Raw genomic sequence first — 51,884 nt, 5'->3', positions numbered from 1 at the left:
TTAGCATCGGCAAAGCGCTTCATGCGTCCTTGGGCCTCCTTGAGCTCAGTGGCAAGCTGTTCATGGATTTCCTTGAGATGGTTGGCACGAGCTTCGGCTGCAGGATTAAGGGATTCGGTTGTGGTGGCGGAAGCCAGACTGAATCGAGGATGGAACCCATAGTTGGCGTAGAAGGGGGTTGTCTGGGTGGCGGAGTGGATGGTGTTATTGTAAGAGAACTCAGCAGAAGACAAGAGTTCCTTCCAGTTATCTTGTTGATAGTTGCAAAAGCAGCGAAGGTATTGCTCAAGAATCTGATTGGTCCGCTCGGTTTGTCCATCGCTCTGGGGATGGAACGCCGATGAGAGGTTGACCTTGGTTCCCAGGAGAGCGAAGAGACGTTTCCAGAAGTGGGAGTTGAACTGTGGGCCACGGTCAGATACAATATCGTCGGGGAGTCCATGGACCCGGATGACATGGTGCCAGATCAGATCTGCAGTTGACTCAGCGGTGGCAGTTTTCCTGCACGGTACAAAGTGCGCCATCTTGGTGAACCGGCAGATGACAACGAGCACAGAATCAACCCCATCACTGGCGGGTAGATCCGTGATGAAGTCCATGGAAATTGACCCCCAGGGGCGGTCAGGGATCTGCAGGGGTTGGAGGAGACCGTAGGGCTTGTGTCTGCTGGTCTTGGCTTGAGCACATACGTCGCAGGACCTGATGTAGGACTTGACAAAACGCCACTGGCTAGGCCACCAGTAGTTGCGTGAGATGAGCTCCAGGGTCTTTGACATGCCGTAGTGTCCTGCCAAACGCGTGTCATGCATGTCCCGGCAGATCTCCAGCACGGAGCTTGTTGGTGGGGACGTAGACAAGGTTGTCGTATAGCAGAACCCCATTTTCCTCGGAGAATCGCTTTATCCGTTCTTGGTCTTCTTGAGATTGCTGGGCAATGGGGGCCCTAAGCTGTCGCCGGATGGTTTGCGCAAACACATCGGATGCCAGGGCAGCTTTGATTTGGTCAAGGAGCGAGGAGTCCAGTGGGGTCAGATAAGTGGCGGCCAGGCGGAGATGGTCAGGGGTGAGGATCGTGGTTTCCTGGGAGCGGAATGCTTCTTCCCCCTCCCTTAGCTCGTATTCAGAGCGACGAGAGAGGGCGTCAGCTTGGTGTTGCTGGGTACCAGGGCGGTATGTGATGACAAAGTCGAAATCAGCAAAGAAGATTGACCAGCGGGATTGGCGGCGGTTGAGGGTACGGGTAGTCATGAAGTACTGGAGGTTCTTGTGGTCACAGTAAACGATAACCTTGTGGCGGGCACCAATGAGGTGGTGTCGCCATTGAGCAAATGAGTCTTGGATAGCCAGGAGTTCCTTGTCGTAGATCTCATAGTTGATTTCCTCAGGAGTAAATTTGCGGGAGTGAAAGGCCACGGGGTGGAGTTGATCTGTGTCATCGGGTTGAAGGAGGACGGCGCCAAGGGCAAAGTCGGAGGCATCGGATTCGACAATGAAGGGCTTGTCAGGGTCGGGGTGAGTCAGGATAGGTGCGGAGGTGAAGGCGTTCTTGAGGGTTTCAAAAGCTAGGTGTGCAGCGTGGGTCCATTTGAATGGCAAGTCTTTGCGAGTGAGCGTGGTCAGGGGTGCAACGATCGCAGAGTACCCTTTGATGAATCGCCGGTAGAAGTTGGCAAAACCAAGGAAGCGCTGGATGCCTTTGACATTCGTCGGGGGTTCCCATTCGGTAATGGCAGCCGTCTTCTTTGGGTCCATGGAAATGCCTTGCTGGGAGATGATAAACCCCAGGAACTCAACAGAGTCACGGTTGAATTCGCATTTTTCCTGGTTTCGCATACAGCCCGTGCTGGCGGAGTCGTGAGAGCACCTCTCGGACGTGCTTGGGGTGGTCTTCTGGGTTTTTTGAGAAGATCAGAATGTCGTCAAGGTAGACCACAACAAAAACGTCAAGAATGTCACGGAATATGTCGTTCATGAGGTGTTGGAATACTCCAGGGGCATTGGTGAGCCCAAACGGCATGACATTATACTCGAATAGGCCGTAGCGACATCGGAACGCTGTCTTCCATTCATCCCCTGGCCGGATCCTGAAGAAGGTTGTAGGCTCCCGGGAGGTCAATCTTGGTGAGCCGGCGTGCCCCTCGAAGACGATCCATGATGCTGTTAATCAAGGGCAAGGGATAGCGATTCTTGATGGTGATATTGTTGAGTCCACGATAGTCTACGCACAGACGGAGGGAACCGTCCTTTTTCTTGACAAAGAGGACTGGGGCACCGGCGGGAGACTTGGAGTGCTTGATGAACCCCTTAGCTAGGTTCTCTTCAAGGTAGTCACAGAGCGCCTTCATTTCAGGCTCGCTGAGACTATAGATCGGGCCGAACGGTGGCTGTTTGCCCTCTTCTACGTCGATGGGACAGTCGTAGGGTCGGTGCTCTGGGAGGGTATCCGCGTTCTTCTTGGCGAAGACGTCCGCAAAATCTTGGTATTCTTCAGGAATGATGGCCTTCGGATCTTTTGGAGGAGTGGTCGCCAGGGCTTGGGAATCTGACTTGGTCGGATTGGCGTAGGCAATGAATGCCTGGTCATGCCTTGCCGCCACACGGAAAGCTGGGGCGCTGATAAACGATACGTGGATTGGTGTGGGTGCTGGGTCCAGTGTGTTGGGTGTCTGGGCTAGGGAGACTGAAATCTCGTCTTGATGGATACGGATCAGAGGTTCAGGGGTTTTTGAGGGCTTCGGGCTAGGTTCTGTTGGCAGGGCATCCCAGGAGGCGTATGTTAAGAATGGGCGGAGCCGACGGAAATAGAGGCGACTTGTGGTGCAGGTTGTTGACAGGTAATGGTATTCAGACCGAAACAAGAACTAGAACAAGACTAGGAAGAACTGGTGTTGATCTGCTGGGGGATCAGGAAGTGGGGAGCTCAGGGGAGGCGGCTATTTATGTTTTTCTGGGAAGGCTGGGGAAGCGTGGGCAAGCAGAAGGGTACGGAATGAGAGGGAAGCCAAGAGAAGCGCCAAGGGTGGGGAAGCATAGAAACAGAAGACTGGGGATGGGGTGGCTACGCTGAGGCTGTGGGCGGGTACGTGGGGAAGTATGGAAACAGAAGACTGGGGATGGGGTGGCTACGCTGAGGCTGTGGGCGGGTACGTGGGGAAGTATGGAGAAGGGTTTGTAAGCGCCGAGTGTTGGGAGGTGTGGCTACGTGCGGCTGCGTGGAGAAATGAAGGCAGTGGCAGGTGTGGGGTAGCGCGGCTGCGTGCGGCTGCGAGGTTTGGCAGATGTCAGGTTTTGACAGGGAATTGACATTGACTGACTGTTGGGATGCTGTCATGAGGTAAGCGCATGGTATGGACGCGTCGTCCATAACATCACCCCCTCCTTTAGCCACGGCGTCCGGATGTTGTTTTGATGTTGGCAGGCTTTGGTCGGGGTTTGTCGGGGTACTTTTGGTGGAACTGGGCAACAAGCTCTTGACATCGGGCAAGGTGTTCCACTGGCTCCCATGTGTTCTCCGAGCTTGGCCAACCCTGCCACTTGATGAGGTACTGAAGGTGCGTGCGTCGAATACGGGAGTCAAGAATGTCTTCCACAATCCATTCCTCCTGTCCTTCGACTTCTTCTGGTGGGGTGGGTTCTGGCTCAGTTCGCTCCAGAATGGTGAAACGTGGTTCAAGAAGGGAGACATGGAAGACGTTGTGAATTTTGTAGGATGGGGGAAGCTTGAGGCGATATGTGACCGAGTTGATCTTCTCCGTGATTGTGAAGGGGCCAATCTGACAGTGATCAAGTTTCTGGGAAGGTCGGAGAGTCTTGAGATTCCGCTGTAAGAGCCAGACACTGTCCCCGGGTTTCATGTCTGGGCCAGGTGCCCTCTTAGCATCGGCAAAGCGCTTCATGCGTCCTTGGGCCTCCTTGAGCTCAGTGGCAAGCTGTTCATGGATTTCCTTGAGAAGGTTGGCACGAGCTTCGGCTGCAGGATTAAGGGATTCGGTTGTGGTGGCGGAAGCCAGACTGAATCGAGGATGGAACCCATAGTTGGCGTAGAAGGGGGTTGTCTGGGTGGCGGAGTGGATGGTGTTATTGTAAGAGAACTCAGCAGAAGACAAGAGTTCCTTCCAGTTATCTTGTTGATAGTTGCAAAAGCAGCGAAGGTATTGCTCAAGAATCTGATTGGTCCGCTCGGTTTGTCCATCGCTCTGGGGATGGAACGCCGATGAGAGGTTGACCTTGGTTCCCAGGAGAGCGAAGAGACGTTTCCAGAAGTGGGAGTTGAACTGTGGGCCACGGTCAGATACAATATCGTCGGGGAGTCCATGGACCCGGATGACATGGTGCCAGATCAGATCTGCAGTTGACTCAGCGGTGGCAGTTTTCCTGCACGGTACAAAGTGCGCCATCTTGGTGAACCGGCAGATGACAACGAGCACAGAATCAACCCCATCACTGGCGGGTAGATCCGTGATGAAGTCCATGGAAATTGACCCCCAGGGGCGGTCAGGGATCTGCAGGGGTTGGAGGAGACCGTAGGGCTTTTGTCTGCTGGTCTTGGCTTGAGCACATACGTCGCAGGACCTGATGTAGGACTTGACAAAACGCCACTGGCTAGGCCACCAGTAGTTGCGTGAGATGAGCTCCAGGGTCTTTGACATGCCGTAGTGTCCTGCCAAACGCGTGTCATGCATGTCCCGGCAGATCTCAGCACGGAGCTTGTTGGTGGGGACGTAGACAAGGTTGTCGTATAGCAGAACCCCATTTTCCTCGGAGAATCGCTTTATCCGTTCTTGGTCTTCTTGAGATTGCTGGGCAATGGGGGCCCTAAGCTGTCGCCGGATGGTTTGCGCAAACACATCGGATGCCAGGGCAGCTTTGATTTGGTCAAGGAGCGAGGAGTCCAGTGGGGTCAGATAAGTGGCGGCCAGGCGGAGATGGTCAGGGGTGAGGATCGTGGTTTCCTGGGAGCGGAATGCTTCTTCCCCCTCCCTTAGCTCGTATTCAGAGCGACGAGAGAGGGCGTCAGCTTGGTGTTGCTGGGTACCAGGGCGGTATGTGATGACAAAGTCGAAATCAGCAAAGAAGATTGACCAGCGGGATTGGCGGCGGTTGAGGGTACGGGTAGTCATGAAGTACTGGAGGTTCTTGTGGTCACAGTAAACGATAACCTTGTGGCGGGCACCAATGAGGTGGTGTCGCCATTGAGCAAATGAGTCTTGGATAGCCAGGAGTTCCTTGTCGTAGATCTCATAGTTGATTTCCTCAGGAGTAAATTTGCGGGAGTGAAAGGCCACGGGGTGGAGTTGATCTGTGTCATCGGGTTGAAGGAGGACGGCGCCAAGGGCAAAGTCGGAGGCATCGGATTCGACAATGAAGGGCTTGTCAGGGTCGGGGTGAGTCAGGATAGGTGCGGAGGTGAAGGCGTTCTTGAGGGTTTCAAAAGCTAGGTGTGCAGCGTGGGTCCATTTGAATGGCAAGTCTTTGCAAGTGAGCGTGGTCAGGGGTGCAACGATCGCAGAGTACCCTTTGATGAATCGCCGGTAGAAGTTGGCAAAACCAAGGAAGCGCTGGATGCCTTTGACATTCGTCGGGGGTTCCCATTCGGTAATGGCAGCCGTCTTCTTTGGGTCCATGGAAATGCCTTGCTGGGAGATGATAAACCCCAGGAACTCAACAGAGTCACGGTTGAATTCGCATTTTTCCGGTTTCGCATACAGCCCGTGCTGGCGGAGTCGTGAGAGCACCTCTCGGACGTGGGTGGGGTGGTCTTCTGGGTTTTTTGAGAAGATCAGAATGTCGTCAAGGTGGACCACAACAAAAACGTCGAGAATGTCACGGAATATGTCGTTCATGAGGTGTTGGAATACTCCAGGGGCATTGGTGAGCCCAAACGGCATGACATTATACTCGAATAGGCCGTAGCGACATCGGAACGCTGTCTTCCATTCATCCCCTGGCCGGATCCGAAGAAGGTTGTAGGCTCCCCGGAGGTCAATCTTGGTGAGCCGGCGTGCCCCTCGAAGACGATCCATGATGCTGTTAATCAAGGGCAAGGGATAGCGATTCTTGATGGTGATATTGTTGAGTCCACGATAGTGGACGCACAGACGGAGGGAACCGTCCTTTTTCTTGACAAAGAGGACTGGGGCACCGGCGGGAGACTTGGAGTGCTTGATGAACCCCTTAGCTAGGTTCTCTTCAAGGTAGTCACAGAGTGCCTGCATTTCAGGCTCGCTGAGACTATAGATCGGGCCGAACGGTGGCTGTTTGCCCTCTTCTAAGTCGATGGGACAGTCGTAGGGTCAGTGCTCTGGGAGGGTATCCGCGTTCTTCTTGGCAAAGACGTCCGCAAAATCTTGGTATTCTTCAGGAATGATGGCCTTCGGATCTTTTGGAGGAGTGGTCGCCAGGGCTTGGGAATCTGACTTGGTCGGATTGGCGTAGGCAATGAATGCCTGGTCATGCCTTGCCGCCACACGGAAAGCTGGGGCGCTGATAAACGATACGTGGATCGGTGTGGGTGCTGGGTCCAGTGTGTTGGGTGTCTGGGCTAGGGAGACTGAAATCTCGTCTTGATGGATACGGATCAGAGGTTCAGGGGTTCTTGAGGGCTTCGGGCTAGGTTCTGTTGGCAGGGCATCCCAGGAGGCGTATTGTCCAAAACCGCAATGGCAGCGGATGGAAAGAGTGCGAGTCTTCCAATGTAGCTCCACATCATGGAGCTCAAACCAGGGAAGCCCCAGGATGATTGGCGCATGCGGGGAACATGTCACATGGAATACCACCTCCTCAAAATGGTCGTTGACCCACATGCCTAAAGGTTGGGTGTGATGGGTAATGGAGCCCGCATGGCTGGGACGTCCGTCAACCAGTTCAAGCGCAATGGGGTCCTCCTTCTTGACCAGTGGGATGCGGTGCTTGCGGGCATAACTTTCGTCGATGAAGCACGACATCGCACCGGTGTCGAGTAGTGCTGAAAGCTGAACTGGAGCTCGCTGGGCCGATATCTGCAGGGTAACAGGGTACTCGAATGGTGAGGATGGGCCCAAAGTCCGCATGGGTGAGGGTATCTCAGATAGGAGATTGACATTGTTGGTGGTCAGGAGAAGGGTGTTGCTGGAGATGCCAGGATCGGAGCAAGGTTTTGTGGCTTCTCCCTTGGCAGTACTTGCGTGGTGAGAAGGCCCAGGACAGGTGTTGCCCAGCTGCTCGGCCTTTACTGCAGCTGGACTTGGGCAAAATCCTGGATGGGTGCAGGTTCCTTAACCGCGACATTCGCCGTGCGTATCTTGTTCGGGCAGAGTTTGGCTATGTGGCCGGGTTTACCACAGTAGAGGCAAAGTTTGTTTGTGATGCGGTGTTGGCGCTCTAGCGGTGTGAGGGGTCCTCGCGGACGAGCAGCGTCAATGATCATAGGGTCGTCTGGGCGGTTGTCGGGGCTCATGAGGGTGGGGCTAGTGGTAACTGGCACATATGGCTGTCGGTTCCTGCTTCGCTCTAGACGGCGCTCAAACAATCGGTTGTCACATTGGATGGCCTGTTCCATCACGGTGTCGATTGAGGCGGTAGGGGGCATCGTGAGCATTAAGTCCTTGACGTCTTCTTTGAGGCCGCGACGGAAGGTGGCAATCAATGCCTGGTCATTCCACAACACATCGCATTGCAGCTGTCGGAATTCAGCTACATACTCTGTTGCTGCACGGGTTTGTCGAAGGTTCTGGAGCTTGTTTTCGGACGTGCGGATCCTGTCGCTGTCTCCAAAGACTGCTTGCATTTGCTGGATGAAATCATCCAGGTTCGTAAGGGAATGATGGTCTTGTTCGACAAGGGGCGCCAGCCAGGCCTGGGCGGTGCCAGTGAGGTAGGTGCCAATAGTTCGTATCTTGGTCTGATCGTTGGGGTAGCGCCTGGGTTGGAGGGCGAACATGAGCCGGATCTGGTTGAGGAACCCACGGAACTTGCTTCGGGTGCCATCAAATTTGTCTGGGAGACTGATTTTGGGTTCGGGGGCGTGGGTGGCAGGGGCAGTGGTCTGGGTTTGCGCTAGTTCGGCTTGTAGGGTGGTATTCTGTGCTCGAAGTTCGTCAATCGCATTGCACATGGCTTGCCAGGCTTCGGCCGTGAGGGGAAGGGCGTCGGACATGGTGATTTGGCGTGGAGGTACAGCGGCTGGGGGTTGTTGAGCAGATCAAACTGTTATGAATGGGCGGAGCCGATGGAAATAGAGGCGACTTGTGGTGCAGGTTGTTGACAGGTAATGGTATTCAGACCGAAACAAGAACTAGAACAAGACTAGGAAGAACTGGTGTTGATCTGCTGGGGGATCAGGAAGTGGGGAGCTCAGGGGAGGCGGCTATTTATGTTTTTCTGGGAAGGCTGGGGAAGCGTGGGGAAGCAGAAGGGTACGGAATGAGAGGGAAGCCAAGAGAAGCGCCAAGGGTGGGGAAGCATAGAAACAGAAGACTGGGGATGGGGTGGCTACGCTGAGGCTGTGGGCGGGTACATGGGGAAGTATGGAGAAGGGTTTGTAAGCGCCGAGTGTTGGGAGGTGTGGCTACGTGCGGCTGCGTGGAGAAATGAAGGCAGTGGCAGGTGTGGGGTAGCGCGGCTGCGTGCGGCTGCGAGGTTTGGCAGATGTCAGGTTTTGACAGAGAATTGACATTGACTGACTGTTGGGATGCTGTCATGAGGTAAGCGCATGGTATGGACGCGTCGTCCATAACATGGAGGTGGGATGATAGGGGCGCGTGCGCAAGGTGTATTGTGTTTGTTCCTGCAAGCGCTATAACTAAGAATGCTGTTTCTGCTGACTATATATTCACGTTAGGGCCTGTGACGCCCCGTCTCCTCTCTCTCCCACCCCGTTTGCAAAGCTGCTACGACTCTCTCCTTGCTAGTAGCGCTGGAGATGTCTCCTTGCTCGCTTGTTGCACCGGTTGCCCACGCGCACACCGCTCGGCCTCCGCGATATTCTAAAGCTGTCTCGGACGTCAACGGGTAACTGTCTGCGGGGCCCGGGCGTACGACCCACATGGTAGAGGAATGTTACTTACGCGCGTTACTTCTTGGCTTTCGCGCCCGTGTACTCCTTCTTGCCTTTCGCTCTCGTGTCCTCCTTCTTGCCCGCTCCTGTGCCATGGTACGGCGTGCGGACCCGCTCAAATGGACCTGGTTCAAATGCAACCGGGGCGGCGGGGGCAACGGGAGCGCCCGGGATAGCGTCTCTCTCAGCATGGGTCAGGCCCGACCCACCCGGCGCTTTCGAGTAGTAGTCGGGGGGTCCCTTCTTGCTCGTCGGGGGAGGGGTTGTCGCACGCCCTTTACCCTTCTTGAGTCGCTTTCATTGAGGCTCTTCCTCATCCGAGTTCACCTCGATCACTTTGATCGCCCCTGCAGGACGGTAGCTCGGGTCAACATCCTTGGAGTCGCTACTCCCCAACTTGATCACTTCCTGCGCCGTGATCCTGCCACTGCTCGCGGCGGTTGCCATGCGAGTCTCGATGGCCGCGAGGAGTTTCAACCCCGTGCCAGCTGGTGCATCTTGGTGGTGTGACGCCGCGCGCCTCGGGGTGACAAGCAGGCGCGCTATCAGAAGACGGGGTCAGTGGGGTCCGCCACACACAAGGAACAACACAAGGAACGAACTGTCTGACGTACCAGGTGGCAAGGACTTCAAATGCGCGATCGCCAGGTCCCGGCTCACCTGATAGTCAGTCGTCGAGGATCGTGCAATGGCCTTGAATATCTCGTCCGTCGGTACCCATTCGAACATGTCCCGCAGTTCGATATATCTGCAAGCGTCATCAGAACGGCCAGCAGGACCCCAAGCAGGACCCTCACTCTTCACTTACAAGAGAGCTAGGAGGTGCGCTGTCACATGGCGCAAGCCCGGATCTCCGTATGACAGGGGCGGCGGAGTCAAGTCTCCGCCTGTCGTGGCGAGTTGCTTGGACATAGAGGGGGCTGGGTCCGCAGGGTTGTTTGAAAACGCGCAAGCCACTGACAGCTGTGTGCGCTGAGACGAGGGGGGAGGCGTGCCCACCCCAACTTTTATGGGTGGATGTAGACAGCGGAGGAGCGAGCACCGGACGGTATGGGGTGCACGCGCGGGCTGAAACATGTGGGGGTAGTGGGGTGTGGGGGGACCGGCGAGCCCTACCGCTGGGACGCGTGGCAGACGCCCGCCCACAGGGGCAGGGGGAGCAGGTAAGAGGGACGGGCCGAGCTGGTCCCGGGGGGACATAGAGTCAACAGGCGTCATATTTCTGACATATGCGAGTTACCACGGAACACCTTTAAATCCATGCATGGTATAGACGGGAGTACAGGGCCCACGACGCCAGAGGTAGAGGTGCGGAGGGGGGAGGGGGGGGGGGGGGGGGACACGCTCGTCAAACCAGCCTACTGCGCGGTGGGTTTGGTGTCCCGCAGCCTGGCCTTCATCTCGATGGCCTTCATCTTGAAATCCCATTTGCGCTTGCTGTCCAGCCTGCGTCTCTCGGCGTCCGCGCGCCGTTCCTCAAGCTCCAGCTGGAATTGTCACTCCGCGGACTCCCTGGCAAACCACTGCTCCTCGAGCTCTGCCTCCCTCGCCTCTTGGCGCTCCTCAAGCTCCAACTGAAAGCGTTGACCGGCCTCCTCTCTGTCCAACCGCCTCTCTTCAAGTATCTGCTCATCCAGCGCAGATTCCCTTGCCATGCGGCGCTCCTCCATATCCATTTTGAGGCGAGTTCGGTCTATCCCGCCCGCCATCACGGCACTGATGACAGTCATCATCCCGGATTTCACCCGGGCGCTGCGACTACTACCTGCCCCGCTCTTCCCGGCCTTGTCATCCGACGTAACGGGGTCCGCGAGATCCGATACGGCGGAGCTCTTTTGCTTCCTAGTGGCTTTCATAGTTGCCTGCGTGGGCGTGTGCAGGGCGGACGCTGCCGGGCTAGCGGCGGTAGACTGACTGGTTTGCACCTGGTACAGAGCCTTACGAGCGCTGGAGAGGGGTTGCGCGCCAGAGACCTGCTCCCCGGATGCCGTGGCAGGCACGACAGGGGTAGCGGGGACCACCGGAACAGGAGGAGCGGGTGTATCATGACTCTGCCAACCGCTAGACGGCCCCCCATAGGTTGGGGACTCCCCATCGCCGGCTGCGGACCCCTCCAGTATGTCCTCCTGGGCCATTTGCAACTCCATACGCGCAAAAACTCCCAGTTGGGAGTGAAGCTGCGACCCCAGCTGCTCCTGCGTGTCTGGCGGCGTCTCTGGCGGCGTCTCCGACGGGTTCTGTGTCTCGGACTGCGTGTCCTGCGGCGTTTCATGGGACCCCGCGGTTTCCGAGTCCTCCGGCGTCCCGGCCTCGTCCGGCGACTCACAAAGCGAAGGTGACTGTGGTGGGGCCCCCGGGACCAGCGCGGCGGCGAGGTTCGAGGGCAAGATTGACGAGTCGGCCATTGACTCCTGAGACCCTACCGAGTGCAAGGCCGTCGTGCCAGCGTGGGACCAATAAGGCTCGAGCTTTAAGAAATACGGGAAGATCTTGACAATACAGGTTTGTATGTTGGGGGTATTCCTCTTCTCCTCCTCCGTGAGACCCTCCCCCGTCTGATTGAATCGGCACTGGGCCTCCTTGAACTTCTTATCCCACTGTGCAAGCTTGTTCTTGATGTGAGTCTCGGTCATGTCCTTTCGGTTCTCATACATGAACATTTTTATCTTCCGAATCACGTCCGTTCGCCTATCCTTCTTCGAGCGGTTGACCCCGTTGGCGTCGGGGTGTCGCGATGTTGCAGGGCCTTGGAGTTCTCGCCCGTAGAGAGCCAATCCACCAAGAGCGCCTCTCCTTTGTTGTCCCAAAAAGCGTATTCACCGTCCGCCCGCTGCTTCCCCGCAGCGGACTTCGCGCTTGGCTTCTTTGCCCGGGGCTTGTGGGCCCCGGGAGCCCCGGCAGTAGAGGGTCCAGCGTCAGCAGACAACATGGTGTCGGGGGCAATGGGGGGGGTGTACGGTGAGGGGGGTTCGTTGTTGGTGCGGGCGGGGAGGCGGAACACCCCCAAGGTCCTGAAGACCCCAGGTTCGCTGGAGGCCTTTTTGCTGCTCTCCCCCCAAAAATCCTGTTTTTCTACACCCTGAAGTAGCGGAACTGGGGAACGGGGGCCTCACTAGCCCCAGAAAATCGGGAGAAGCCCGACAGATCATCGGGACGTGATTGGGGGGAGCCTGCGCGCACGAACTCTGGACGCGTCGCGAAACGCGCTCGTAGTTTCGCTAATCTCGCAATTATCTGCCGTTACTGTTTTCGATTATTGGGGGCTAGTGAAACGCCCTAGTGTGATCATCGACATGTCGGCTACAAAAAGTGGGAGTTAACTTACAACTTGCATGTCGTTCGGCTTATTAACTAGCATCTTCTAGACCTCTACGACTATATGCCTGACCCAACGCCAAAAGACCTGCAGAGGGCCGTCGCACCATGTCCAGGAGCCTGCTCAACAATTCGGGGGTCATCGATGGGGTGCGGACGAGGGCCACGTAAATATTCCCGCTGAACGGTATGAACTGAAGCCCTCGATCGTCCATCAACTGCAACCACGCCGCAAAGAGCAGGTACTCGAAGGCGTCGGGTCCGTCTTCAAACCGGTCCGCAAGATCTTCTATACTCTCCACCAACACTACCCGGGCATCCTCATACGCCCTGTCAAGCTGTGTTTCATCTATAGGTGGATTAATAGGATGTGCGGGAACATTGGACTTTCTTCGTGAGCCCTTACCTCTCCGTAGCGCCTGGACCTGCGGACGGGAAGTGCTTGAGTATCTGTTGTAGCGAAACGGGCTAGCAACCTCGCTTACCTGCTCTATCTTATTGCTCACCGTCTGCAGCCTCTCCCCGGCCTCTCGTACATCGGCCTGGGCAGCTTCCCTTTCATGAAAGAACTCTCTTTCTAACCGTGAAAGGCGATCTAATAGTCGAGTGCGAAGCTCTTCACATAGTACCCCCTCATCGTCCAAATCGAGAAAGACGTTAGCGTGCCTCTGGTCCCGCTGGCTGCCGTGGATGCAGGCCTCTTCAAAACTTCTGCGCCTTTGTAAGCAACGCCTCACCTGGTCTTGCCGTCGTAGCAGTTCTGGTTTGGCCTGTTGTAGGTCGTCCAAGCTCAGGCTGTTGATATCGTACGGGAGCTCCGAACACCTGATCTCACGAAAGTCCTCGTTGTTGTCGCGGTCCCCACACGCCGTCTTGCGCTTGTATGAACGAATGCCTGCAGGACAGTTGGGCGTCTGCTGCAGGTGGTCCTCACACCACATCGTACTGTAGTCTGCCTTGAGATTCTGACAACGTATTTCTGGATATCTTATTCCCGTCTCGCCACCCCTACCCCGCCACCAGGTAACAACCGCAATTCCTCACCGTTCTCAGCCTCATTACCACAGCACTGACGTGAGTTCCTTGACACACAGCTATCACGGCAATCACCACCCGTCTCGGCTGACTTAAGGCACAGCACGGCCATCATGCCGTCACACCAGGCGCTCCAGGGGCACCTGTGGTGTGGCATCTTTACCGGAGCTACCACACCACGGCGGAAGAGGAGGAAGGTTGCTCCGGTTACCCCGCGGTTGCCCATACGTCTGCCAACCGCTGTGCAGACACCATTGCAACCACCCCCGCGATTCGAATTCCCACCGTCTGTCCAACGCCACTTGCCCCAAGCAATTGCAGACATGGTTAGCGAGAGTTCCGGCGAGAGCTCCGGCGATGAAGACGGGCAGCAGCAGCTGCTGCCGCAGCGAGGGCTTTCACCCGCGGACAGGGGTCTGCAGTGCCCGTTGAACCTCCCCGCTCCCATCCCTTTCCTTTTTCCCAGCACACCGGGTGGATCCCTGGTGCTTGAGCCCCCGCCACCACCACCAGTTCAACGACCCCGCCCGCAAACACATGCCAGCACCAAGGTTTCGCTTCACCGAATCATCCATAATCAAGTTCAAAGGGAGCAAAGGGAGCGCCTGACAACATTCATCGGCAATGTTCACATCCTTGCGCGCCACACCAGCTTTTTTCTCAAGTACTACCTTGGTGAGTTTTTGAGGTACACTGTATATTTCCCATAAACCAATGTCCTGACTGCTACGTCTGCCCCCCACCACAGCTGATCATCCTCTACACGATTTCCCGGACATCACCGACAAGCACATCAGTGTGATATTTGAGCTGCTAAACAATCCAGGCTACAACGGCAATCCGGTCATCGCGCAAGAGTTGCATCCATGGGTTCAAGACTACTGTGATGTTCACGGATTCGCCCCCATCCGCATGCGGTATTGCCAACAGACCGCAGCGTACACAGCTACGAGCATCTTCACAAACCTCAAAGTTAACGTACAAGAGCATTTCATGCAAATGTTTCTGCGCTACGTCAATGAAAGGCTTGGTTTGAAGCAAGTTGTACTGCATCTCCGTAGAGCTGGAGTCAACCGAGCGCAGCGGCAACACTATTATCAGCGTGTCCGTCAGTTTAAAAAGTATGCGACGTTTGAAGAGTTTCCAACCGAAGAAGAGTTTGCGCGCCTCACACGACTTGAGCGGACCGTCCTCGATGAGTTATGGGCTCTGTTTCCTCCCCAGGATGAACCGCTTGCATACAGCCTTGCGGTGGACGCAATGCCATATTTAGGTGAGTTACATCCTGTATATTTACGCCCCCCCCCCCCGCTGCTTCTTCTTTTGTCTAATCATAGTCCGCACCTGCCTCATCACAGGTGCCTATTGTGAGCTCTCACGCCTCTATGAGCGCCGTGGAATGCGGCTGTTTTCCGCTATCCCGCTGCGCAAATCTTGAATCCAGTCATCTGTTCGGATCGACACGAAGATCCTAACCACTCATATCCTGGCCTTGGGCCACCATCGCATGGGGAAACTCACCGATCAACGCAAGCGGGAGCTGTGGGGGCAGTTTCTCAATATCAATGTAAGTCTGTATCCTTCTGCGCTTATTTCAATCTGATTACCTTGCTGAATGACGGATTGTAGGACAAGGTCTTCAAGCATCGAAAGAAGCTTGGTCTCAAATTTGATGGGTCAATCAGCACAAACGGGTATTCCGCTACCATCCACTTCAAGAAGCCAGGGCTCAAGTATGGGCATCGGCCCTGGAAGCGCAGCAAGGCCCAAATGCGGGAGGAAGTCAAGCTGCTGTATTTTGAGCACCACATCGCCAAACTACGGGAGGCTCCAAACATCGTCAGCATTGATCCGGGCAAGCGTGACCTCTTGTTCTGCCGAGACATCAAGAAGGAGCGGCCATTTAGGTAAGTTTCAGCTGATTGCAGAATGTCGAACGAAGGGGATCGTGGGGACGGGGACGGGGACGGGGAGGGTTGAGGAGGGCGACAGTGGCGACTGCGGGGACAGCAGGGATAGCGGGGACAGCGGCGACAGCGGCGACAGCGGCGACAGCGGCGACAGCGGGGACAGCGGGGATAGCGGCGACAGAGGCGACAGCGGCGACAGCGGGGATAGCGGCAACAGCGGCGACAGCGGCAACAGCGGCGACAGCGGCGACAGCGTCGATTCAGTTGATTACTACTGCCCCCCGTCTCCGCCCCCCAGCCCCCCCGTCTCCGCCCCCCAGCCCCCCGTCTCCGCCCCCAGCCCCCCATCTCCGCCCACCATCCCCCCGTCTCCGCCCGCCAGCCCCCCGTCTCCGCCCACCATCCCCCCGTCTCCGCCCCCCAGCCCCCCGTCTCCGCCCCCAGCCCCCTGTCTCCGCCCCCCAGCCCCCCGTCTCCGCCCACCATCCCCATTGCGGCGACATTCCGTTGCAGCGTTCTCACAATGCACCACCCCATACCAGATACACATCCAATCAACGGGCGGTCGAGACAAAGTCTCGGTACTTTCAAAGAGACATGAGAGAGCGAAAGATCAATGCCGGCATCGCTGAGATGGAATCACATATTCCATCGCACAAGAGCATGAACATCGAGGCGTTCTCAGCGTTCATTGTGGATCACATACATGCAGGTATGATGTATTATGCGCTGTCTTCAAATTTAGTAATACATGGGCTGACATCCATCCATATCCCAGATCCCGCCTTGGATGAGTTTTACCAGGATGAGATTCACGTCGCTCGCAGGTTCAAGGCGTTCTCACTGCGGCAAAAGTCTGAGAGCAAGCTCATTAAGAACATGCGGTGCCGGTATGGAAAGCATTTTTCGGTCATCTTGGGTGATTGGAGCGATGCTGGGAAAACGATGCGCTTTCAGGAGTCATCGAAAACCAAGGGGTGAGTGACCATCATTGTTTTTTATGTACTATAATATGCTAACTCATCATGGAATTTAGATTCCGCACACTCTTTGCGAGAAACGGCATTCCATGCTACTTGCTGGATGAGTATCGAACGTCGTCCGTGTGCCCAGACTGCCACGGGCGTGTGAAGAAAAACATCCGACGCCGGCTGTCATCTCGGCCGTGGCAAGCTAGAAAGGAAGAATGGAATTCGTCCATGGATTGGTGGGTTGCCCCAACCCCGAATGTATCAACCAAGACTGGACGCCATTTGAGATTCCTGGAAGACAACGACCACTACGACTACGGATGAGAGTGCACAATCGGGACGTCCTGAGCACCAAGAATTTCCTCTTCATTGTGCGTTCGGTGGTGTTTGGCAATGGCCGCAGACCAGACGCATTCTCCCGTAACCGGTAGTCTAGATTTCACCCCATCCCATTTTCCGTGGTGGTTATCTGCCATCCACATCATTGTACCTCTGCCTGAGGCGTCGCCGATGAAGGCAACTTGTACGCAGAATAGAGAAGCAAGAGACTTGGCGTTTTTCACGTCCCCAAGCCTCTTCCTCACATCGGTCATCAGATCCTCTCCCACAGATGTTCTTGGTGGTAGAAGTCACGCGCCCCCAAATGGGTGTGTCCGGTGTGCGCGACCAGCCGGTGACTTCTCTCTGTCTGTCGCTCTCTCAGCTGCGAGTTCCCACCCCTCCAAAACTGCCTCCAAAAGCCTCCACAAAGCCATTCAAAAGGACGCCCCCCCCCCCCCCCCCCCCCGAACAACTCGTCTGATCCTCATACGCACACACCTCCTCATCCTCTCAACCAGCCAGCCACCCACCCAGCAACAATGGCCGAACCCATCGCAACAACAACCCGCCGTCTCAAGTCCCTGCGCACCTGCTGCGGCTGCTTCTCGCTCAGGACGGGCACAATCATCCTCTCCTCGCTCGCTCTCGTAAGTCTCTCTCGTGCCAAGCGGTAAAAGCCAAAGCATACCGCCCTGCATGCTCTCTAACTATCTCCATATCATATCCCCACAAACAGATCGGCTCCATCCTTTCCCTCCTCCTCGAGTGGGACGTCATCGGCTCCGGCGGCCGCTTCCTCACCCCAGACGACCCCAACTCCCCGGACCCCATCGACCCCTCCCACCCACTCCCTCCCGTCCAAAAAGTCCGCGCGTTCACCGTCCTCCTCCTCGCTGACTCCGCTTGGGCACTCACCACCATCGCCTTTTCCGCCCTGGGTCTCTATGGCGCGATCCGTAACGACCTTGCTAAAGTCAGGCTGTTTGCTTACTTCAACATCGTTGAGACCGTTGTAAAGTTCTTGACGGGCGTGGTTAGTCTGGTCGTCTTTGCGGTCAACTGCCGTGACGGGGACGCCGTCGTCACCGGGTTCGGCAAACATGGCCACGGCCACGGTCACGGTGAACCCTCCCCTACCCCGGCCCCCCTCCCCCCAACAAACCCAGAGCTGCAGCTCTCATGCGCGATGCAGACGTGGTCGGTCGCCGTCTCGTTTGTGTTTGGGACCGCGTTGTCGGTTTACTATGCCGCATGCGTTTACAGCTACTTTGTGGATTTGAGGGCCCACCCGACAAAGTATGGGGTCAGCGGAGGGGTTTATTTGCCTGTGCATGACGATGATGTGCTTGCTGGTGGGGAGGGTGCGAGGGCGGCGAATGCGTCCGCTTGAGTGTGATGTGGGACGAGTCGCAACACTTTCGCCTTTTGCCTACCCCCGTTCATTTATCTTGACGAGGTTTGTCTTTTGCCCCTCCGTTTTCAAAGCCTCAAGTTACAGTGTCATACTTCCTATATCCTTCCCTTGTCCCTACATATGACGTTACCCCTACCACACGTTAGTCCAGTTTAGGTCTCTTTCTGGCACCGTAATGCAGAGCATTTCATTTTTTTGATGTCTACTCATAGTCGATACATACCATCCCCCTTTCTGCATCCGATGCGTCTTTCCAGATGACCCGATTTGCCCAGTAAGAAAGAACCGCTGCCCGTATGTTAGATCTGGAGCAGGCAGTGAGTGCTGTACTGTACAAGCAGTATGTGCTTTCTCCGGAGCGACTTGCAGCAACAGCGGTCGCCGCAAGCTGCATGTTCGTTGCATTGGGCCGTGAGCGCGACGTGTTGTCCGATCTGCATTCGAGTCAGTCCAGTAAGCCCAGCGGACATCGACATCGATCCGACGCCCACGCCAACCCCATTTAATCATTGACAAAGCTGACGATCACGACCCCAGGCGCAAAGTCCCTTCTAGCAACCGCTTCCTCTCGCCGCCTCCAACCCGCACACACCCCCGGTGCCCTTCCCTGTCCCTCACTTACCCCCATACAATAACCCCTCAAAACCAACCACATTCGCCTGAACAATGCCCTCAATAGCCACCCCATCCTCAACCCCCTGTCCCCTCCCATCACCCGGCCAATTCCTCTCCACCGTCTCTTCATCCTGCACAACCCTCGCCCAGCTCGCCGCCCCGGATATCTCGGTTCGTTCGGACCCCTCTCATCCCCCTTGATTGACTCCGTTGCCCTGAATCTAATTTCCAAATGGCACAGATAAACAGCGATGCGATATCGACATTTGTGGAGGGATTGGATCGTGGTATCTATGAAGATGTTGCCAACCAGCCTACTGTGAGACTTCCCTTGAAATTCGAGAGTGTGGAGCAGGAGTGCAATGTGATGGGGTTAATTGGGTTGTTGGGGTTTGGGAGTGGGTGGGATGATATGCTGGGGGAGAGGGATGCGGGGGGGACTGTGCTTTTTGGTAAGTCGGCTGGGGATGAGGTGGGCAATGGGAGAGGCATTGTATTGATCGGAGTGTGTTTAAAGGTGTGATGTCGATGCATATTTCGGCGACAAAGATCGATGGGGAGTATATGAGTAAGATGGGGCTAGCGCTGGTCAGTCCAAAAGTTGTTTTGACCCACCGCCCTTCCCGCCAGATGTTGAACCATGGCTCTTGCACCTCACAGGTCTCCGAACTCTTCAACATCCCTCTCACGCGGGACGTCCCCCACGCCACGCTGCCAATAACCCTCACAGAGCCACACCCGCTCCGCAAATACGCCGAGCAGCTCCTACACGTCATCAACGAGACCGGCACACTCCTCAAAGAAAAAGGATACCGCAACCTGGGCCACTTTATCCTGGACGCGGCGCGGCAGGGGTCCATGGACGCCCTGGTGGAAGCCCTCGTGACGACGATCCCGTCGTTGAGGGATATGGAGCGGTGGGGCGGGGTTGGTGAGTTATCCCATTCATCTCGGAACATACACCCCGCCCGCTCTCTTTTTCTAACCCACCATCCATTTTGAACAGACATCTACTTCTTCCGCCGCGCCCAACTCATCGCCCTACACACCTTCCACATCCTCCACTGCCACCGCCCGTCTTCACCATTCCCACCGACCGCACCCCACACGCTAACCCTCACCCCCGACCCCGCCCTCCTCTCACACCTCATTTTCCACAACATCGTCACACTCTCACCCACGATGCAGACCAAACTGGCCGCGGATGTGGATATGACGGCCGAGGTGGAACGATGGGATTTACGGCTGAGGGCTGTGGGTGTGGAGGCGGGACGGAGGGTTGTGCAGGCTGCTGCTGCTGCGGGGGTGGGGATGAGTGCGGGGGATTTGGAGGCGTATTTGAGAAGGGTGGGGAGCCAGGAGGAGGAGGAGCGGGGGAAGGTGGTGGGCGGGTTTGGGGGCAGGGAATCGGTTTTCTATTAGGGGCGGGGGGGTGGGGTTGGAAGGGGGGCTATGGAGATTTTTTAACGGCTTATGGAAATAGGTGGTCGTGGCTCTGGAAACGGGTAATCCCGAAGGCAGATTTTTGTCTCGATGTTGGAGGTATTCTGCTGCACGCATCATTCCCCTTTTTTCTAATATCATTGCCAAGCTGCATTTCCCCTGGGAAGTAAGTTTTTTTTTTCATACACAAATGCCAAAAGGACACGCAGGCAAACGTACATCCCCCACCTCAGAGGCATGAGCAAAACCTTTTCCCCATCCCTACCTAACCTGTTCTCCATCACACGTTGGAGCGATACAAGTTACAGCAGGATTCAGGCCCTCCCCGGATCTGGACCCTTCGAGGGCTATCTGCCGCCTATCGCTATAAGGCTTCTCGGGGCCTCCTGCATCTTCAAAATCTCGCTACAGTATATGTACATCTCGCAAACCTTTAACCCGGCCGGGTGAACCCCATTCATTGAAACCGCCCGCTGTTGAAAATACGGTGAGGGCCGCGCAGCAAAACACGCTGTCAGTCCACTTGACGCGCTGTTGCTTTTTGGGCTGTTCCCTCCTGCAGCACTTACCGCCAGCGTGACGCGCTGTCGACGCATCCAGCGGAAACCGGTCATGCAGAAACATGTCTGGAGAGCCCATCCTGCGCACACCAATCCATTTCCGCTCTAACCATAAGAGATGATCGCTTGAGTTTCCTCCATCCGTCTATAAAGCTCTGTGGACTGAACCAACATGCCCGCAGCAACCCACTTCGCCGCGTCCTCCTCCACCACCATGCACGACCACCCACCCCACTGCACCGGCCCGCTGCACCTCACCCTCCAACTCGTCTCCTCCCTCGTCCCCGTGTTCATGATCACCCTCTTCCCCGTCGCGTTGGCGTGGGCGTTGATACGGTGGACTTTCTTGCGGTACGTTGGGCTCGCCGCAAAAAAATGCCGGCCCCCTTTCACCGGAACTGACATGACTGCCCCCTTTTTTTTTCTTGTTTAGGCTGCCGTTTGTGGTATACGTGGCATGGTATATGTTTTTCGACAACGCGCCCGTGCGGGGCGGGAACGGGCGGGTCAGCAGACGGTGGAGGAATGTGATGTACTTGCCGGGGCATCTGTTGTAGGTTCCACTCCTGTTTGGGGGATGCATCGGGGGATGGGCCGGGACGGGGTGGTTGATTGACTTCCGTAGGAGTTATCTGGGAGCGACGCTGCACAGGGAGGCGGAGCTGGATCCGGCGAAGGGGCCGTAAGTTTGTGTGGAGGTGATTGTGAATTCGGACGTGTTATGGTTCTGATGCGGGGGGGCTACACCGAACACAGGTATCTGCTCGGCATTCATCCTCATGGTTAGTGTTTGCGCTCCCGGATCCGCGTGTGTCGCATCGGAAGTGTTTCTTTTGACTGATGCGTTCCGGTCTGTACAGGAGTCTTGTGTAAGAATCAGCCGCCGATGTATATGGGGTGCACAAGGGGTCGGGCCACGCTGATGGATGGACATTCGTAGGTTACTCCGGGTTTTTGAACATCATCACGGACGGTAAGAAAGGCATCGCATGCATCACCACCATCCCGGACCTGACCCCCCGCTCTCCATGCACGCAGTCGGCGGCTTCCCGACGCTCTTCCCGCACATCGACCGTCGGGTCGCGGTCCTCTCCCTCGTATTCCAGCTCCCGATCGTGCGGGAGATCGCACTCATCCACGGGCTCATCTCCGTCGAGCGCAACTCGATCCGACACTGGTTGTCGCGCGGGACGGATAAAGCTGTCGGGATCGTCGTCGGGGGCGCGGCGGAGAGTCTGGAGAGCGTGCCCGGGTGTCATCGCGTGGTGTTGAGACGCAGGAGGGGGTTCTTTAAGTTGGCGCTGGAGAATGGGTAGGTGGTGGGCGTGGTGGCTCGAAATGGGGGATCGTGGGTCCCCTTATCTCCCCTGCTAACGCAAACGTCCCTTGAAGAGCGTCGCTGGTCCCCGTGTACAGGTACGTGTGTGATGGGACGGAGACATCACCGTCTATGCAAACATTCACAATCATGGCATCCTTGCTGGATTCAACTTCCCGCCCCCCACCCACATCCGCGCACCCATTCAGTTTCGGCGAAAACCAACTCTGGACGCAAATCCGGCACCCGCTCCTCTGCCGCCTCCAACGCCGCTTCCTCGCCCTAACCGGCTTCACCATGTACGTTCTTGCTCCCTGTTCGCTCACATCTCCCCCCCCAACCCACTTCTCACATCCCATCCCCCGACGGAAATCTCACATCCGTCCGACAGACCCATCTGCTACGGCCGCTGGTTCACGCCCATCCCGTACGCGCACAAGCTCGTCACCATCGTCGGGGCGCCGATCCCCGTGCGCCGGGTCGCGAAACCTACCGAGCAGGACGTGGTGGCGTTGCGGGAGGTGTATATGGGGAAGTTGAGGGAGATGTTTGATCGGTACAAGGGGGAGTATGCTCAGGTGGGTTGAAGGAGGGGGGCAGCGGGGCTGTTGACGGGGTGGAATGGCACTGACCGAGGGCCCCCCTTTCGGGCGGTGTTTCTCAGCATCGGATAGAGGAATTGAAGTTTGTGGCGTGAGGTTGCCGGTGAGCTTCCCCCCCTCGCAACCCATCCACCCCTCCGCTCTGCCGGGAAGTTGACCCCAATACCTCAAGTGAGCTGGTTGGCTACTCCGCAAGGTATGCATCCCAGCTTGGCTGTCCTCAGATAGCTGCAGGGCCCCTCCCTGCTACACACCTGCCTGTGTGGTGGTATCGTTCGCTTTGCCCTGAAGCTGTATGTATGTAGTCCTTCCATCATAATGCAATTCCCGTGCAAAACGGATATCGCCCATGGGTACGTAGAGCTTTTGGAACTATTGTGCTCCCACCATGACCTAGCACTACACAGTACATAGTCCGCGTCTGATATACGAGGGCTCGCAACGAAAACTACAGCAATAGTCCCATCTACATACGCACCAACCTCTTAAACACACTCCCCTTTACCCACTCCACATCCCCCCCAACCCCATGTTCCAAATACTCCAACCCAAGCCTCACACACTCCTCCACACCCTCCTTCGGCCAGCCCGTCCGGGCCGGGAACACCAGCAAGTGCATCCCAAAATGTTTCACCGCTGTCAACACCTCCTCGACAGGGACATCTCCGGCTCGGGCATACGCGTCCAGGAAGGCGTCGATGAGGGCTAGGGAGACGGGGTTGGCATGGAAATGGAAGGGGAGATACATTTCCGCAACCATTTGGCCTATGTCGAGGCCTGGGGCGCTGAGGCGGCAGGCTTCCCAGTCGACCACGTGCAGGTTCTGAGAACGGGGCTCAGCCACCGTTTGCGAGAGTGAGCTAGGAACGAGGATATTCCCCGTCCAAAAGTCCCCATGTGTGACCGTCCTCCGGCCACCGTCCTCGCCAAAAAACACATCCTGAGCCCACTGCTTCGCTCGAGCGAAAAGATCCTCATTCCCCGCCAGCAGACCCGGAAACGCCGTGATCAGCCCGTGGAAAGATCCATACGTCATGCTGAATATAACCCTCGTCGCCTCATCATAGCTCGCCAGATGCCGCCTCAGCGCCTCCTGCTCTGCATCCCGGCCCCAGACGTGCAGCCGCGCGATGTAGGCCCCCAACGCCGCGCCGACGTGCACAGCGGTCTCTCGGGAAAGACGGTCCGCCAATAATGCCGTTTTGAGCGTTTCGGACTGTTGCACGTCTTCGTAGATGGCGGTATGCGAGTCTGGGAGGAACTGGAGCGGTCTCGGCGTGGAGACCGTGTTGCGATCGGTTGAGATGTCGAGGGTGGTTAGATGCTCAAGGACGGTGTATTCAAAGTTCTGCATGATATTATAAGTCAAGACCTTTTGGCTAGCAGGTGCAGTATGATTCTTATGTACCTACACTCCGTTCCGGCCCAAATTTGAACGCCCGGAATTTCGCGACGTACGGCTCCGCATGCTTGATGAACACCGTTTTGAGGCCGCTGGGGGTGGGCTCGCTCAAGTGGCCGCGGAAGGAGAAGTTGGCGTTGCCTTCTCCGATCCGCTCTATGCGTGCGCATGGAAAGGCAGTGGAGTCTAGGAGGATGAGGAACTGGGAGGGTGTGGTGTATTCGTCGGACATTGTTTCGTTGGGGGCAATGGGGACGGGCATTGGGAGGTGGTTGCCTGGCTGTTTCCCGGAGGCGACGGACGGAGAACGAGGCGTGAGACCTTCCCAACAACCCCCACATTTCCCCTCAAACCGTCGCCGGCTCTCACAACCACACTGCCAAACCAATGGCCGAAACAGCACAGATCTCCTCACCGCCAGCAGAGTCTCTTCCGCCTGGGTTGACCCTATTCAAGGACAGCAGCTCCGCCGACACCACGCTAGTCTTCAATACCGGCAGCAAATGGAAGTGCATTCCGGGGTCCTGAAAGCAAGCTCAAAATACTTCGAGAGTTCAGCGCAGTTCGTAGAATCCCAGCAGCAGCAGCAGCAGCAAAATAATGATCTGGAAAGCAAGGCAGGCGATGGCACGAGTCGATACACGTTCTCCGTCGGTGAAATCACACGCAGCGACGAATGTTTCCAACGACTAGTGTTGTTCTTCTACACCCATCAACCCGAGGATCTAGGCTGCACCGTGAAAACTGCGCTTCTGTACGTCGCGCTGGCGGATTTTCTACAAGTATCCAAGATCGACATCTTCATCCAGGTCGCAGCTCGTGCGCTGAAGGACGCCTACGTGCCCAAGTTCCCGCGATCTCCCGTAGTCAGTGAGCCCCTCATGGTCCGTCTCCTCGAGCAACTAGTATCAGACATTCAACGGGCGGAGTCATCAAAATGCGCTTGCGAGCATTGTCTGGAATGTAAGAAGTACAGTGAACGGCAATCGCAGTCAATCCTCCAGGCTCTCATCTTACCAGCGGCGTGGGTATCGTATGCACACATGGAGCGGCTTTCGTATGATGTGCTGGATCTGAGGGTACATGTGCGCCGGATCTTCAAGGGGTACGTGGATCGGATTCGGAGGGAGCGGATGCTGGAGAAGAATCTACTGCGACTGAAGCGAGGGGAGGGTCCGACGACGATGCGGGAAGCTTTGCAGGCGCTTTATGCGAGCTATTTTTACACGGAGGAATGACTCGGCATAGACGCACGCTTGCTCGATGGGAGCGTTACGACGGATGGATGGTGACAGACGTGAATGACCACGTTCAATGGGGAATCACCATGTTCGGAGACAGATGTCTGTGCAAACGCCGACCGCAACACCATCACAATACCACCCACTTCTCGATTCAGCACAATGTTGTATGTAGTTGTGGGGAGTGAATATCGCTAACGTATAATGGCGGCAACGACGAGAACCTCGGGTTTTGATCTTATTTGTGTAGCCGGCTGGCGTCAAAGCGGTAGTATATAGGGTCATAGTCATTCAGAGCGCCAGACGTATGCTATGAAACATGTAGTGTCAATGCAAATGCCAGGAAACAACCACAATGACCTCGCTGTCAATCTCTTTGCTCCGTGAGAGAATCTCTGACGTCTACTACGCTTCACCGAACTCGTTACTACAAATGTGAAGAACACCCCAAGGAGTGGTTTCGGCGGCAGAGGGACAGTGGTCGACACACCTTACGCAAATATTGCTATCTTGGGGTGTTCGAGGAGTGAAACAACACATCCGCACTTCATTGTGCCCAGAGAGGAAACGAATGAGAGGGCCAAACTGTTGGCGTCTTCGCACCTGCGCTGAACTCACCTGTCCCCCAATCTATGCCACACGCCCCCATCAACGCCCGATTGTTAACTGAGATATACAAGCTGGCGCCAATTTGCGCTTCCTTCAGCATCAATATTCCCGACATCAGGTCATCGACCCCGGTGGAATGTGGGGCCGTGGGAGCGGAATCCGGCTCCCTTGTGGTAGATATGTAGAAAGGAGAGGAGACGGGTGCAGTACAGTGGTTGGGTACGTAGATAGTTAGCTTAGGCCCAAAGCCCACACCCCTTTCCCTTCCCTTCCCGATGGCACTCTGAACCGAGTTGCATCTTGAATACGCGACCCATCCCCCTGTGTAGGTCGTGAATGAACCAATGCTGACTCGTTCCACGTCCCTCTGGGCCACCGGAACAACGTGGGAAGTCGTCGAGGCTTTCAAAGCCCATCTTTCCAAAGAAGTGGGCCCTTACCAGCTAGAGGATTGTTTGATGGAACAGTGTTTGGCGCTGTTTGGGGACGCTGTGAAAGGAAGAACCTACGACGCAACTGCCCCTGCACAGACTGCCCAGGAAGGAGGGGCACGCGACCAAGCCGTGGATGAGCCCCTGGGGAAACAATGGACAATGACGTGGACAGCTCTTCTGGGCATGCGCCTGTCAGTCCGCCAGGTCGTCAGGGTCCGCCGCACTGGTCGTCGACGATGTGCCTCTGAAGCGCAGCTTGAGGTGGAGCGAGAAACACCGGGATGGAATCTGCCACAGAGTGTTCATTTCCATCCTGCTCGATCTCAGCACCCGACATCTTCGTGTAAACTACCTTCAGCGCTGGATGTCCATCCAGCTCCAGCTTTCGAGTGTCAGCACCGATCAACAGACAAAGATCGCCAGGGTTGGCCTCTCCCTCGTCCCGCAACACAACGTCGCCCGGGCCCAGGCAGCCATTGCCGCTCACGAAGGGGACGTGTCCTTGCGACTTGCGCTTTCGAACACTTCCGCCGTGGTTCTCGTTGATGACTTCAACTGGCATCAGGGACGGGGAACACCAAATGAGCGCGGCAAGCGATCCATCACCCGGACAACAGCGAACGTTGGTGTGCGGACTTGGGATGTCTCGGAAATGTCTCGCCTACCCTCGGGGCCGGGGCCGTTGCGCCCCAATTTCCAAACAATCGGGTTTGCGGAGCATGAGCATGTTCTTTCGCAGTATTGTCCGCTGTGGGATCAGACACTGACCTCGTACATCGTCAAACGCGGCAATGGAGGGCAGTATATTTTGTAGCCTTTGTTGCATTGTGGGCATTCGAGGCGGGGTTGGGTGTAGAGGTGCGAGATTGGGGACTGGTCGGTTGTGCGGAAGGCTGTGAAGGGGTCGGTTAGCTTGGGATTGGAGGCGTCCAAGGGGGTAAGTTGGGGTGAGTAGGGTTCAAATATTTAAGAGACCGACTGGGAGAGGCGAGTGCAGCGTACCTTGTTGGGTTCGAGCCTGGGTCCGTAGGAGTTGCTTGGCTTGTTGGTGTACTAGTGTGACTGCTGGCTGCTGGGTGCGTATATAACCGAGGACGGAGTGTCGACTCGCCCGCCGGGACGAAAGCAGAAAAAAAGTGCGAGCGGAGATGGGGAAAAGATGCAGAGAGAAGATGATCAGCGACCACCGACGCGTGCTTCATGAATCATGACTCAGCGCGCTCAAAGACCTTCACCCTCAAAAGGGCGCCCGCCTCTTGCCTGGGGAGGAACTTCGAACTTGCCAACAACAAAAGGGACTAACAGTGCTCAGCTTTTGCAGAAGGTTGAGACGTCTTTTGTCACAACTAAAGTCAGTGAAACAGAGTTGCGTTCAGTGTGTGGTCAGCGGTCTCCTAACGCACGGCTCCAAACGCAGGTGTGCAGCTCAGAGTCCGACCGAAATGACATTTTCCCACGCGTCCTTCCACAGAGGCATCAGGCTGATGTCAACAGCGGCTCGCTCGTCCAAGCTCACCATCGGGCTCATTCCGGCGGACGGGATTGGGAAGGAAGTCATACCGGTAGGCCTTTGGATGGTCCGTTTGGTTTTGGGGGACACACGAAACGCTGACTGACCTCAATTCCCACACTCAGGCTGCACGTCAAGTCCTGGAAGCCGTGTCCCCCAACCGGTTCTCGTTCCTTTCCCTAGACGCGGGCTTTGAACATTTCCAGAAGACGGGCAAGGCGCTTCCGGATGAAACTGTACAGGCTCTACGGACAAAATGCGCTGGGGCTTTATTTGGTGCTGTGAGGTGGGGTGACCGCCATCTTTCCACCGTGGTTGGCCAACATGACACTTATTTTTACGTCCCCAAAGCTCCCCTTCTCATAAGGTCGCGGGATATTCATCGCCTATTGTTGCTTTGCGCAAGACCATGGATCTGTATGCAAATGTCAGGCCGGTGGCTAGCCCGGTTGGCTCGTCGGAAAAGCCAATCGATATGTTGATCATCCGCGAGAACACGGAGTGCTTGGTGAGCCCTCCCATCGGGTTCTCTACTGAAAATCTGGCGCGTGTTCTTACCACTCGACGCTCTTACTTCAGTACATCAAAAGCGAAAGGATAGAGACAGCAGCAGACGGGACCAAAGTCGCATGGGCCGACCGGAAAATCTCCGAGTTCGCATCCAAGCGCGTCGGACGAATGGCGTTTAACCTCGCGTTGAAGCGAGCAGAACTACGCAAAGCTCGCTCGGGAGGCGCGCAGACCGTGCCACCGAAAGTGACCGTCGTGCACAAGTCCAATGTGCTGAGCGTCACAGACGGGTTGTTCCGCGAGTCGGTCCTGGCCGTGCAGAGCGAGAAGCCCGAATACGCCGCTGTGAAGGTCGAGGAGCAGTTGGTAGATTCGATGGTGTATCGTATGTTCCGGGAACCGCATGTGTTTGATGTTGCTGTGGCGCCGAATTTGTATGGGGATATTATCAGGTTCGTGACGATGACAAAGCGGAACGACCTTCTTCCTGGATGGCTGTTCTCACACTTCGACGCTTCTCAGCGACGGGGCGGCGGCATTAGTCGGAAGTCTCGGAGTCGTCGCCAGCGCAAACGTCGGCGATAACTTCGTCCTCGGTGAACCAGGTACGTAACCCCAATCCAATTACACTCCCCAACCACCTCAAACTAACCACTCCTCCCCCTCCACAAGTCCACGGCTCGGCCCCCGACATTGCCGGCAAAGGCATCGCCAACCCAATAGCAGCCATCAGATCCGCCGCCCTGCTGCTCGAACATCTGGGTCTACCCGCGGAGGCGGCGAGGATTCACGCGGCGGTGGATAAGGTGCTTTTGGGTGGGAAGGAGAGCTTGACGCCGGATTTGGGGGGACGCAATACGACCGAGGGTGTTACCGGGGCGGTTATTAGGAGTCTCTGATGCGGCGTATCAGTTTGGCTTTTTCGAAAAACCGGAGTGGCTGTTACTTTTATGGTTTTTTAGAGTGGATTCTTTGTATGATAGACTGAATGAAGTTTAATAGGCATGCGGAATATGCGAACGGGAAGTGTAGGACGCTGGGAATTTGCCCCATACCTTCTGGCTAACTCACATTATGTAATCATGTCCAAGAAAAAGCGACAGCGCGCCCTCCCTTGAGTGACAGGGCTTCCGTCCTTCAGGCACTCGCCCAAGACACCTCTGCCTCACCTGAGAGCACAGAGGAAGTTCGCCACCAACGTACCGTATGATCGAGCGTTGGTTAGCAAATTCTCCAGTGACTTCTAACCAGCACTCGATCATACCCTTGCGTCCGGCCACCCCTCGATACGAGTTCGAACCACAAATCGATAAAATGGCTCTCTCCTCAAAAGACACTATTCTGGGAAACCGAGCTGTCTCCCAACATTTGATGTTCAATCATACCCACACCCAGCGCCCTCGAATACACTGCATCTCTCAGCTCCCGCACCTCGCCTGACTACGCCGCTGTCCTGCACAGGCAGGTTGTCACACTTCGTCAAGGCACAGACCACAGCGATGAAGAAACCAAGGGAGCGGACGAAACCGATTCCAGACTACATCAGACTAAACGCCAACGATCGTTGGGAGAGACAGACAGACGGTGGGACGCAAACCATGCTTTATAGCGTCCTGTGCAAATCCCATCGACATTCCCAACACCGCTGCATAGATCCCCCGTGCGTTCGGAATCGCGCCATGGGCTCCGAGTCCGTGTTATCGAACCCATCGTTGCATCGAGTCCCCCCGTGCGATGACACACAGGGACGTGGGTCAGGTCTCGCCCCCGCCATGCGACGCTGTGAGGTTTTATACGCTCCCGTGTTCCGTCCCCGCCCAACACAACACCACCCCCCCGCGCCGTTCGGTCGTCGCGTATCCACGACCACCTAGACCCGCTCGCCCGCCGGCCTGTGGAGGAAATCCGAGCTGCGCATGGAGGTTGTGAGATTCAAAAGGCGCGACGGTACCATGGAGGTGTAGGATAGGGTAACGCGGACGCAGTGGGAATGGACGAAGGGCGGCTGGGGATTTATCGTGAAGAACGCGGAGGCGGGGGGGGGGGGGGGGGGGGGGGAGAGGGAAGAGGTGGGTGCATGCATTGGCCGTGCGTACCGAGAGATGGACGGTGATCGAGGGGAGGGGAGGGGAAGGTTGGCTCGATTCAATCAAACTGCATATGAGTTATGATGCCTTCTTTGAAGGGGAGTCGGGGTGTCCGGTCGATGTTTGGGGAGGTGGGGCATTGAGGCAAAGTGGGACATAGATATAGAGGGACGTTGAGCGTGCGACAAGGGCGTACCCGCAAGCAAGCGGCGTTGGAAGGCGCCGTACGACAGTGACATGACTGAACAGACGGAACAACTGGAACGAGCGCAGGCGCTTTGCCGAGGACGCGACCGACGCTCGGGTAGAGCCATACGAAGCAACATTTGAAGAACTCTGCAATGGCGCCATAGACGCAGGTATTCGCGGCGCCAGACATGCTCAAAGTGGCGACGCGAGACGGGCCGCTGATGGAGGTGGGAACCTTTGTCAAATGGGCGAGGCGAACGACAAAGGGGAAGGATCTTTCTGGGTCGAGTATTTGTCCTTAGATGTTTAGGTAGTAAGACATTAGCGGCTAGATTTAGTATTCCCGTCTTTTCTACATCTTCCCGTTCGATAATGCTAATCATCATTCATATATTTTGACATCCCAAAATTTATCTCGTTGCACATTGCGCACATCCCATCCTGCGAAAAGCATCTGGCGTACAATCAAACAAAAACACCACCAGGTAGAACGAATTCCGTACCAAAAAGGTGGCACAGCGCATCATCGCTCGCGGGAGGGGCGAGCCGCGCAGCATAAGGAAATCCCTCATGCAGGAGGCGCTAATGCTCAAAAGGCGCCTCAAAAGCCCTAGCCTTCTCCCTGACCTCCTCCAACCGCTCACTCCTAACCTGCTCGGCAACCTCACTCTTCCTCCTCAACTCGCGTTCCAACGCCCCTCGCCTCTTCTCCTCCTCGGCCTCGCGTCTCTGCACGCCCTCCAGACTCGCCGGATGCACCCCCGTCTCCGCCGCGTGCTGCGCAACCTCGGCTTTATGCTGCTCATGCACCTCCAACGCGTGGGTGGATTTGGTGTTCAGTTCATGGATCGTGGACGCGATCTTCTCGGCCTCGAGCGATGCGCGGCGGGCGAGGTTTTCGGCCGAGTGGGAGAGCGTTTCCGCGGCGTGGTGCGAGCGTTCAGAGCGGTGCTGCGAGGCGTTGGCCACCGCGTGCGAGTGCTGGTGAAGGTGTTTGGAGGCTTCCGCGAGCTTTTGCGCTTCGAGCGCGGCTTTGCGTTGGAGGACTTGTTCGGTTCGCGTGGACATTTTTGTGCCGGGAAATTTGGGTTGTGGGTGGAATGGATGGATTGGGATTGACTGCCTGCTTTCCAGTTTTTTGCTGAGTTCCCGAGTGCTTTCAGGTTTGACGGTTGCGATGGGCTCAGGCGGCGAGAAGGATGCCTTGCAGCTATTTATCGTCGTTGAATAACCTTGCGAATATCTTAGGGCAACGAAAAAACGGGTCACCTGGGCCAAATGCAAAGGGTTGCCTTGCCGTCCCCAAACGCGTCGAAAAGTAAACAGTCGTGACATCATCGAGTCCAACAGCAATACCCGACGCGTGCAGCAAATACAGTACTACTTCTTCATATTTCCGCAAAGCACTCCAAAAAGCAACCAGAAAACTAAATAACAGAGAAAAGACTATCAAAAAAGTGGGGGTATGCATAGAAACCAAAAAAGAGCCAAAAAGACAATATTGGGACAAATAGGGGCCAGCAGGTGGAGGAATGAGAGATTTGTAAGGGTGGGGGTTCTGCGGCGAATTGAGAAAGTACGTTCAAAGGCGTTCGGCTTGCATAGCTGTGAGAGTGAGGAGGCATACTGCGGGCGTGGGCATTGTGTGCATGTGCGTTGAAAATGCGAGACTGTTCGCGTATCGCGCATCGCCTACTCCGCCCTCTCCACATCACCCCCTTCACCTTCCTCGTCAGGGCCCTCCCCCTTCACAGCATCCACCAAATCCGCCCTACACATTGGACACACGCCTCTACGTTCCGTCAACCACGTCTCAATGCACGCGCCATGGAAGTAATGCCGGCACGGCACGAGCTCCCTGATCGGCTCGCCCTCGACGAACGGCTCGATGCAGATTGGGCATGTGTCGCTTGGGTAGGGGTATGACATCGTTGAGGAGTTGGAGGTTGAGCTTCTTGTTGTTGTGGAGGAGGTTGCGGTGAGGGAGGAGAGGCGGCGCGTTGGGGGTGGGTTTTGCATTTGGAGAGGAGGTTGGTCGGGCTCGATGAGGGTGGTGGTGGAGATGCACTGAGAGAGGGGTAGCCGGTGGTGATGTGGTTGTGGGCAATCGTCACGTAGCGGTGTCGCTGCTGCGACATCCCGCGCATCCTGAAAACCACCTGATTCGGCAGTAACCGGCAAAACCATCTCGCTCAAATCCCCGCCCTTCGCCTCCACCTCCTGCTTCGCCATCCGCATTTCCGGCTCTAGCTTATTATTCCCAACCTTGGGTCCCAGCAACCCGCGCTTGTTCTGCCTGCGCTCCTTCTGCTTGCGGTACGGCCGCGCCGGGAAGTACTCGTCGATGTTCTCCTTGCGAATAACGTGGTTCCCGCCGGCGCGGGAGGGCGAGTTACCGCCGCCTGGGATCGGGCTGCCTGAGCCGGCTGCACGCCCGGGGAAGTCGAAGGCACCGCCGGCGGCTTCGACGTCGATGGCGCGTTGGATGGCGGCGAGACGGCGCCGGGCCCACCAGGAGAGAACGCACGTGCAGGGGATGCCGAAGAGGATGACGCCCCCGATCAACTACATGGAATGAGATGGGAAAGGTGGTCAGATAGTGCTATGTCAACATACGGAACAAATGCCCGTGTCTCGGTGTCTTCCCATATGCAACTTGAATTATGAGCATACTCACAGCAACACCAAACTGCCACAACAGCCCAGACCCGCCCGCTGTAGCTGTAGCGATAGGGGGCGTGTCGGGCCTCGGGGTGGCCATGTTGCAACTTCCGTATGTGAAAGTTCAAACTCTCTCTTTCTCTCTCTCCCACTCTCTCCCCAAGAAAAAAAAGGGTATCTGCGGACTGCTCAGCGATTTGCTTTATCCCTCGGTCCCTTCCTGCAAAGAATTTGTATGGGTGCTTCGTGTATGGGGCTCTCTGCGAGTGTGTCCGAGGAGAGGGCAAAAGGCCGCCGGGAGAAATGAAGCCAAGATGCTGAAGATGTGCTGAATATGCTGCTGCGCACGGGTGAATCTGCCGAGAATGTTCGCTGAACTATCGACGACTTTCGACGATGAAGGGGTTGTATTGTGGGAGGGATTATGTTTGCTCCCTGCGTTCCAGTTGTTCCAAAGGGCTGAACGTTAAGATAGTAAGTCTGATAGTAAGTAATTCAGGGGCGACGGGAGGAACGGCGAGCGGAGGGAAGAGTGAGTTGGGCTCAGTCGAGGCTTTCGCAGCATCCACAGAAACCACACCCACTGCATTTGCATAGAGTAGACAGTACGATTATCCCGTTCTCCCCGCACTCCCATCCGCTGTGAGCTTGGATACGAGCTCTGAGGTGTATAGCGCCTAACCCCCTTCTCAGCACTCATACCACTTTTGCGGAAGGAAGCGAACTTTCCGTCATGTCCGGGAGACCAAGCCGACTAGGCACGCCAGCCGACTTCAGCAGAACAGACGAAACAGCACAGCTGACGTGGTGGACGCCGGTCGTCCGTTGGTTAGTCTAAACTCCATCTTCAGATTTCATTCACCTCCGCTAAAACATGTCAATAATGCAGGGAAAAGAAGTGGGTAACCCCCGTCGGCGCAACCGGCCCCTCCATCCTCCCCAAAGGGCTCACCCACGAGCCCCGGATCCTCAAATACGTCAAAGTCTCCGAAAAGCGGCGCCCGTCCTTCGTCGACGACGACGAGGGCAGTCTGTCACCAGAGCCCTCAAACGCCGAACTCGAGCAGGAGGAGGATAATGCGCAACCAGCCACCCACGATCTGGAAGGCGATAACGCGTCCGAAGAAGACTTGGATGCAGACGCAGATCCGGATGGGGATACGGGCACGGTGGAGGAGTTGCAGCGGCAGGAGCGGCCGGATAATGTGGATGAGATGGAGCAGTTGGAGTCGACGCAGTTGATTGTCGAGGAGGCGATTGAGATGTCTGGGGCCGGGAGGGATCTCATTACTGCAAAGGTGAGATGGACGAAGTCTGATCGATGTACGGATGGATATATGGGGCTCATGGATCGATGGATATTTGTTGATCTGCCCCCAGGACGTGGAAGAAGCTCTGTCCCACCCCATGCAAAGCAGCCCACACGTTCGACACGACCGTGCCGCCTCGCCCAAGAAATCTCCCCTGCTACCGGTTAGTCCGCAAAAGGTGAATGTGGGCCTGGCGCAGATTGAGGTGTCCCCAACGGGAGAGTTGGAGGTGACGGAACCAGCAGCAGAGTCTCGTACCACTGGAGAAGTCGCGGAGACGTCGCCGAGGCAAGGGGGTGCGGAGCCTGCGGTCGAAGGAGACGCGATTAAGCCGGAAGAGGATATTGATATCATGGACGATCCTATGGTTACTGATGAGACACCGGCACAATCATGAGAGTTCTTGATAAGAGATAGCCAAAGAGGAAAGGCTGACAACAGAAGAGCAGCCCGGTGGCTACAACAACAGTCATACGGCTGACGGAGCAACTGGCTGAGCGGGCCTTAGGAGCGGCGACTCGGAGAGACGACCCAGTCTCAGATTTGGGCGGACATGGGCCCGCGTAGAGGACAGGGGAGTGAGATGCCGGAAAGGCATAGAAACTTCGTAAGCTGCGTGACGGAGGGCGTAGAGCATCGGCAGGACGTCGTGCTCGCAACGCCGTAACAACAACAACTCACATCCTTGAGCGACACCAACGCCTCGACTCCCATGGCCATGCATATATGTAATTAGCCCAGTGGGAAGAAATGTATAAATCTATACAGAGAGAAGCGCTGATGAAGGAGTTTGTTGTGCAGCCCGGTCTAGGATGCCCTCTTCTGTGGATCGAACAAGGATAGCGACACTTTAAGGTCGGCGGAAAGCCCGCACGTCGGCGTTGCTTTCTGACCGCAGCGTTTATGGTATGATGTGTCGCAGTCTACCCAAACCGCAAAAATCAGTATTCCGTCCACACTCCCCTCCCCCCACTACCATCCACAACGGATGAACCATACCATCACACTGCAAATGCTTCTTCGTAATCCCAATCCTCTTCGCACACACCTCACATTTCGCCATAGTCGGCCGCGAGACTACCGAGAAGCGGTGCGGGACGTAGTGGCCCAGCCGCCGCATCGTTGCTGAGGAGGGGGAGCCTTGGTGGATTGATGAGGGGGGCTGCGAGGCGATCCGCGCGGCGATGCTTTGGGCGGATTGGGAGGGAGAGGGGGATGGGAGCGCGTCGTGGGAGGTGGTTGGACTGCTGGAGCTGCTAGGTGGGGCGAGGGAGTCGGGGGAGCCGTCTGCATGGATTCAGAGAGTTTTTTTAGTCCAGGGCCGGCCGATATCACAACCCGATACCCTGAAACGAACAAAGACATTCCCACGCACCCGTCAAACTCCCATCCGAACCCGCAATCCTCGCCTCCCCAGCCGCCGACGTCGCCACACTCGCCCCCCTCCCAGCCTCACTCTCCATAAACGCGCCAATATTCCCCGGCCGCTCCGCCACCACCTCCGCCTCCAACCTCCTCAACCTCGTCAACACATCCTTCAACCGCGGCCGCTTCTCCGGATCCGCGTCCGTGCACGTCCGCGCAATCTCGAGGAAATCCCCCGGGCAGTTGGGCGCCGCGACAATGCTGGCGGCGTCGATCCCGAAATACGGCGTTTCGCGACGGAAGGATTGGGACGCGTCGCTCGAGAGGGTTATCAGCTCGCAGAGGATGATCCCGTATGAAAAGACGTCGACGCGTTCGTCGAAGGCTTGCCCGAGGATGATTTCAGGCGCCATGTAGGCGTCCGTGCCGCAGAAGGAGAGGCGGCCCCGTTCTTCTTTCGTTGTTGCTACTTCTCTGTTTGATGGTCACGGCTTCAGTCGTCTCGCCCTAAATACATATCAGATGTCTGAGTACTGACTGACCTGGATAGCCCGAAATCGCATATCTTAAGACGGAGATTCTCTTCGCAGCAAAGAAGAAAGGGGAACCGCATCCTCAGCATCCCCACCCTCTATGGCATCCCACACATCCCCCACCTCAAATATGCTTCCTCCCGTTTTACCTGTCAGAAGCAAATTCTCGCTCTTCAAATCCCGATGAATGATCCGATGCGCATGCAGATACACCAACGCCCGCGCCGTGCTAAAAAGAAAACACCCTGAAACGTCAATGCCCGACCCGAAAGACCTCAATAATCACATAACTCCCAGCCCCCAACCCCCAACCCGCCACCAAAACTCACTCAATAGCGAAACTAATCCTCAACTTCCACGCCGGATCCACCCCTACTTTATTCGCGCTCGCCTCGATCCACGATTTCAGGTGCCCGCCCGTAATCAGTTCCGTGACGAGGTACAGTTTGCGCTCGTGCAGGCTGATGCCCATGTATTGGAGGACGTTCGGGTGGTGCACGGAGCTAACGGATGGGTGGGGAGGGGACATAAAGGCGAGTGTGGGTGCGGGGGGGGGGGGGGGGGGGGGGGGGGGAAGGAGCGGGGTTGGGGAAACGGGATGTGATATACCTGAGAATATCGACCTCGCGTCCAATGTACTTCTGCACATCGAACCCGGGCTGGTTGGAGATGTCGAGGAACTCTTTGACGGCGACGTCCGTGCCGAGATAGTCCGCTCTGTATAGATCATCGGGGTTATGAAAATGTGGTTGGAGAAATATTTGTGCTTCAGTGGTGCAGGACGTACTTCCGCACAATCCCGAAACTCCCCGTTGATATATCCTGCAATTCATGGGAAGGATCAGAAAATGCCTGTGCGATTGATAATCGGCACCGTGCAGGCATCGCCAAACCTCGAAATGTGTTAGCTCCTCCCATGGTATCGCCATGATGTGTATATTTGTGGCAAAAAAAAATGAAACCCAAAAGGCCTGTGCTGGAAGTTTTCAAAGCTTGATTTTACAGGAGAAGTGGAGTATGCGGTCTGCAAGGAGGAGGGGCTTGGCAACACCACAGAAAGTTGGGGGAAGCCTCCTTGTTGATCTAGGTGAAGCTTAACTCATTTTATGGACGGAATTGACGATAGAACGTGCACTCCTGGGGGTCCCGAAAAACAAGATAAGAATGGGCAAAGGGTTCGGCACCTTTCGGCACCTTGCCTCCATGCTTACCCGTGCCCAAATACCGGCTTGATACCAAGCGCGAGTCTCATAACTCGCTGAGCGAAATAGGAGTGCGAGGTTCTTCCGGTGCACACGTATTGGGTGCTGGATCGTTGCGTTTTGCCCCGCAAATTCGCTAGACCTATTGCGTGACAATGGCAGATACAGCTGTTCAGATTTCGATTTGCTTTCAGTATTCGAAGAATGGACCCGCGACGATGTGGCCTTTCAGCTTGTGGTAAACGAGCCAGTCTTGTGTTGGCTGGCGGAGTTTTGCTGATTCAACGCGCGACGCGTTCGGGTTAGGGATGGTGTGAATGGAGTTCTCAGCGGCTTCTTTATCACCACCGTACGAGCAACGTTCTTGATGAGTTCTGCCATTTTTTTTCTCTTTTTCCGAGCTCATCGAAACACTGCCTAGATACGCTGTGGCCGGACCTTTGCCATGTTAAAGCCTCCGACTAGATGCTGATTAATGAAAAACCTACGCAGCTGATCCCACCAAATGCACAGCTCTCGGCAAAGTGCGATGACATACCCCAATAAACTATATGTACACCTTCCGGAAATCGTCTACAACGAACCACATAGACCCTGCCATTTGCTCTCCCCTTGGTGCTATGAAGCAAGCCTACTCGCAATTCTTCGATACTGTTCAACCGACAGCAGCCTTCGCCGCCACAAGATCACATATCCACTCGCCACCAAGAACACGATGTTCACCATCTAAAGAAAAATCGCACCCTCACATTCAGCACATTCTTCGTTCATCAAAATGCGCAAAATGATTTGATACCTACCTCGAAGACCGCCAGACTCCCCGCCCCCGCCCCCGCCGCCGCATCGCACTCGACCCAGTCCATGTACGGCACCTCTTGGTCCGGAGCGAGCTTGACGACATCTTTCGGGTTCCAGGGTAATGCCTCGGTGGTGTTGACTGGAACTTCGTAGGATTTTTGGCACTCGAGGCGTTGTTTGCTGCCGGTGTCGGTGCAGTACGGGACGGTTGCTGATTTCTGTAAACCGATGAGTGAGCGTATACTCGATGCCTTGGGAAAAGCATGTTTGCGCTCATACCATTTCCTCGGCGGTGCATTCCTCGCAGTCCCCGGTTGGGCTGCAGTCGTAGACGTAATAGGTTGAGGAGATTTCGAAGACTTTTGTTGATGGGATGTCGCTGCTGGATAGGGGCGATAATGCGTGGGTGGAGTGGTTCCCGATGGCGAGGAGGGCGGATAGGACCAGCAGGGAGAGCAAAAATCGGCGAGGGAGGGATATTGAAGGGATATGAGGTCGTCGCCGTGGGTTCCGGGGTTGTATTGTGCTACCCATCTTGCCCTCCCTCTACGGAAATGCTGCTGTTGGAGTAAGTTTCGTGTGAGCGCAAGTCGGCTTCCCGTGTCGTGGCTGGTTTCTTGCCCGGTTTGTCACCTTCCAAGAACCAACCCATTCCGCTGGTGATCTACGACAGAGGCACGCGGCAAACACCACTCCTTACACAATATACACAGAACATAGACGAGTCAGCAATGGAGGACGCAGAGCAGATACGGCGGAAGCGTCTGGAGAGGATGGCAAAGCTCGCCGCTACCTCCGCCAGTCCAGCATCCCCCACTCCCGCAGGCTCCTCGCCGGCCACTCCCACGCCGGCCGTGACTCCCACGATCACAGCCTTGAAGCAGCCTTTGAAAGTTGAGCCCAAGGCGGCAGTGAAGCAGGGCCCGCAGGTAGCTACCCTGTCCCCCGCGTCATACTGTTCTGCTGAAGCTTTGCTGATTCTCCCGCACAGCAAACGAATGTCCCGAGCCCCTCGCCGAAATTCTCACCGTCCGCCGCGACTGCCAGGATATTAGCGGACTTTCTGGAGCGCAGCCAGGAGGATTGGGAGAATGAAGTGTTCGAGGATATCCTGCAGTGCTGTCTTAGGGTAAATAGACCTGCGATTGACCATCTGCGGTCATCTTGGCCACTTGTCGCTGACAAGCTGCATGTCGTCCTCCTACCTTCGTTCCCGATAGACCGATCGGAGCAGTCAAAAGAGATACACGGATCTCGCAGATGTGAGAGCGGAGATGGAAGGTGAAGGGCTTCCATTGAAGATCACGAAGGAGCAGGTGGAGCGCGCCTTGTACGCACGGCTATCCCTACAGAGCAATGAAGCTCCGAACGCCATTCCCCTGTTCGACTACCTTGTGGGTGCGTGGAAGCGATCGAACGAAGCACGGAGGAGGATCGAGATCGTTGTGGAAAAGGTCCCGGGCAACGAACAAGTCCTATCCGCTTTCAAGGCGCGGACGGAGGCCCTGTCGACGTTACAGGAGCTGATCCTCAACTATAGCGCGCTGGTTGTGAATCCGGACATGAATATGAGCTTCCCGCAACCACAGAGGTACAAACTAGGTCTCAACGCATTCGCCGTCGCACCCCATCGTCTCATCTTTTTCGCGACCACAGTGTTATCGAAGAAGGCCCGTCCTTGCTAGCGAAGCATCTACTGCTCTCAAACCAGGACGAGGCAGACGAGAAGCTGCCGCCAACTTTCCTCGAGCAGTTCTTCTCGCGCTTCCAGGACGACCAGGACTTGCTCCTCACGTTGCAGTACATGATAAGCACGATATCAGCGGACATGCGACAGAAGAACCTCCTCAAGGACTACAACACCCCTTTGCGGGCGCTGCACACGTTGATATCTCAAAAAAAGGTCGCGTCGCTGCTACCGAACCTTCCGCAATGGAAAGCGACGGGGGGCAGCATGGAGGTCGTGACGGTGCTTGGGCCGTTTTTTGGCCGTCTGACCGCGTTTCCGGGAGCGGATCCGACACTGGCTGAACACTACTTTGGAAGCGGGGCTACGTTTGGGGACCGGGCGGCGCGGATGAGTGATGGCTTCTACATTGGGGCGCGGAATCCGGGGGATGTCAAGTCGGCGATGACTTCGCTGAGGAGTATTGTGCAAGGAGTTCAGGTTTGTTGTTGGAATCGTTGTGCTTTAGGGCTGTAGGTGCTGGACCCAAACTCAAGCAACGTCCCTCGCGGCACATCTGCAGCATCGTATTCATGGTCTCGTCATGACCATCATAAAATCTGCTCCAGAAGCACGGGAAGGTGTTTTACAGTACTTTGGAACGGCAATTGAGAGCAACGTAAAGCGTGGTCGCATGCAGGTAGAAGACTTCTGAGCGCCCGCATCTCGGATTGGCTCGAAAATTGACACACCGGTTCCTCGTCTTCTCAGGTCGACCCACACGAAGTCTCCTCAGACGGCTTCATGTACAGCCTCCTCCAAACATCCCTCCTCCTCACCGACCCAATCATGGACTCCAAATACAGCAAGCTCCACCTCATAGACCCAGACTACTTCACCTACTCCACCCGCATCGACCTCTCCGAACAGACCCGGATCAACATCGACAAGGAACAGTACGAGCAGCACGTCGCAGACTGGAAAGCGAGCCACCCGGACCAGACAGCCGCGAACTTCGTCTCGGATATCTTCTTTGTCACTCTGGCGATGCACCATTATGGGATTTTGAGCACGATCCGCACATATGGGAGTCTGATTAAGCAGACGGAGGAGCTGAGGAAGCATGTGGATAAGATGGTCCAGGATAGGAACGCGGGGGTGTGGGCTCCTGGGGCGAGGGTGATGAATGAGGGGCTGTTGAAGCGGTTTCAGGTATGGTTGAACCTGTGATGTAATGCGTTCCCGGTCCCCGCGCCTAACCTTACTTTTCATGTTCGCGTTCTTCACAGAAACAACTAGACATCGCCATCTCCTTCAAACTGTGTATGGACACCGGTCTCAGGGATCGCGGCGGCATCGCACATTCCTTGCGCTTCTATGACCTAGTCATGATGTGGCTGTTGCGATGCCTCTCGCTCGATAATGCGAATGTGCATCATCCGGCGGCGAAGACGGGCGACGCGGTTGATTGGGCTATGGTTGCGAGGGGTGAAGTCTCCAGGTATGTCCGCTGTTTAATTCAGCTTTCTAAATGCAATTGCGGCTGATTGATCATTGCGAATTTAGTTTGACGGCTACCGGATCACCGCCTCCAGCACCGTTTGTCCACACCGACGCGCCACCACCCGTCACGTTCGCATCGCTCCCGGAATGGATCATTGAGGATATTTGCGAATACTACCTCTTTGTGGCCAGGTAGAGCTTGCCACTTCACTCAAATCAGCCCCCCTTCGTTACTCACACAGCACAAACAGATACGAAGGCCCAACCTTCGAAACCGTCCCCCGTGACGTCTTCCTCACCTTCACCATGTCCCTCCTCGCCAACCCGCACTACATTAAGAACCCGCACCTGAAATCGAAATTCGTCGAGATCCTGTTTACCTTCACGTGGCCGCTGTACCGCACCGAGTCGGGCGAAGGGAGGGGGTTCTTGGATGGGATTTTTTGTACGCATCCGTTGGCGAAGGAGTTGTTGGTGGAGAATTTGATGCGGTTTTATGTTGGTGAGTGTGTGGTTCTTTGCGACGGGTGTGTGAGGAGTTGGGGATTGATGTGAGGGGCGATTTGGGCAGATGCGGAGCACACGGGCGCGTCCAGCCAGTTCTACGACAAGTTCAACATCCGGTACAACATCTCGCAGGTCCTGAAATCGATCTGGGCCGATGCGGGGCACAAGAAGAAGGTCGTGCTTATGAGTCAGTGAGTAAAAACAAAATGCTGAAAGCTTCCCATACTGGGTAACCATCATTCTAATGATTGTGACAGGAACACGCAATTCTTCACCCGCTTCGCCGCCCTGTTGATGAACGACGCCACATACCTCCTGGACGAGTCGCTGTCGAAGTTGAAGCAGATCCAGCAGATCCAACATGAATTGGAGACGCCTCTCAACGTACGTGTCTCATCAACCCGTCTCTCCATCATCAGCACAAAAACTAACCGCCTCACCAGCCCAACGCAACCCAAGAAGAACAAACCCGCCACACCGAACGCGCCGCGCACCTCAAACAACTCGAAGGCCAAGCCGTCTCCTACATGTCCCTCGGCAACGAGACCGTCCACATGCTGCAATACATGACCGCCAACCCGGAAATTGTGCAGCCGTTCATGGAGCCTGAAATCGTCGAAAGGCTCGCGGCGATGCTGGATTTCAATATCGCCGCTATGGTCGGGCCTCGATGTACCGACTTGAAGGTAAAACTTCATATATCACTTATAACCCCTCTTTCGCAAAAGACATACTGAGATTCTGATGATAGGTTAAGAAGCCTGAGAAGTACCGCTTCGAACCCAAGAAACTCCTCAAAGAGCTGGTCGAGATCTACCTCAACCTCGCGCACCGCCCCGAGTTCGTCACGGCCGTTGCGCGCGATGAGCGTAGTTATAAGAGGGATCATTTTATACGTGCTGGAGGGATTTTGTTGAGGAATGGGATTAAGAATGAGGTATGAGGGCGAAGCGAGCCTTTTTTTTGTGGATTGCGAGGGATATTATGCGGTAAGGGGTAGGGTTAATGGGAATTGATCTTTTTTTCTTTCGGTAGGGGGAACTGCAACCGCTACATGAGTTTATTGAACAAGTGGAACGCGAGATTGTAGCAAGCCATGAGGAAGAGGAGGAGTTGGGGGAGATTCCGGATGAGTTTTTGGGTATGTGCATGACTCTCGCGGTCTTATCCCTTCCCTGGTTGGTGTGTTGCACGAACGATAAGGCTGATACTAACAGTGATACCTGTGAATCCAACAGATCCATTGCTGTTCCACCTCATGGAAGACCCCGTCAAGCTGCCGAGCAGCGGGCAGAGCGTAGACCGGTCGACGATTAAGAGTTATTTGTTGGGGGATAAGATTGATCCTGTCAGTTTCTTGGGCCGTTGCTGTTGCAATATTCCTTGACCTGTGTACTTACCGGTTCCTATATGAAAACAGTTCAATCGACAACCGTTGAGTATCGATCAGGTTATTCCAGGTAAAGTGACTGGAAGATTACCCTGTGGCGAGGGCCTGACCTCCCAGCGTCAATATCCTGGCTTTCTTACCCTTTCTTCTCACGTGGGACGTGCAGACACGGAACTGAAACAAAAGATCCAGGAATGGCGTCGGTCACGACGGAGTGCCAAGACTAACGCCACCAGCAACGAGGGTGGTGGGGATGTCCAGGCCATGGATACCAGCTGAAACCGATCAAGATACCCCGAGGGTTTGCGTAGGAAGGTCCCTCTGAAGCGCCCCGCGTTGTTCTTTGTACATGTTGAAAGTTATGAGATTTTGGTGAAGGGGTGGGAATGGGTGGGGATGTGTATTTTACCCAATGGATACAATCTGAAGGACATGCGTGTAACTCATACGGTCGTGAAGATATCTATCGTATCAGCCTATCTACAAAACTCTCTACCCAGGCATCACAAGTCGAATAATCTGCAATGTACACCCGTGGACAACCGGCGACACGGGCGATGTCCCATATTCAATCCCAATCCCTAGAACTTAAACTCCCGCGCACGCAAAACCACCCCCCTACACTCCCCAAACCCAACCCTAACCCTCCCAACCCCCTCAACCACCCTCTCAGCGTACCCACTAATCACAATCTCATCCCCATCCTCCACAAACGCTCTTTTCTCCCCATGACCGATATCCACCGGCTCTGTCCCGTTTTTCGTCAGTTCCAACATCGATCCCATCGAAGACGTATCCGGCCCGGAGATGGTTCCGGTGCCGAGGAGGTCACCGGTCCGCAGGTTACAGCCATTGATCGTATGATGCGCGATCATCTGCGGGAGTGTCCAGTACAGATGTCTGAGATTACTCCGGGCGAGCACCGTCGGCTCGTTTGCGTTCGGGACCATCAACCCCACCGACAACTCGACATCGTATGCGTCAAGGGGCGTCGGGGGACGGAGGTAGGGTAGCACCTCCGGGTGCTGTTCGGGTTGCGGTGTTTTGAAGTGTTCGAGGGCGTCGAGGGTGACGACCCAGGGGGATATGGTCGTCGCAAAGTTCTTGCCCAGAAACGGGCCCAGGGGCACGTACTCCCACTGCTGGAGATCTCTCGCGGACCAGTCGTTCATCAAGACCATTCCAAACACGTGGTCGGCGGCGTCCGCGATCGGGATGGGTGTGCCGAGGGTGTTGGGGGTTCCGATCAGGTAGGCCATTTCGAGCTCGTAGTCGAGTTTTTTGGTGGGGGAGAACATAGGGGTTTTTAGGGTGGGGTGGAGGATTTGGCCGCTGGGGCGCGTGAGGGGGGTGGCGGTGGGCAGGATGGAGGAGGAGCGGCCGTGGTAGCCGACGGGGAGGTGGAGCCTGGGGTGGGAGGGGGGGTTACCGAGCACGAATGGAGACATGGGTGGGGGCAGATATGGAGTTTACCAGTTGGGCATCAGAGCGTTCTCCTTCCCGCGAAACATGACCCCGACGTTGGTTGCGTGTTCTCGCGACGCGTAGAAATCGGTGTAGTCACCGATATGCGCGGGGAGGTGGTAGATGAGGGTTTCCAGTGGGTGCAGGGCTCGGCTTTTGACGTCGTTTTCTGTGGGATCGTTGGGGAGGGTGATGGTCACTTCACCGGTGGCGGCGTCGAGGGAGAGGATCGATTGGAGGGTTTTGCGCGCTTCGGTCCAGGCGGGCCTGCCGAGGGCCATAAATGCGTTTAGCGTCAGCTAAGGGGAGACGGTGGGAGGTGAGCGGACTGTCAGGGTGTTGCAACGGGAAGTGTGACAAGTTTCGTACCTCGGCAAAGACTTTTTCTGCAACACCGTTGCCCAGCTGTGGGCCCTGAAATGCGCCGGCGGACGAGAGGACGGATAAGTCGACGGCATACTTGCCAAGGGCGGTTGCTGGTCGTGGTTTGCTCTGAACGGTGGGAGGGGTGGAATGAATTGGGTTTTCTGTTGAGGAGGTGATCTCGTTTCACACTTACGTCTGAGGTAGTGGAGACTGTTCCGAAGGGGATGTTGTGGATGGAAAAGTCCCAGCCTGGCGAAGGGGCCGTTGCCGTTGCTGCTCGTGGTTGCGGTGTCGTTGCCATCTCTCGTATGGGACTGTATGACCTCCGTAAGGGACACTTTGACAACGAGGTGGGGCGTTGGAAGGGGGATGGAGGAGCGCAATCCCCTTTCGGCCCTCATGTCTTCCCCTTGACGCGCTCGTGACACGTTTCCCCGTCGGAAGTGTGCTTTTTTTGTTGCGCCTACCCCACACTTGGTGGACCGCCTATTTACTGTATCAGCGTGCGACTGCTCATACACTGCTGCTACCGACCACTTGCCGTCGTCCTCGTAATGTATTGCTGTTCTCCAACGTCTGTCGCTTCCAACTAGTATGCCAGCAGCAGAGATGTCCAGTCCTTCCTCCTCCAAGCAGCCTCCAAGGAACACTCCAATCCCAACGCAATCCGTCCCCATCCCGACCCCCGCGCTGCCAACCTTACCACTCCCTATTCCCCGCCTCGCCACCATATCCCCAACCAGCGGCACACTCCCCGCAATCCCCCTCACAAAAGCCGGCCCAACCTACCCCCCTTACATCCCTTCCAGCCCGCCCAAACCCGCCTCAACCCCCAAACCCATCATCAACCTCGAAACCCCCGACACCGACCCCTCCCATCTCCTCGAAGACCTTTTCCACACCCTCTCCGACCGCCGCGGCTGCCTCATCATCGGCGCAGGCGTCTCCGTCTCCCTCGCTGACGGGGAAGAGAACAAAAAACTAGTCACATGGCGCGGGTTCCTCGATCGATTGGCGTTGACCGTGAAGGAGATGCTCGGGTTGCCCGACGGATGGTACGAGGAGGTACAGGAGATGCTGCAGAACGACCCGGCAAAGATCCCCCCGCCGCCGCCCGAGAAGGGGAAGGACGCAGCAGCAGCGGCAGGCACCCATCCCGCCTCTCCCCTCGGCCGGCCCATCGAGCGCCAATTCGCACTCCGGCTCGACAAAGCGGCCGAGATGATCGAGCACTACGTTAACACTGGCCATCTGGGAGGTAGCTCCGACCCCTTCATGCGGTATCACCACCTGGTCTTCAAGATCCTACATAAGCTCCGCGCCGACCGGAACGCGCCGTTGGCTCATATCCTCCACTCCCTCCGCGCGCCCATCTTCACCACCAACTACGACGTGCTCCTCGAAGACGCCACGGGGCGGTTCACGCTGTCCATCGACGACCTACTCAAAGCACAACGCACGTACCGGCTGAAATCAGAACAGCACCCGTTGGCGCAACATGAGCTTTACGTGTTCCATCTACATGGGATATTCTACGACGACCCGGAACGCAAGTTCGTGCTGACGAGCGGGGAGTATGCGGTTACGATTGATGATTTCATCATGGCCCTCAAACCGGTGTTGGTGGATGTCGGGAGTAAGGTCAAGACGGGGGGGATGGCGTTTCATCGGAGTATGATATTTATCGGGACGGGTGGGACGCTCCAGGTATGCCTTTCGATCCCCCCCCCCCTCCCCCCCCCCCTCGCCATATCTCCTCCGCGGTGTTTACTCACCGCTGTGATATTGTTCTAGGACATCCACTTCACAGCCCTCTTCGCCTCGCTCTACGAACACAACACCTACCTCGAATCCAACAACTTTGAACGCGTGATGCACTACGTCCTCCTCACCACCCACGAGGCGACCTACCTCACCGATTTCACGTTCGAGGATTCGTTGGGACGGTTGATCCACGCGCATGAGTTGCTCGTGCCGGTGGTGTATGGCGAGGATTACGGCGATCTGCCGGGGTATCTGGGGAAACTGGTCGCGATGTTGGAGGAGGAGGAGAAGAGGGAGACCGCTCGGAGGGCGCAGGGGTACACTGCGGAGCCGGATGCGGGGGATGCAGGGACGACGGGGGTGGGTGGGCCCCCACCTGTGGTAGTCACCCCGGACCGCACGGCACCCACACCGACTCCGGCGGTCCCCGTAACGCTCACACACGCCCTCTACTCCTCTTCACCGCCCTTCTCGCCATCCATCCCCACCACAGCCTACTCCGCCTCGTTCCCGTCCGCCTCGTTTCCCGCGCTCACGCTCTCCACCGCCCAGCGAACAAACGGCGCGCATACACCGCCGCTGCCGGCGAAGGATAAGTTGTTTGGGAGCGGGAAGGGGACGGTGGAGAGTGATGTTGAGAGTGATGCTGGTGGTGGGGGAGCGGGGCAGAGGAGGGGGGGGAGGAGGAGGGGGAGTTTGGTGGGTGGGCAGCTGGGCGGTGCGGACCCGGGAGCGGGTGGCAGTGGGCCGTCGTAGGCTGAACGGCGGTCGGTCTGGAAGCGCTTCTGACTGTTTCCTTGCGTGTATTTTTTTGGGTTCATCCGTTTATTATTCCCTTTCCTCTCTGCGTAATGCGTAATCGTGAGTTATCACCCCTTTTAATCACACATTTTCTCTGCTACCTCGCTCCACCAGACGTCTATCGAAAAACATTGAATCTCTGAACTTCTTTGACTCTATTTGCGTTTCACTTTCGTACATCTGGGCTTTATGAACAAACACATACGAGGAATAACAACACTCTCACTCACTCACGGAACCGATAAGAGGTTCATGACTGACTCTAAGGGGGAACAAAATATATATATACGGGGGGGATGTTGGACTACGAGCATCCTCCCAATCTCATCAACGGTCCGCAAAAGGCACCCCTCTCTCATCACAAAACGAAATATCCCTTCACATTCCATACTCCATATTTCATATTTCTCACCCGACAAGCCCACCGACAGCCTTCCTCCCTCCCTGTCCCTGCGCGCCCTTGACCGGCTTCTTCTGTGGTTTGGCGACGGGGTTAGGTGCCGGAGCGGGTTTGCCGTTCGGGTATTTAATCTGGTAGTCTTTTTCGCGGCGGAAGAGGAGGATGTGCGGTTCCGGGCCTGGGGAATCATAGGGTGGGTGTTAGCGAGCCGCTGTGGGAGAAGGAGGGGGCAAGAGGGAGGGGTGGTGGGATGAGAAGGGGTGATGGACGTACGCACCGTGGATCATGTAGTGTTCCCACCCAGCGCTCTGCTGGACGCCGTAACTGCGCCATTCTGCATCGGGCATCAATCGGCCTGTACTTTCAAACGTCAGCTATCGCATCTTCTCGTCTGATCCTTCTATTTCGCATGCAACGCTGAAAACAACGCACCTTTGGGGATCCAAGCCGCTAAGAAAGCAAGATTACACGCGCGAATTGCGTAAAAACGGTGATCAGCACACGATTCCTAATCCCATTCCGAAATCACAACCTCCTCCCACTCCCACGTGGTTCAAAAACTCACCAATCTGCTTCGGCAACGTAACATGCCTATACTCATGCTCGTCATCCTGGTACCGCGGGCTATAGTAAATATCATTCCTCTAGAAGAATCACAAATCACAATCCAATCATCAGCTTCACTATGATTATCGCGGGGGATGAAAGGAATGTGATTGGTAACGCACATGTTCCTCGATATCGTTAAGTTTCTGCGCGGCCCGCTCCTCGTAGTCGTCGGCGGCTTCTTCGCTGTATTCGCTGGCTTCCTCTTCGTATTCGTTGGACATTTTTGGGATGAGGGGAGTGAGTGTGGGTGAGTGGTGTGATTTGTTGGTGGCGGGTGCGCTGGGGGTGGAGAGGTTGGGTGTGGATGGTGGATTGTGGGAGGATTGCGGTTGGCGATCACGGTCGGGCTGTTTGTTGTTGGTTGTGGGAACGGGAAGCGTCCGGACGGGAGGGACGGAGAGGGAAGAGAAGCGCGTTGGAGGTTGGGACAGGGGGCCTTTTGGACTACTTTGGACTTCCACTCCGCTGCAAACACTAGCGCAACATGGACAAGATCAAGAAGAACAACAAGACTACGGTCTACGTCGGTACGTATCGGAGGTCCGCTGCAACCACTGGGGCTATCGCTTGTTCCCACTTGTCTCCGTTCAATGTTGGCTCAAACGACTCCGTTCCCTCCACAGGCGGGCTGGACGACCAGATCACCGAACAAATACTCCACGCCGCCTTCCTGCCCTTCGGCGATATCCTCGAGGTGCAAATACCGCCAGATCCAACCTCCCGTAAGTACCGACAACATTCACATTCACTGTATTCAAACGGTCCCTAGGACTTGCCACTCAACGTAACGTCCACTAGGCGCCCCCCACCGCGGCTTCGGCTTCATAGAATACGAATCCGCCGCGGACGCCCAATCCGCCATCGACAACCTGCACCTCTCGGAACTCTACGGCAAAGTCATCAAAGTCAACCTCGCGCGGCCGCTCAAAGCCGGACAATCGTTCACCACTAAGGCGATATGGAACGAGGAGGAGTATCTGAAGAAACATGTTGCAGGGGTACCGGATGTTGAAGCAGAGGAGGAGGTGGAGGCAGAGGGGAAGGAGGGAGAGGTAGATGGGGAGCCGGTGGCGAAAAAAGCGCGGGCAGAGAAACAGGAGGGCAATCCCCTTGTATATTTTGATGTGGAGATCGGAGGGGTGATGGCCGGGAGGATTGTGATACTGTTAAGGGCGGATGTTGTGCCAAGTAGGTTTGGGGATGGAAGTGCTGGGGGTTTTTCTCCTTGCGTAGGGCTGACTGTCGTTCTTGCAGAAACGGCTGAGAACTTCCGACAATTGTAAAATTCCTGGAATCGTCTGGGGACCGGCGGACAGAAGGCTAACACCCGATTCCCATGATCACAGATGCACACACGAAAAAGGTTTCGGGTTCAAAAAGTCGATATTCCACCGGATTATCCCACAATTCATGTGCCAAGGAGGTAAAATCGATGGGCAATCAACGTTTTTGGGAAGGTTGACCAGGCACTTATACCCCATCTTACTATCTGTAGGTGACTTCACAAAACACAACGGAACGGGCGGCAAAAGCATCTACGGCAACAAATTTAACGACGAGAACTTTATACTGAAACATACGCGGCCGGGGGTATGTGCGATGCTTCCCCCTTTCCCATCGTTTGGCATGAGCAATCTTCCTAACCCATCTATCCCTTGGCTTTTTAGACGCTATCTATGGCGAATTCCGGCCCGCACACCAATGGTGAGTAATCCAACTTGTGAAAGTTCATCAGTCGGGGCAGAGTGCTTCGTGGTATGTTTATTGATGACTTGCTTTTCCGGCATATGTAGGCTCCCAGTTCTTCATCACGACAGAGAAGACGCCATGGCTGGATAACAAGCACGTGGTGCGTTCCATACCCTTTCCTCGTTCAATCCACTCCCCGCAAAAAAAAATAAGTAACGAAAACATGATTTCCCCAACGATAGGTATTCGGCGAAGTAACTACGGGCATGGATGTGGTGCGCAAGATGGAGAAGGTCGGGAGTGTGGATGGGAAGACGAAGAAGAGGGTGGTGGTAGTTGAGTGTGGGCAGTTGTAAGGATTCGGTGTAGGTCAGGTGAAGAGGTGTGGGGCGGCGGATTGTAGATAGTGAGAAGTGGGAAGAGCGTGGAGCGGTGCCAGAGGAATATATATATATATATATAGGCGTAGTGGAGGATTTGAAGCATTCAGCGTAAGGTGTTCAATCGTATGCATGCATGGCACCATGACCCGGGAGCGATATCTGTCGTACGTAGTGCCTGTGTGTGTGCATCGAGAGAGCCGAAGCCGCCGATGACAGCGACGCGCCGCTTCTTCCCACGCGTCCGCCTGCTCTGGAAGTCTCAAAACCACCTAACAACCTGCCATTTACTCAACCTCCTATTGTAACGCAGCAACGACCATGAGACGATCCGCAAGGCTCCACGACAAGCGCAAGGCTGCCGAAGAGATCGAGGCTGCTCCTATCTCAACGGCTGCTGCCCCCGAAACGCCCGACTCCCAGAATGTCTCCACCAACGCCGAGAATGTCGAGTTTCCCACGCCCAATGTTCCCACGGCCATTTCAGATGAACAAGGCACTCCTTCTACAGGCGCTGGCACCACCAATAAGCGTTCTACCAAGAGATCCCGGGACGCCAGCGAAGCTGATACCCCTGGTACTTCCAAACAAGCCACCAAACGCAGAAAAACAGGCAAGAATGGCGAAAGTTCCCACGCTCAAGCCCTCACGGCCCCCACCCCCCGCCCTTCAATCGAACTCCCCAGGGAAATGTGGCTACGCATCGCCAGCTTCCTCAAGATCTTCCCTTACCTCCGCCTCAGCCACGCCAACAAGAACTTCCGTCAGCTGCTCACCCAAGGCCGGCAAGCCGAAACGGTTCTCACGGGCTGCCGTCGCCGCGACCGACCGGAACTGCCCGACCCGGACGACGACACGCTCTGCGAATGGGCGTACCTCGAACTGCTGTACGGGATTGGGTGCCAGAGCTGTGGGAAGCCGAGGATCAGGAAGGTTACGTGGCAGTGGCATGTGAG

The 51,884-nt window shown here is 55.9% G+C and overlaps 20 protein-coding genes across 20 annotated transcripts; 12 read left to right on the top strand and 8 right to left on the bottom strand.

Moving 5' to 3' along the window:
- Positions 1–9,049: 9,049 nt before the first annotated feature.
- On the bottom strand, positions 9,050–10,297 carry EV422DRAFT_611379 (uncharacterized protein; the record flags this gene model as incomplete). Its single annotated transcript, XM_053073874.1, has 4 exons — positions 9,843–10,297; positions 9,649–9,782; positions 9,362–9,576; positions 9,050–9,319 (listed from the first exon to the last, which is right to left on the bottom strand). The coding sequence occupies exons 1-4, from the start codon at positions 10,250–10,252 to the stop codon at positions 9,050–9,052; spliced, it is 1,029 nt and encodes a 342-aa protein (XP_052927402.1). The 5' UTR covers positions 10,253–10,297.
- Positions 10,298–10,412: 115 nt separating this feature from the next.
- On the bottom strand, positions 10,413–11,441 carry EV422DRAFT_520725 (uncharacterized protein; the record flags this gene model as incomplete). Its single annotated transcript, XM_053069707.1, has 1 exon — positions 10,413–11,441. A coding segment is annotated over one exon (844 nt), but the record flags the coding sequence as incomplete, so codon positions are not given.
- Positions 11,442–13,497: 2,056 nt separating this feature from the next.
- Positions 13,498–16,808, top strand: EV422DRAFT_611353 (uncharacterized protein; the record flags this gene model as incomplete). Its single annotated transcript, XM_053073873.1, has 8 exons — positions 13,498–14,059; positions 14,133–14,635; positions 14,722–14,751; positions 14,829–14,951; positions 15,014–15,291; positions 15,837–16,006; positions 16,073–16,271; positions 16,331–16,808. 8 exons carry the CDS (start codon positions 13,498–13,500, stop codon positions 16,587–16,589), a joined length of 2,124 nt encoding a protein of 707 aa, XP_052927400.1. The 3' UTR covers positions 16,590–16,808.
- A 237-nt stretch (positions 16,809–17,045) lies between these two features.
- EV422DRAFT_520678 (uncharacterized protein) lies at positions 17,046–18,312 on the top strand. The gene is made up of 2 exons (XM_053069706.1): positions 17,046–17,233; positions 17,323–18,312. Exons 1-2 carry the CDS (start codon positions 17,126–17,128, stop codon positions 17,974–17,976), a joined length of 762 nt encoding a protein of 253 aa, XP_052927399.1. The 5' UTR covers positions 17,046–17,125; the 3' UTR covers positions 17,977–18,312.
- On the top strand, positions 18,313–20,037 carry EV422DRAFT_576937 (uncharacterized protein; the record flags this gene model as incomplete). The annotated part of the gene is made up of 5 exons (XM_053073244.1): positions 18,313–18,786; positions 18,857–19,067; positions 19,133–19,203; positions 19,276–19,546; positions 19,622–20,037. Exons 1-5 carry the CDS (start codon positions 18,667–18,669, stop codon positions 20,035–20,037), a joined length of 1,089 nt encoding a protein of 362 aa, XP_052927398.1. The 5' UTR covers positions 18,313–18,666.
- Positions 20,038–20,628: 591 nt separating this feature from the next.
- On the top strand, positions 20,629–22,885 carry EV422DRAFT_351040 (diacylglycerol acyltransferase). The gene is made up of 12 exons (XM_053066557.1): positions 20,629–20,969; positions 21,052–21,171; positions 21,244–21,300; positions 21,375–21,400; positions 21,479–21,487; positions 21,559–21,591; positions 21,657–21,930; positions 22,011–22,034; positions 22,146–22,235; positions 22,328–22,514; positions 22,601–22,641; positions 22,711–22,885. The coding sequence occupies exons 1-11, from the start codon at positions 20,791–20,793 to the stop codon at positions 22,631–22,633; spliced, it is 1,032 nt and encodes a 343-aa protein (XP_052927397.1). The 5' UTR covers positions 20,629–20,790; the 3' UTR covers positions 22,634–22,641; positions 22,711–22,885.
- Positions 22,886–23,004: 119 nt separating this feature from the next.
- Positions 23,005–24,172, bottom strand: EV422DRAFT_565289 (kinase-like domain-containing protein; the record flags this gene model as incomplete). Its single annotated transcript, XM_053072291.1, has 2 exons — positions 23,005–23,886; positions 23,951–24,172. The coding sequence occupies 2 exons, from the start codon at positions 24,170–24,172 to the stop codon at positions 23,005–23,007; spliced, it is 1,104 nt and encodes a 367-aa protein (XP_052927396.1).
- Positions 24,173–24,443: 271 nt separating this feature from the next.
- On the top strand, positions 24,444–25,178 carry EV422DRAFT_565288 (uncharacterized protein; the record flags this gene model as incomplete). The annotated part of the gene is made up of 1 exon (XM_053072290.1): positions 24,444–25,178. One exon carries the CDS (start codon positions 24,444–24,446, stop codon positions 25,176–25,178), a length of 735 nt encoding a protein of 244 aa, XP_052927395.1.
- Positions 25,179–26,300: 1,122 nt separating this feature from the next.
- EV422DRAFT_520654 (uncharacterized protein) lies at positions 26,301–27,374 on the top strand. Its single transcript, XM_053069705.1, is given in 3 exon segments — positions 26,301–27,154; positions 27,167–27,169; positions 27,232–27,374. 1 exon segment carries the CDS (start codon positions 26,589–26,591, stop codon positions 27,036–27,038), a length of 450 nt encoding a protein of 149 aa, XP_052927394.1. The 5' UTR covers positions 26,301–26,588; the 3' UTR covers positions 27,039–27,154; positions 27,167–27,169; positions 27,232–27,374.
- Positions 27,358–29,284, top strand: EV422DRAFT_520652 (uncharacterized protein). Its single transcript, XM_053069704.1, has 7 exons — positions 27,358–27,575; positions 27,642–27,786; positions 27,860–28,020; positions 28,086–28,242; positions 28,314–28,696; positions 28,767–28,849; positions 28,917–29,284. The coding sequence occupies exons 2-7, from the start codon at positions 27,667–27,669 to the stop codon at positions 29,141–29,143; spliced, it is 1,131 nt and encodes a 376-aa protein (XP_052927393.1). The 5' UTR covers positions 27,358–27,575; positions 27,642–27,666; the 3' UTR covers positions 29,144–29,284.
- A 1,720-nt stretch (positions 29,285–31,004) lies between these two features.
- Positions 31,005–32,035, bottom strand: EV422DRAFT_350630 (uncharacterized protein). The gene has a single exon (XM_053066554.1). It carries the CDS (start codon positions 31,856–31,858, stop codon positions 31,103–31,105), a length of 756 nt encoding a protein of 251 aa, XP_052927392.1. The 5' UTR covers positions 31,859–32,035; the 3' UTR covers positions 31,005–31,102.
- EV422DRAFT_350629 (uncharacterized protein) lies at positions 32,036–33,464 on the bottom strand. The gene is made up of 2 exons (XM_053066553.1): positions 33,198–33,464; positions 32,036–33,085 (listed from the first exon to the last, which is right to left on the bottom strand). The coding sequence occupies exons 1-2, from the start codon at positions 33,279–33,281 to the stop codon at positions 32,213–32,215; spliced, it is 957 nt and encodes a 318-aa protein (XP_052927391.1). The 5' UTR covers positions 33,282–33,464; the 3' UTR covers positions 32,036–32,212.
- A 237-nt stretch (positions 33,465–33,701) lies between these two features.
- Positions 33,702–34,924, top strand: EV422DRAFT_350765 (uncharacterized protein). Its single transcript, XM_053066556.1, has 3 exons — positions 33,702–34,009; positions 34,071–34,479; positions 34,562–34,924. The coding sequence occupies exons 1-3, from the start codon at positions 33,915–33,917 to the stop codon at positions 34,886–34,888; spliced, it is 831 nt and encodes a 276-aa protein (XP_052927390.1). The 5' UTR covers positions 33,702–33,914; the 3' UTR covers positions 34,889–34,924.
- A 377-nt stretch (positions 34,925–35,301) lies between these two features.
- EV422DRAFT_350636 (kinase-like domain-containing protein) lies at positions 35,302–37,784 on the bottom strand. The gene is made up of 9 exons (XM_053066555.1): positions 37,601–37,784; positions 37,283–37,482; positions 37,177–37,211; positions 36,999–37,106; positions 36,719–36,892; positions 36,539–36,618; positions 36,399–36,438; positions 35,867–36,330; positions 35,302–35,778 (listed from the first exon to the last, which is right to left on the bottom strand). The coding sequence occupies exons 2-9, from the start codon at positions 37,316–37,318 to the stop codon at positions 35,393–35,395; spliced, it is 1,323 nt and encodes a 440-aa protein (XP_052927389.1). The 5' UTR covers positions 37,319–37,482; positions 37,601–37,784; the 3' UTR covers positions 35,302–35,392.
- A 1,234-nt stretch (positions 37,785–39,018) lies between these two features.
- EV422DRAFT_520633 (ubiquitin elongating factor core-domain-containing protein) lies at positions 39,019–43,834 on the top strand. Its single transcript, XM_053069703.1, has 17 exons — positions 39,019–39,318; positions 39,381–39,518; positions 39,610–39,980; positions 40,046–40,556; positions 40,639–40,755; positions 40,827–41,267; positions 41,345–41,556; positions 41,622–41,750; positions 41,810–42,060; positions 42,130–42,256; positions 42,323–42,449; positions 42,509–42,751; positions 42,817–43,002; positions 43,101–43,206; positions 43,304–43,413; positions 43,486–43,525; positions 43,622–43,834. The coding sequence occupies exons 1-17, from the start codon at positions 39,121–39,123 to the stop codon at positions 43,732–43,734; spliced, it is 3,420 nt and encodes a 1,139-aa protein (XP_052927388.1). The 5' UTR covers positions 39,019–39,120; the 3' UTR covers positions 43,735–43,834.
- EV422DRAFT_584905 (uncharacterized protein) lies at positions 43,835–45,680 on the bottom strand. Its single transcript, XM_053073437.1, has 4 exons — positions 45,479–45,680; positions 45,289–45,411; positions 44,929–45,218; positions 43,835–44,862 (listed from the first exon to the last, which is right to left on the bottom strand). Exons 1-4 carry the CDS (start codon positions 45,584–45,586, stop codon positions 44,037–44,039), a joined length of 1,347 nt encoding a protein of 448 aa, XP_052927387.1. The 5' UTR covers positions 45,587–45,680; the 3' UTR covers positions 43,835–44,036.
- Positions 45,681–45,712: 32 nt separating this feature from the next.
- EV422DRAFT_350581 (uncharacterized protein) lies at positions 45,713–47,922 on the top strand. Its single transcript, XM_053066552.1, has 2 exons — positions 45,713–46,992; positions 47,080–47,922. Exons 1-2 carry the CDS (start codon positions 45,880–45,882, stop codon positions 47,803–47,805), a joined length of 1,839 nt encoding a protein of 612 aa, XP_052927386.1. The 5' UTR covers positions 45,713–45,879; the 3' UTR covers positions 47,806–47,922.
- A 45-nt stretch (positions 47,923–47,967) lies between these two features.
- On the bottom strand, positions 47,968–49,239 carry EV422DRAFT_520625 (regulatory subunit of cyclin-dependent kinase). The gene is made up of 5 exons (XM_053069702.1): positions 48,979–49,239; positions 48,816–48,894; positions 48,683–48,700; positions 48,528–48,605; positions 47,968–48,428 (listed from the first exon to the last, which is right to left on the bottom strand). Exons 1-5 carry the CDS (start codon positions 49,078–49,080, stop codon positions 48,259–48,261), a joined length of 447 nt encoding a protein of 148 aa, XP_052927385.1. The 5' UTR covers positions 49,081–49,239; the 3' UTR covers positions 47,968–48,258.
- EV422DRAFT_520621 (peptidyl-prolyl cis-trans isomerase E) lies at positions 49,240–51,099 on the top strand. Its single transcript, XM_053069701.1, has 9 exons — positions 49,240–49,386; positions 49,483–49,581; positions 49,658–50,047; positions 50,114–50,138; positions 50,206–50,282; positions 50,355–50,449; positions 50,527–50,563; positions 50,653–50,708; positions 50,791–51,099. Exons 1-9 carry the CDS (start codon positions 49,344–49,346, stop codon positions 50,902–50,904), a joined length of 936 nt encoding a protein of 311 aa, XP_052927384.1. The 5' UTR covers positions 49,240–49,343; the 3' UTR covers positions 50,905–51,099.
- Positions 51,100–51,189: 90 nt separating this feature from the next.
- EV422DRAFT_350578 (uncharacterized protein) lies at positions 51,190–51,884 on the top strand (the record flags this gene model as incomplete). The annotated part of the gene is made up of 1 exon (XM_053066551.1): positions 51,190–51,884. A coding segment is annotated over exon 1 (635 nt), but the record flags the coding sequence as incomplete, so codon positions are not given.

Source organism: Fimicolochytrium jonesii, assembly GCF_025526975.1.
Source record: "Fimicolochytrium jonesii strain JEL569 chromosome Unknown EV422scaffold_5, whole genome shotgun sequence".
NCBI lineage: Eukaryota > Fungi > Chytridiomycota > Chytridiomycetes > Spizellomycetales > Powellomycetaceae > Fimicolochytrium > Fimicolochytrium jonesii.
Note: the sequence above shows the minus strand (reverse complement) of the source record. Positions and strands in the feature narration are given on the sequence as shown.

Bases quoted from the DNA above. Each gene is read 5' to 3' on its own strand.
- EV422DRAFT_350581 (XM_053066552.1), top strand. From the start codon at position 45,880: ATGCCAGCAGCAGAGATGTCCAGTCCTTCCTCCTCCAAGCAGCCTCCA. The intron at 46,993-47,079 runs GTATGCCTTTCG...ATATTGTTCTAG, and splicing joins GGACGGGTGGGACGCTCCAG to GACATCCACTTCACAGCCCT.
- EV422DRAFT_520625 (XM_053069702.1), bottom strand. From the start codon at position 49,080: ATGTCCAACGAATACGAAGAGGAAGCCAGCGAATACAGCGAAGAAGCC. The intron at 48,895-48,978 runs GTGCGTTACCAA...TGATTCTTCTAG, and splicing joins TTAACGATATCGAGGAACAT to AGGAATGATATTTACTATAG. The intron at 48,429-48,527 runs GTGCGTACGTCC...ATGATTCCCCAG, and splicing joins GGAACACTACATGATCCACG to GCCCGGAACCGCACATCCTC.
- EV422DRAFT_351040 (XM_053066557.1), top strand. From the start codon at position 20,791: ATGCCCGCAGCAACCCACTTCGCCGCGTCCTCCTCCACCACCATGCAC. The intron at 20,970-21,051 runs GTACGTTGGGCT...TTTCTTGTTTAG, and splicing joins ATACGGTGGACTTTCTTGCG to GCTGCCGTTTGTGGTATACG. The intron at 21,592-21,656 runs GTAAGAAAGGCA...CCATGCACGCAG, and splicing joins TTTGAACATCATCACGGACG to TCGGCGGCTTCCCGACGCTC.
- EV422DRAFT_350629 (XM_053066553.1), bottom strand. From the start codon at position 33,281: ATGGCCACCCCGAGGCCCGACACGCCCCCTATCGCTACAGCTACAGCG. The intron at 33,086-33,197 runs GTGAGTATGCTC...CATTCCATGTAG, and splicing joins TGTGGCAGTTTGGTGTTGCT to TTGATCGGGGGCGTCATCCT.
- EV422DRAFT_520652 (XM_053069704.1), top strand. From the start codon at position 27,667: ATGACATTTTCCCACGCGTCCTTCCACAGAGGCATCAGGCTGATGTCA. The intron at 28,021-28,085 runs GTGGGGTGACCG...ACGTCCCCAAAG, and splicing joins GCTTTATTTGGTGCTGTGAG to CTCCCCTTCTCATAAGGTCG. The intron at 28,243-28,313 runs GTGAGCCCTCCC...CTCTTACTTCAG, and splicing joins GCGAGAACACGGAGTGCTTG to TACATCAAAAGCGAAAGGAT.
- EV422DRAFT_520678 (XM_053069706.1), top strand. From the start codon at position 17,126: ATGGCCGAACCCATCGCAACAACAACCCGCCGTCTCAAGTCCCTGCGC. The intron at 17,234-17,322 runs GTAAGTCTCTCT...CCCCACAAACAG, and splicing joins TCCTCTCCTCGCTCGCTCTC to ATCGGCTCCATCCTTTCCCT.
- EV422DRAFT_350636 (XM_053066555.1), bottom strand. From the start codon at position 37,318: ATGGCGATACCATGGGAGGAGCTAACACATTTCGAG. The intron at 36,439-36,538 runs GTAAAACGGGAG...TTTGCTGCGAAG, and splicing joins CGAGAATTTGCTTCTGACAG to AGAATCTCCGTCTTAAGATA. The intron at 36,331-36,398 runs GTCAGTCAGTAC...ACCATCAAACAG, and splicing joins TGCGATTTCGGGCTATCCAG to AGAAGTAGCAACAACGAAAG.
- EV422DRAFT_584905 (XM_053073437.1), bottom strand. From the start codon at position 45,586: ATGGCAACGACACCGCAACCACGAGCAGCAACGGCAACGGCCCCTTCG. The intron at 45,412-45,478 runs GTAAGTGTGAAA...CCCACCGTTCAG, and splicing joins CAGTCTCCACTACCTCAGAC to AGCAAACCACGACCAGCAAC. The intron at 44,863-44,928 runs GTAAACTCCATA...CTCCCACCCCAG, and splicing joins AACGCTCTGATGCCCAACTG to GCTCCACCTCCCCGTCGGCT.
- EV422DRAFT_520654 (XM_053069705.1), top strand. From the start codon at position 26,589: ATGTCCATCCAGCTCCAGCTTTCGAGTGTCAGCACCGATCAACAGACA.
- EV422DRAFT_520621 (XM_053069701.1), top strand. From the start codon at position 49,344: ATGGACAAGATCAAGAAGAACAACAAGACTACGGTCTACGTCG. The intron at 49,582-49,657 runs GTAAGTACCGAC...AACGTCCACTAG, and splicing joins ACCGCCAGATCCAACCTCCC to GCGCCCCCCACCGCGGCTTC. The intron at 50,139-50,205 runs GTAAAATTCCTG...CCATGATCACAG, and splicing joins GCTGAGAACTTCCGACAATT to ATGCACACACGAAAAAGGTT.
- EV422DRAFT_350630 (XM_053066554.1), bottom strand. From the start codon at position 31,858: ATGATGTCACGACTGTTTACTTTTCGACGCGTTTGGGGACGGCAAGGC.
- EV422DRAFT_350765 (XM_053066556.1), top strand. From the start codon at position 33,915: ATGTCCGGGAGACCAAGCCGACTAGGCACGCCAGCCGACTTCAGCAGA. The intron at 34,010-34,070 runs GTTAGTCTAAAC...TCAATAATGCAG, and splicing joins TGGACGCCGGTCGTCCGTTG to GGAAAAGAAGTGGGTAACCC. The intron at 34,480-34,561 runs GTGAGATGGACG...ATCTGCCCCCAG, and splicing joins GGGATCTCATTACTGCAAAG to GACGTGGAAGAAGCTCTGTC.
- EV422DRAFT_520633 (XM_053069703.1), top strand. From the start codon at position 39,121: ATGGAGGACGCAGAGCAGATACGGCGGAAGCGTCTGGAGAGGATGGCA. The intron at 41,268-41,344 runs GTATGGTTGAAC...CGTTCTTCACAG, and splicing joins GGCTGTTGAAGCGGTTTCAG to AAACAACTAGACATCGCCAT. The intron at 42,450-42,508 runs GTACGTGTCTCA...CCGCCTCACCAG, and splicing joins AATTGGAGACGCCTCTCAAC to CCCAACGCAACCCAAGAAGA.